General features: G+C 29.5%; 3 protein-coding genes and 2 long non-coding RNA genes across 5 annotated transcripts; 4 read left to right on the top strand and 1 right to left on the bottom strand.

The window, feature by feature from the left end:
* Positions 1-23,715: 23,715 nt before the first annotated feature.
* On the top strand, positions 23,716-26,694 carry LOC112710231 (mavicyanin). The gene is made up of 2 exons (XM_025762390.3): positions 23,716-24,264; positions 26,148-26,694. Exons 1-2 carry the CDS (start codon positions 24,093-24,095, stop codon positions 26,546-26,548), a joined length of 573 nt encoding a protein of 190 aa, XP_025618175.1. The 5' UTR covers positions 23,716-24,092; the 3' UTR covers positions 26,549-26,694.
* A 4,975-nt stretch (positions 26,695-31,669) lies between these two features.
* LOC112710230 (uncharacterized) lies at positions 31,670-34,937 on the top strand. The gene is made up of 2 exons (XM_025762389.3): positions 31,670-32,232; positions 32,699-34,937. The coding sequence occupies exon 2, from the start codon at positions 33,140-33,142 to the stop codon at positions 34,826-34,828; it is 1,689 nt and encodes a 562-aa protein (XP_025618174.1). The 5' UTR covers positions 31,670-32,232; positions 32,699-33,139; the 3' UTR covers positions 34,829-34,937.
* A 1,750-nt stretch (positions 34,938-36,687) lies between these two features.
* Positions 36,688-38,436, top strand: LOC140175428 (uncharacterized). The gene is made up of 2 exons (XR_011866197.1): positions 36,688-37,509; positions 38,033-38,436. It is a non-coding gene; the product is annotated as an uncharacterized lncRNA (long non-coding RNA).
* A 204-nt stretch (positions 38,437-38,640) lies between these two features.
* On the bottom strand, positions 38,641-41,582 carry LOC112710229 (TITAN-like protein). Its single transcript, XM_025762386.2, has 7 exons — positions 41,165-41,582; positions 40,894-41,020; positions 40,418-40,742; positions 40,273-40,307; positions 39,933-39,978; positions 39,237-39,658; positions 38,641-39,130 (listed from the first exon to the last, which is right to left on the bottom strand). The coding sequence occupies exons 1-7, from the start codon at positions 41,515-41,517 to the stop codon at positions 39,095-39,097; spliced, it is 1,344 nt and encodes a 447-aa protein (XP_025618171.1). The 5' UTR covers positions 41,518-41,582; the 3' UTR covers positions 38,641-39,094.
* Positions 41,583-50,815: 9,233 nt separating this feature from the next.
* LOC112710228 (uncharacterized) lies at positions 50,816-53,312 on the top strand. Its single transcript, XR_003156764.2, has 2 exons — positions 50,816-51,237; positions 52,920-53,312. It is a non-coding gene; the product is annotated as an uncharacterized lncRNA (long non-coding RNA).
* The last annotated feature ends 18,777 nt before the right edge of the window (positions 53,313-72,089 follow it).

Here is a 72,089-nt window from a genome sequence, read left to right as displayed (position 1 = left end):
TTATTAAATAAAAGTGAATTAAGGAGTAACTAAACTTTCGAATAGTTTATACATTATATCATTTGTTGACAAACATAAAAGATATATTAAATTATTTTTTTTATGAGAAAGTAAATGGGCGAAGAGCTGATGAACTGGCCAACTTGTACAAAAATGTGTGCAATTCGAATGGCTGAGACAGTTCATATTGGTGTCCCAAATCCATGATTTCTTTAAAAGAAAAATGTAACTTTGTTTTGGTCAAAGTACTAGTATATTCCAAATTAACAAAAAACAAATGGGTCTTTTTCTGATGGCACCAGCCCACTATACAGTCCAAGGACCCAAAAATAACACTGCCCACAAAATGAAGAATTATTGATTTATAAAATTTCTAAAGGAGTATCTATAATTGATTTTCTGTATTCCTATTAGAATTGGTCTATTTGAGTATGATGAAAGTTTACTTATCATGATAATCATTTTTGGGTAATAATAATAATAATAATAATAATAATAATAATAATAATAATAATAATAATAATACTTGTTGGGCCGACTGTGGAGAGCTCTCGACAACCGGGGAGACTTCGGAAATGAATCAAGTGAGAGAACATAAGATGAGAAGACACCACATCCGACTCAAAACCTTAAGGTGTCAAGTTAATGGGTCTCTTATCTTTTAAACTCCTCACTCTTCCATGCTTTCTTAGATGTGTGACTAACTTCAACACTCCTCACACTTGCAATACTAACAATCTCCCCCTCAAGTGTGAGCCTCCACATCAAGTATCAACTCCCCTCTAACTCCTCCATCACCATGAGTATTCGTCCATCACACCGCCGCAAAACACCGCGGGACACGCTGCCCGGACCACCTTTGCCGGGAAGACTTTCGATGCTTCACCTTGAATACCCCTTAAAACCACCTGACCGATTAACCATCGGCTCTGATACCACTTGTTGGGCTAACCGTGGAGAGCTCTCGACAACCGGGGAGACTTCGGGGAGGAATCAAGCGAGAGAACATAAGATGAGAAGACACCACATCCAACTCAAAACCTTAAGGTGTCAAGTAAATGGGTCTCTCATCTTATAAACTCCTCACTCTTCTATGCTTTCTTTGATGTGGGACTAACTTCAACACTCCTCACACTTGCAACACTAACAATCTCCCCCTCAAGTGTGAGACTCCACATCAAGCATCAACTCCCCTCTAGCTTCAGTATGAAAGAGCCTAGCAGCGGAAATGACACAAATGTCCAACACAAGAACAATATGGAAGCACTCACAATACAATATGGCAGCAACTATAACAAGCAAATATAGCAAGTAAAGCAATAACAAGGACACACCAAGATTTTAACGTGGAAAACCCCCCTTAATGTGAGAGGTAAAAACCACGGGTCATCCAGACCAATGAAATAGCTTCACTATAATCAAATGAGGTACAAGAGAGTCTCAAACAAAGCACAAAAACGTTCATATAACTAGCCAAAACATCAATGCACCAAAGCTCACAAATAATAGGCAAGAAGATGAAATATACCCAAAAAACAGAGCTGATGTCGAAGCCAATTTCTCTCTTTGCAGACCTTCAATTAAAATCTCCACTGTTCAGAATGAAGAACAAAATGTGAAGAATTTACAATTCAAATTTCACGTCGATTCAACGGTGAAAGAATGAGAAACTGCCGTTCCAAGATTGCTGCTCTGTGTAAAAATAGAAAACCTAATTTCTCGTTTGCGAAGCCAATTTCTCCTACTGCAAACCTTCAATCAACATCTCCACCGACCAGAATGAAGAACAAGATGATAGAAACATGCAGTTTAAATTTCAAACCGATCCAACGGTGAACAACTGAGAAATGCCATTTGAAATTTACTGCTTTGGGCAAAAACGAGAATTCTGTTTTTCCCTCTTCTCTCTCACTTGGTGGCTATTTTCTCTCTCTCAAAAAACCTCAAAAAACTGAATTAGGGTTGTGACACTAGGGTGCAAGAATACACCCCCAAAATGTTGGGCTTGGGCCTCACAAAGGAGAGAAAAAAAACCCAACAAATCGCCCCCTTCTCGACTAGGTGGAGGCCCTCGCCATTCCGGCGATCAAACAACATGTTTCAAACTTTTCTCTTGACAATGCTTTTGTCATCATATCAGTACCATTGTCATCAGTGTGAAATTTCTCAAGTTCCAACAACTTGGAATCTAACACATCCCGTATCCAGTGATACCTAACATCAATGTGTTTAGATCTTGGATGAAAAGTAGAATTCTTGGCAAGATGAATAGCACTTTGGCTATCACACAACAACACATAACGATCTTGCTTGAAACCAAGTGCTGCAAGAAACTTCTTCATCCACAACAACTCTTTACATGCTTCAGTTGCTGCAATAAACTCTGCCTCTGTGGTAGAAAGTGCAACACACTTCTGTAACCTTGACTGCCATGAAATAGCTCCCCCTGCAAACTTGACCAAATAACCTGAAGTAGACTTTCGAGAATCAATATCTCCTGCCATGTCTGCATCAGTAAAGCCAACTAGCAAAGGTTTCTCACCACCAAAACTCAAACTCAAGTTAGTTGTACCTTTGAAATATTTCATAATCCATTTAACAGCATTCCAATGTTCTTTACCTGGATTAGAGAGAAAACGACTCACTGTACCAACCGCATGAGCAATGTCTGGTCTAGTACACACCATAGCATACATCAAGCTTCCAACAGCTGAAGCATAAGGAATTTCATTCATTGCTTGTTTCTCCTCATCAGTGGTTGGACACTGCTTGATACTCAACTTAAAATGAGGAGCAAAAGAACTAGCAACACATTTGGCATCATTCATGCCAAACCTTTGAAGCACCTTCTTTATGTACTTCTCCTGTGACAAATAAAGCTTCTTGGAATCTCTATAACGAGTAATAGTCATGCCCAAAATCTGTTTGGCAGGACCCAAGTCCTTCATAGCAAAGAACCTGCTCAACTGTTTCTTTAACTCATTAATCCTCAAAGCATTCTTGCCCACAATCAAAATATCATCCACATAAAGCAAAAGAATGATAAAATCATCATCAGAAAATTTTTGCACAAATACACAATGATCTGAAGTTGTCTTACGGTAACCATGCTTCCCCATAACAGATTCAAACTTCTTGTACCACTATCTTGGAGCTTGCTTCAACCCATAAAGACTCTTCTTAAGCTTGCACACAAAATCTTCCTTTCCTTTAACAACAAAGCCCTCCGGTTGCTCGATGTAGATCTCCTTATCTAAATCACCATGAAAAAAAGCTGTCTTCACATCCATTTGCTCAATCTCCAAATCAAGAGACGCTACTAATCCAAGCACAGCACGAATGGATGACATCCTCACAACAGGAGAAAAGATCTCCTCATAATCAACACCTTTTCTCTGGCTAAAACCTCTAACAACCAATCTAGCCTTATACCGAGGCTTAGAATTGTGTTCTTCATTCTTGATTCTGAATACCCATTTGTTCTTCAAAACTCGCATACCCTTCGGTAGCTTCACCAACTCATAGGTATCATTCTCAAGCAAGGACTTCATTTCTTCTTGCATAGCTTCACGCCATTGAGCTTTGCTTTCATCTTCAACAGCCTCTCCAAAGCATTCAGGTTCTCCCCCATCAGTCAACAAAACAAACTCATGTGGAGAATACCTTGATGAAGGCTTCCTCTCTCTTGTAGACCTTCTGAGTGCATTTGCAGGAATTTCCAAAGCTGGTTCTTCATCTTGATCATCATCACCAACTTCATCAAGTATCGGATCAACTGTTCCATCTTCACCTGCACTTGTTTCATGCTCATTATTTTGAGCTTCAACTCTACCATCTTCTACCATAGGCATAGAGGGAGTAATATCCATCTCAGAAAAATCATCACTAGGCTGAACCATTGGCTTCTCTGCATGATCAACATCCTTCAATGTTTGGTCTTCAACAAAGACAACATCTCTACTCTGAATCACCTTCTTGTTAACAGGATCATAAAACCTGTAACCAAACTGATCAATGCCATAGCCAATAAAAATACACTGCCTAGTCTTTACATCAAGCTTAGATCTCTCATCTTTGGGAATATGAACAAAAGCTTTACATCCAAAGACTCTTAAATGATCATAAGAAACATCATTACCTGACCATACCTTCTCTGGCACTTCATATTGCAAGGGAACACATGGTGTTCGGTTCAAGACATGAACAACAGTGCTCAAAGCTTCACCCCAAAAGGATTTTGCCAATCCAGATTGTGACAACAAGCACCTAACTCTTTCAACCAATGTTATGTTCATCCTTTCAGCCAAGCCATTCAACTGAGGAGTCTTTGGAGGAGTCTTCTGATGTCTTATACCATGCTCTTTACAATAAGCATCAAATGGACCTGAGTACTCACCACCATTGTCAGTATGAATGCATTTCAACTTCTTCCCAGTTTCTCTTTCAACAGAAGCTTGAAATTGCTTAAACACATTCAAAACTTGATCTTTGGTCTTCAAAGTGTAAACCCATAATTTCCTAGAATAATCACCAATAAAGGTTACAAAATAGATAGACCCTCCAAGTGTTCTTGTCTTCATCGGCCCACATACATCAGAATGCACCAAGTCAAGTATCTCCGGCTTCCTTGAAGGTAGATGACTCTTAAAAGAAACCCTGTTTTGTTTTCTAGCAAAACAATGATTGCACTTTTGCAAAGCAACCTTATAACCAGATAAAAGATTCCTCTTGGATAACATATTCATACCCTTCTCACTCATATGACATAATCTCTTATGCCATAAATCAGTTTCATCAACAAACTCAGCAGCATTAACAACATCTTTTACAATCTTTACTTGAGTTAAATAAAGAGTAGAGTGTCTTGTATCTCTAGCAACAACCATGGAACCCTTGGTGAGCTTCCATCTATCATGAAAAAATGAGCTATCCAAGTCTTCATCACACAACTTACCAACAGAAAGTAAGTTCAACTGAATATCTGGATCATGCTTCACACGCTTCAAAGTCAACTTGGTACCGTTGGAGGTTTCTAAGCAAACCTGTCCCACACCAGCACATTTTACAACACCTTGATGAGCCATTTTCATGTCACCAAAATCACCAGGAGTATAAGATGTAAACAAATTCCTCCTATATGTAACATGAATAGAAGCACCGCTATCAATCACCCAACTAGTGCTATTATCAACAAGGTTAACAGATTCAAACTCCTCAACAACAAGAAAATCATCATGAGTTACATTAACCTTGTCTTCTTTGTTACCATCATCTTTATTTGTGCTCTTGTCTTTACTTGCCTTGGCTTTCTCCTTCTTTAGCTGCCAACAAAATCTCTTCACATGTCCCTTTTGACCACAATGATGACACTCAATATTCTTATACTTTCCTCTAGACTTGCTTCTGCTTTGATCTCTACCTTTAGGACCTCGACTTTTGCTTCTCCCCCTAGACTCAGAAACAAGAACATCTGAATGTGTAGTCGATGTACCTTGTGACTTTCTTCTCATCTCTTCATTCAAAATACTGCTCTTGGCAAGATCCATAGAGATTACACCATCAGGAGCAGAATTGGACAATGACATTCTGAGAATTTCTCACGAGTCTGGTAAGGAGCCAAGAAGTAACAATCCTTGAACCTCTTCATCAAACTTGATACCCATAGAAGATAACTGATTCATAATTCCTTGAAAATTGTTCAAGTGATCTGTCATTGATGTCCCATCTGTATACTTCAAAGCCAATAACTGCTTGATCAAAAACATCTTGTTATTCCCAGTTTTCTGAGCATACAACTGTTCAAGTTTAATCTAAAGGGTCCGAGCATGTGTCTCTCTAATAATATGGTTCAACACATTATCGTCAACCCACTGCCTAATATATCCACAGACTTGTCTATGCAACAAAGTCCAATCATCATCAGACTTATCATTAGGCTTCTCTGTACCAAAAACTGGTTGATGAAAATTTTTGACATAAAGCAAATCTTCCATCTTTGACTTTCACAAATCATAATTAGGACCATTAAGAGTGATCATCCTACTAGTATTAGTATTAGCTTCTATTGTTCACAGAATCACAAGCCCATAAAAATACCAACAAGTTCTGATACTAGTATGAAAGAGCCTAGCAGCGAAAATGACACAAATGTCCAACACAAGAACAATATGGAAGCACTCACAATACAATATGGCAGCAACTATAACAAGCAAATATAGCAAGTAAAGCAATAACAAGAACACACCAAGATTTTAACGTGGAAAATCCCCTCAATGTGAGAGGTAAAAACCACGGGTCATCCAGACCAATGAAATAGCTCCACTATAATCAAATGAGGTACAAGAGAGTTTCAAACAAAGCACAAAAACGTGCATATAACCAGCCAAAACATCAATGCACCAAAGCTCACAAATAATATGCAAGAAGATGAAATATACCCAAAAAACAGAGCTGATGTCGAAGCCAATTTCTCTCTTTGCAGACCTCCAATTAAAATCTCCACCGTTCAGAATGAAGAACAAGATGTGAAGAATCTACAGTTCAAATTTCACGTCAATCCAACGGAGAAAGAATGAGAAACTGCCGTTCCAAGATTGCTTCTCTGTGTAAAAATGGGAAACCTAATTTCTCTCTTGCGAAACCAATTTCTCCTACTGCAAACCTTCAATCAACATCTCCACCGACCAGAATGAAGAACAAGATGATAGGAACATGAAGTTTAAATTTCAAGCCGATCCAACGCTGAACAACTGAGAAACTGCTATTTGAAATTTACTGCTTTGGGCAAAAACGAGAATTTTGTTTTTCCCTCTTCTCTCTCACTTGGTGGCTATTCTCTCTCTCTCAAAAAACCTCAAAAAACTGAATGAGGGTTGTGACACTAGGGTGCAAGAATACACCCCCAAAATGTTGGGCTTGGGCCTCACAAAGGAGAGAAAAAAAACCCAACAATAATAACAATAATAATATTGTTCCTGCGTATTAAGTCTTAAATGATGTATATCTCATCCTGTCCAACGTTGAACTTGTCCTTGCTTAGGATGGATGAGATATACGTCAGCTTCAAGAGAAACAACAGCGATGAACAACTGCAAAAATACTTTTACACACAAGTAAGAGAGAGAATATGAGATGAATATAATTTGGATTAATCTCTACATACAAGTGTTTTGCGCTTACAAATTTTACAAGCTTGAAGAAAACGAAACCCACTAAACGCGCTGCTTATGTTACGTGCCTCTTTAATAGATTTTTAAATCAATTCAAACCAATTAACGCGCAAATATATAACTTCCATTTTTTAAAAGATTTCGTTTCTTTTTTCGAATTTCTTGCCAAATTTGTTGGATCTCCTTCATGCATTCTCTCTTTGCCTTTTCATTCGTTGTTTTACCTACGTTTATCACTGGTTTCTTCTTCGTCATTTACGTGCATTTTCTCTCTCTCTATATTCTTGCTTCATTTTTTTTATTTTCATGATTTCTGAAATCAAGCTTTGAAATCGTTTTAAAGATAATGAAATTTCAGAAATACACCCAAACGATTACAGAAATATACCCAAACGGTTACAGAAAGGAGTACAAAAATACACCCAAACGGTTACAGAAATACACCCAAAAGATTACAGAATACACCTAAAATATGAGGGAGACAATATATTTCTTCTTGAAATCTTTTAATGTTTTTCTGGTTAAGAATGAAGCATATGGCAGAGACAATATAGAAAAAAAACCTAGAAGAACAGTAAAACAGTTCCTTGAATAATGTTTCTTCGTTTTTTCTGGTGATTTTTTATAGAGATTTGTATCTTTTCTTCTTGATTTCTTCTACTCTTCGCGAGGAGTTTGAATGTTTTTGCAGAATCGTAGTTTACTCCGAATGTCGCTTGAATCTTGACGGTTTGTGTTTTGATTGAGGAAGAAGAGGAAGAGTGCGGCATAATGAACGTGTTGTGGAAGGGTGATTAAGGCGCGTGCGTTGGATGCTCAATTTTAAAGGAGTGGTGCACGTGTTTTTTCTTAGACTTGAGCCAACTTGTATAGCTTGTAAGTCAAAAAGACTTATATGTGTAGCATGTCTGATATAATTTATATTTAAAGTGAATAAAGTAGTTTTCCTTTTAGGGTTTCTTAAAGTACTGTTATTTTATAGACCTAGTATTTTGATAATCACTTTTAATTAAATTTCTTTGGTGACTTCAGCATAGTATTGAGGTTACTTGTAATAATTTTCTCTTTTAGTGAAATTCTATTTCTCAGTTCTTATTTGATCTTTTGCTTAACAGAATAACAAATACGTACGTTTATTATTAGAATGACCAACTTATAAGAAAGGTATAACCGTATAATAATAATAATAATAATAATAATAATAATAATAATAATAATAATAATAATAATAATAATAATAATAATTTATCTGGACTAAGTAACCTACCTACCACCTTATACAGTATTATTTTGTCTTGCAAGGGTTGTTATATCTTTCCTCACCATTTCCATTTTGGATTCATGCATTAAGAAACCAAATTTATAATATAATTTGTGGTCCTATAAAGTTGGCTCGATGATGATGATGATCATCATCAACAATGTGCTGTCAATTCTCAACCTAATCCCTACATTGTCTTCTAATTTTTATTTGATTTGAAGTAATGTTATTTTGAGGGGGCTATATATGTGCATGATTTGATTAATTTACAACCAAATGAACCAATACACCGTCCAAATAATACCTATCACTTTACATCAAATAATGGAATGAGAATATAACATTTTAATACAATTTTTTATTTTTTTAAGGGTAAATTGTTACGTGGCACTCAAAAGTTTATATTATTAATATTTTTTTTAAAATAAGTTTTTGAATAATTTAATAACGTGACAAAAATAACAAAAAAAAGTCATATACCCTATTTTTTTTTTATAAGTGACAAATTATATATTTTTATATTTAACAAACAATATATAAATTTGATATGAATTTTTGTAGAAATATTTGCCTAACTATTCAGAATTTGCACATAAAAAACAAAAGAAAATTCGATCCCTGAATTTTTATTTTTCTAAAAAATTTCGGTTATTCACAAAAAAAAATTCAGTTGGCATCACCAAATTTTAACTAAAACAATGTCTTTTTTTTTTAATAATAATTGTAAAAAATTAATCTCTATATCATTGTCAGATCATGATGATGTCTCATTATCTGAGGATTAGGTATAGCAGTAACTACCAAAGAATTTTATTGGAAATGTGTGACATGATGTTCAATGTTTGAAGCAATTAAGCAAAGGTTGCTTTTAGGTATATGTTAATTTTTTATTTTGTTTGACTTGTTTGATTATGTGCGTGCACATGTTCAGCAAATGTTTAGGATATGACATAATTAGTGGAACCGTTAAAAAAAAAGAATTAATATTCCTCCTTCATAATTTAATGTTTTATACTTAACAATTAACATGTCATTTTATGCAAGAATATTTTTAAGACTTAAAGTATAGATGCAAATTAAAGCACATTCAACTATGTGTTAAAATTTAATTTTTAACTAAAAATTGAAATATTAAATCTTGATACTATGTCATAAACATGCCTCTCAAAAAGTTTTGATTAGAAGCACAAAATTAGAGTAAACTATTATTTTAGTTCCTAAAAAATTTAATTTTTGATCAAATAATTTTAAAAAGATAAATAATATTCTATTCTTTAAAAATAATCACAATTTTACAAAAATATATAAATACGTTATGATTATTTTTTATATTTATGGAGATTTTTTTTATCCTCATATATTGTATTATTTCTGTTGGATATATTACTAAGTAGTAGTGATGTATATCTTTTGTATTATATAAAAATAAATTTTTTATTTTCGTTTTATTTTATTTATATAAAATAAAATATATACACAAAAATAATTCATATATAACATTTATCCATCTTAAGTTACTCATGTAAGTATATATATTTTTTATTTTTAATTTCTTTACAGGCATAAAGGATGTTCATGAATATAGTAGTATTTTTGTTAGTTGAACCTGAGCCGCCGGCATTTATTATTATCTTTATGTGCAAGAAAAATATGATGCAAATTATTATAATTTGTGAGGAATCTTCCACAATCCATATACATGCCACCAAAACATGCATATCACTTGCAGCACACCTCATTTGACCATTCCCATGTTTTCGCCACATTTTATTTTATTTTATTGGTTCTGGGAGGGATGTTTTGGTAACATAGCTTTGACTGCATTGTGAATTGCTTGCTATAAATTCAAGTTATCATTCTTTTAATTTGATATCTACGTTTATAACATTTTAAAATAATATATATACAAATAAAATAAGTATTTGTTTGGACGTCATTAAATTAATTAAAAAAATTATTTTTCAGTGTATTTAATAAATTTTTAATAGTAAAAATAAAAGTACTAAAAAAATAAAAAATATTTTTTTAAAAAAGGTATAATTTATATTTTTTAAAAGATTTTTTTTTAGAAAAAAATATTTTCATCTAATAAATAAACAAAAAATATTTTTATTTTATTTTATCCAAATATAATTGATAGATAAATTTTTTTATATAAAATATCTAAATATAAAATTATTTTTATTTTTATAAAAAAAATTTTAAAAAATTATTAAAAAAATCTTTTCTAAAAATAGTATCTAAACAAGTCTTACGTATGTTAATTTTTTTACTATAGTATGTACTTATGACATTATATAATTAAATATTAATTTAATTATTCTGTTGATATTTATAATTTTATTTAATTTATAATTAAATTTTATTTTTTTCAATTAAATTTTTATATTATTTTAAATTTTATAATTAAATTATTTTTATGTTAAAAATATTAAAATTAATAAAATATTTTTAATTTATAAAAAATATTTGATTAATTTTAGTATTTTTATATGAGAAAAAAATTAATTATAAAATAAAAAATAGTGGAAGAATCTAAAATATGGCAGCTTATTTTAAAAAGGAAAAATATATAAGACAAAAAAAGAAAAGTTGTAAAATATTATTATATAAGTTAAAGTAAAGAACGTGTTGACAATTCTCTCTGATTACTGGTTTCTCCAGAGACATTCACTTTAAAATAATGAAATTCATACTTTCTATACTCCCCCATTATTAATTATAGGTTTGAGTGGAGTTATTTATCAAAAAATATTGGAAGACTATAAAATTATGATAATAAAGTAGTCTCCGAAAGATTCACTAGTTAAGGTTTTGTACGTATGAGAAGAAGGAAATGGAGAAGAAAGAAGGATTGGGAAGGGGAAAAAAATAAAGTCAAAAGGTTTTTTTATTTTTAAAGATATATTTGAATGAAAGAAAAATAAAAAGAAGAGAAAAAAGTAACCTTTTTTTTAAGTGAAAAGTTGAAAGGGAAGAAGTAGAGTTAGTGTCAAATGATGATGTTTTTATTTTTATATTATAAAAATGTATTCCATCAATAATAGTTTATTATATATTTAATCTAAAATGACTTTGCTATTTATTTATTGATGAATAACATAAATAAAATTTAAATAATTTATTCCATCCATTTATGTTTTTTTGAATCTATTAAGTATTACTAAAATATTGTGTATACTATAAATTGTTATTAAATTAATCATTATCGGGTCTGGGGTATAGCTCAAGTCACCCGAATTCGGTCCGATGGTTCGGTCATCATACACAATTAATATTTTGTGTTATTAGTAATGGATGATGGCTATTCTTATGTGGAATTCAAGTATTGTAAATTTTAATATTTTGAGTTATTAATTATTATAAGACTATAAGGTAATGTTTTTTGTTTAAAATGCATAATATTGTATTATTTGTATTGATTTAAATATTTGGTGTTATTGGACAATATTAGTATTGATTATGGTTATACTTTAATTTTAGAGAAGAGTTGGTTCTTGTTATATTTTTCTAAGTGAATTTTATCATGTCAAATAATGGTTGGAGTCTTGGAAATTTGGATATTTTCACATGCTAGCTTATAAATAGGTATTAAGGTAATGTAATGTTAACGGCCGGTTTTCACCCAATTTTTATCCGGTATAATCGTAGTCCGAAAGTGTATAGGTTTCATCAGATCTAAGGGCGGATTTGAGTCTAATAAATAGGCCCGGTATATATTTCGGGCCGGATCTGGGTCACATCAAACCCAGTTTCACCCGACCCATGCACACTGGTGCGGATTTTTACAACCACAAACCAACCGGCAAGTGCACCGGGTCGTACCAAGTAGTACCTCAAGTGAATGAGGGTCAATCTCACGAGGATTGATGGACTGAGCAACGATGGTTAAGTGATTTACTTAATTAGACAGACAAAAAATGGTGTTTGAGAATTCAAAAAGCATTAAACACGAAATTCAGAATATCAGAAGACAGGCAATAAATAAGAAGGGAATAAAATATGGAAAAAGCAGTTAATGTTTCATAATTATCTATTTTTCAAATTGACTTTTCTTATTAATGTATTTTAATCATGTAAGATTTAATTCCTGGCAAACTGTATATGACTAAACCCTAATTCTTTAGATATTTTTAGTCTTCTCTAAAATTCATTAACCGCCATTTCTTGGTCAATTAATTCCAATTAGAGGGTGAAGTTTAATTCTAGTTATTATGCCACAAAAATCTTAATTATCCAAAAATAAGAGGATTATATGTCACGTATCTCGTTAGATCCAGATAATTAGAATTTAGGAGAATATGTTTTCAAACTATTGTTCAAGTAAAGAGCTTTTCCAAGTTATACAAGAACTCAATTAAAAAGGTCATACTTCCGTTCCACCCAATTTCATAAAATAAAGAACGAAAACAATTCTTGAAATATAAATCAGTACATGAATTAAAATAGAAAAAACAAGGAACAGAACCAATCCATACAATAGACAGAGCTCCTAATCTTAATAGTGGAGGTTTAGTTGCTCATGGAAAAGAGTGAAAACCAGGATTATGCTAAACTGTAAATTTCGAATCTGATGGAATACTCCCCAGAAGAAAAGTTTCTTCTTTTTATATCTAATCCTAATTAATTTAAAATATATTTTCTAAAATTAAAATAATATATTTTTCTATTTTAAAATAAAATTTAAATTTAAATCAGAATTAATTAACTAATTCGCGCCTTGTAATGTGGGGACCACTTGGCTTCATTATGATCCACGACTAACTTCATGCTGTTCACCATATAAGGCGCCTAACTTGAACTGAAGAGGAGGCAATGCACCTTACTTGAGATGGGAGTGCGCCTTACTTGAAGGAGAGCACATGTTGCGTGTTATTATTGTTTCTTGCGCCTAACTTGAGAAATCTTAAGTTAGGCGGAGCCCTGGCAGCATTGATGGAGAAGAAGTATAGACTATTATATATCTTTAGAAAACTCTAGAAGTTAGCTTTCCAACGCCACTGGAATCACGTCCATTGGATCTCTGTAGCTTGAGATATTTAGGTTTGAGTGAAGAGATGTCATGGTTGACAGCATCATTCGTCTTCTTCTCTTTCTCTGCAGAAACTCCATCGAATCCAGTCGAATGCTACCTAAAATAAACAAAATTACACACGACTTAAAGTAACATCTATAGTGGCTAAAAGATAATTAATTCTTGATTAAACTCAACGATTTAAATACAAATTCACTAGGAAAAGATAGGAAATATGCTCACGCATCACAACACCAAACTTGAATTGTTGCTTATCCTCAAGCAACCAAAACTAATATAAGCTTAGGATGTGAATTTGCATGAGAGTGAAAGTTCAATTAAACTCATGTCTCTTCTTGAAGTAGGATTTACAACTGCAATCCTGAATAGGTTTGGCATCTCACTATCTTTTGAATCAGAAGAATGTTACGGTCATTCGGAATTAGAATCCGAATAATATTATGAATTCTCTAGTCTTTTATATTTCAGTTTAATCCTTGAACACAACAAATTTCTTTTTGGTGCTTTTCATCTTGAGCCTAGCTGTGACTTTAAATATTTTGTCTCAAGCTTCACTTGATACAAAAACACCACAAGCACTTAACTGAGGAACTCTCTTTATGTTCTGATTTTTTTTCTTTCAGTTACTCCCAGACAGTGGTGCTCAAAGACTTTAGCATACTCTATTAAATGCATTTGATCTCGACTCTTAGTGTTCTGTCTCAAGGATTACTTGACACAATTACACCACAAGCATATGACCAGGGAAACAACTCTTTGAGCTTTTAATCATGTCTGACCTCCCTAGTCATTGATGCTCAAAACCTTGGACCTTGCTTTTATTATTATATTTTTTTTTTACTATTTTTTTTGTTTCAAGGATTAAACTCTCACTTATTACAGAAAATTCATAATAGTTCTCTAAATTCCTATTCCTTGTACATAAACATTCTTTGATTCAAATTCAAATATGCACTGTTCATGTCATGCACTCAGAATCACAAATAATACCACTACATTTAAGTAAATAAGATTACTCTTAAATATAAACTCAGTTTCTCATGCAATACATCACTTCTTTTTCTTTTGAATTCAAGCTCAGTAAGCAATACATGTGACAATTTTTTTTTAACTAAAAGCAAATGATAGAATAAAACTAAATATAAGAACTAAAAGTACTAAAGATCATGCAAGCAATCAAAGCAACAGAAAATAGAAGACAACAAATAAAATAAGAACGGAAGAGAAATAGAATGAAAGGAACTCAACCACCTCAATTATGCTGGTGGCCATCTCATTCCTCCATAAAGAACATTCATCCCCCTTTGGTGCTGAACAGAAAAGGCCAAAAGCGAAGCGACAACACCAAACTTAAAAGTTTGCTTGTCCTCAAGCAAAGAAAATCTAAAAATAGGGTGTCAAAAATTCTTCTTAATTGCTCCTGTTCCTGTTCTAATCATTCAGTATGACCAAAACACATGTAAAACAAGAAAAATTCTAAAAAAATTAGATAAAGTAATTTAAAATTAAAACAAAAATAACTATAATGCTAAAATCAAAATAACTATAAAATCAAAACCAAAGCAACTGCAAAACCAAGGATGCTAGTAGTTGGGTTGCCTCCCAACAAGCACTTCTTTAATGTCACTAGTTTGACACTTGATTGTTGAATTTTCTTCCTCTTCTTCCAGTTGGTTAAAAGAAATGACTCCAAGGGGGGAGAGGTGAAGATTAGTGCCCCTTGATATAAAATCCTCCTAACAAGCTTTCTTTTATTGTGATTAGCTTGATTCACCTTACTTGTTGGGGTAGAGGTTGGATTGCTTTTTGTTGACCTTTTCTTTTTTATGGATATTGTCTTTTGTTTCTTGGTCACAATCTCTTTTGTTGTGCTTTCCTTGATTGCCTTCACTTCTTTGATTTCAAAATTTGGGTGTTATGTGATGGTTAGAGTGCACCCTTTATCAAGAATTTCTTGAATTGGTGGTTCAATAAACTCACCCTCTATGCCACTCTCTGTTTCATTGGAGTGTAAATTTCCATAATTGTTTTCATCCCTTACAACCTCCTTTGTTTTTGCATCTTCCTCTTCTTCTAGTTGTGAGGGTGGAGAGTTCTCTAATTCACTAGAGTATGAACTCCTTTGATTGATTTTCTCACTTTTTTTCATAGGATCTTGCATTGTATCTCTTGGAAAAAAATTTGCTTGTTCCTCTTCCTGGGACTTGATAATCAACTGCACATATTTCTCTATATTTTTTACACTCGTCTTTATATCATGTATGAATTCTTTCATGAGAAACTCAAGAGCTGATGGCTCTTGATATGAATAAGGAGATAGTGGTTCTTGATATGAATAAGAAGGAGATGATGGCTCTTGATAAGAGTAAAAAGAGGATGGTTATTGGTATGAATAGGGAGATAGTGGCTCTTGATATGGGTAGAAAAATAATGGTTCTTGATATGGATAGAGAGGTGGTGGTTCTTGGTATGAATATGGAGATGGTGGTTCTTGATAGTTGGAACATGGAGCATTGAAGTTTCTTTGGTTTTGACTTTGCCAACCAAATTTCGGATAGTTTCTCCATCCACAATAATATGAATCACTACTTGGATGTGAGTAGTAACCCATATGATCTCTCTCCATTATTTTTCCTCATCACAAAATACCAAACAGAATTAAATGCACTATGTGGTAAATAGGCAAGTAAAGAAAAAAGAATATAAAGAAAAATAAAATAAAATATAAAAAAACAAAAATAAAAGAAAAATAAAATAAAGAAAATAAACTGAATAATTAAGAAAATAAAATAACTAATAAGCAAAAAATGAGTATAAAATTTAAACTCAATAAATAAAATAACTAGGAAGAATAAAACAACTAAGGGGACACCAAACTTAATTTCAGAAATTAAGCGAAAGAAAAAAATTTAAATAAAAGAAATCAAAATATTTTTTTTATTTTAAGAAAATAAGTTAAATGAAATTAAAGCAAAAACGCCTAATCTAAGAAATCAAACAACCAATAGTTGTCAATCACAATCAATTCCCGGCAAGGCGCCAAAAACTTGGTGCGGATTTTTACAACCACAAACTAACCGGCAAGTGCACTAGAATCACGTCCATTGGACCTCTGTAGCTTGAGATATTCATGTTTGAGTAAAGAGATGTCAGGGTTGACAGCATTATTCGTCTTCTTCTCTTTTTCTGCAGAAACTCCACCAAATCCAGTCAAATGCTACCTAAAATAAACAGAATTGCACACGACTCAAAGTAACATCCATAATGGCTAAAAGATAATTAATTCTTGATTAAACTCAACAATTTAAATGCAAATTCATTAGGAAAAAATATGAAAGATGCTCACGCATCACACATCCCTATCATTTTAGTATCTTTCAAAAAAGAAAATGTAATTTTCTCTATAAAAATTGATTATTATGCTATATATGATAGGTTTAATAATGATTATTCTAATAGCTAATTATTTTATTAAAAAAATATGTGAAATAACTTTTTATGTGCATATACTATATAGTGACAAATTTTTTTTATATTTGTGGAGTTTTTTCCTTTCAAGAAAACAAGAGTGTGTTTGTATTTTTTTGTGAAACGTTTATTATTTGGAACTTAAAGGATAAAAAAGAAAGCATGATTCCAGAAATGATGATGGCTAGAATTCAAATAAAATCTAAATTTGTTGACCTCTGTGAAGTTTGTTTGATGGTGACTTCCAATAATCCTCTCCCAATACTCAACCCAGTACAGGAGTTTCCACCTCTTTAATTTGATTTAATCAACAAATTCCTAACTTTGACTTTAGTTAATATCATACTTTAATTTGTTAAATACTTAAATTATTAGAAGTAATCTAACAGTGATGGACCAAGTGATGTGATATAGTATACTAGAAATTTTAAATTAAAATATTGTTGTCATGCATATAACAAAGAGGGAAAAAAAGAGGCATATATATTGGATTTAGAGCATTTTAATAGGTCATAAGATAGTTATTACTTATGAGTAACTTTTAATTCAAAGTAAAACAAATATTTAGATAAAGTATATTTTTTCTTTTATTATTTTCAAAAATTTTTTTAAATTATTTCTAACATTTAGTTCGATACTATAATTTAAATATGTTAAATTATTAATACTCCAATATTTTTATTTTCAATTATGCTCATTTTTAAATCGCAGGACACATGTAGATTTTAGTATATACATATTTTTTCTACTAAATTATGGGAGCTCTCTTGATTTTATATTAAAATGTAATATTCATGCATCTCCCACGATTTACATTTAAAAAAAAGGACAATCTATAAAAAAAAGTTGGTTAAGGACATGTGGGTAATATAAATTGTGGTTTATTTTATTCATGTAACTTTTTCACATTTCTTTTTACATATATAGAAAGAAAGAAACAATCTAAGTGAAGTATTAACATATATAATGAAAATAAATCATTAGTATAAAGGTTAGGTAAAAAACTTAATAACATGATGCATTTTGAAACAATTTTTGGAATAATTTTTCCTAGTAGGCATCTTTTCAACGGAAAAAAATATAATAAAAAAATAAATTTTTTATTTATTAAAAAAATCAATTAAAAAAATGCAATTGAGATATAATAAAAATGAATTGTTTATGTATGTATGTGTGTATATACACATACTCTTTTAGCTAGATAACTCTTTATTTTTGTTGAGTTTTTTTAATGTAGATTCGATAAAGTTAACTGTGATGTTAGTTTGAATATTTTTATGAATTTTTTGTAGAATAAAAATTAATTTGTTGTAGATCTGAATTTTAAGAGTTTATTATTGACTAATAAATTATTACATGTATAAAATAAAATTTAAATTTTTGACACATATTTAAATAGACGAATAAACTGATTACTTGTCCAACCCAAATTCATTTGAACAAATGACCTTTAATCATCTTATTGACTTAGACATAAATCCAACTAAGTAATTTGGTCCCCCCTTTTTTTCTTTTTGATTCTTTTCTTTTATTTATCATTAGTCAACAAAAAAATTAATAAATAGGATTAGATGAAAAAGATAATGATGACATGACATGTTTTGTTTCGAATATTTGAATTAATTTTTCGCTTTGCATTTAAGGGTAGAATCAGTTGCAATATAAAAAATAGAAATATAGCCATTTAAAGGTTTTATTTAGGGCAAGTTATTAAAATAATTTTTTTAAAAATTAATATTACTGAAATATAATTTTTATATTATTATAGAAATTGCGATTGGAGTATAGTAGATTAGGATTTAAATGTAAACTGCAGTAGTAGTACAGTAATTTACGTTGAATTGCGTAAAAGTAGAAATTGTTATACTTCTCTAGTAATTTTTTTATGAATGGTTAATGTGCATAATTGCATAAACCGTGGTACCTCAATAACGGTTTATACTTCATTATAAATACGTCGCACTCAGTTGCGGATTATTCAGTTTGCATTAGTAGCAAAAAGTTTAGAGAGAAGTTGTTTGTTTTAGAGAGAGAGAGTTGTGGATTGAGAGAAAAAGTTGCATAAGATTTAGAGAGAATTTAGAATTCTTAAGGTACTAGGATCATTTGTACCGACTCAACGGCGTTGCACACGTTGTCGACGACATCAATGAAAAAGTTTGTTTACTTTTAGTTATTAAATTTTATATAACATAATATGTAGTATTAGAGTGCAGTAGTTAGAATAAAGAATTTAAGAGTTGTAGTTTAGTGTTTGAAAGTTAAGATTTAAAATTTAAAATTAAGGATATAGTGTTTAAGTAGAATGTTTATTCTCCGATAATTGAGATTTAGGATTTTAATTTTAAATATAGTGTTTAAGACTTGTAGGGATAATTTTTAAATATCGTATTAAAAACTAAGATTTTAAATTTTAAATTTTAAATTTTAAATTTTAAAATTAGAAATTTTGTAGATTAGTTTAGGATTTAAAGACTTAAATTTTAGAAATAGAACCTAAAGTTCGTATATTATTATTTTAAATTTAAGATTTATGTCTTAAACGGTAAATTTTAAACTTTAGATTTTATAATATAGGACTTATAAATTTAAAAGTTGGAGATTTTTCACTTGTTCTAAAATACATTTTGATATATTTCAAAATTTTATGAAAAAGTTCATAAGTTTTGTTTCGCTATTTTAATAAAATTAACTTGAAAAATAATGTTAAGTAAACTATATATGAAATTTTAGTTAAAATTGGATAAATAAGACACTTGTAATTTTTGTGTTTGACTATAATTTATGATTTAAACTTGTAAGTATTGAAATTTCATTTAGTGTGGTTATTTTTTTCATATGATGCAGTCAAGTAGGTGTATTTACAGCGTTTGGAGGCAACAGAATATGCATTTGTATGATAGGATCATACCCTATTTGGAGAGGGTTGGTTTGTACCACCTGCCTAGGTTGAACACGCGTTGGTTTTGGTTGGATGAGTCCCTGGTCAGCACATTCATTGAGAGGTGGCATCCTGAGACGCACACGTTTCATATGCCGTTCGGAGAGTGCAGCATCATGCTGCAAGATATGGCATACCAGCTGGGGTTGCCCGTCGATGGAAAAGCTATATCTGGGTGCCTCACAGATTTTGAGAAGTTGATAGATGATGGCAGACCGGCTTGAGAGTGGTTTTAGGAGTTATTTGGCGAGCTTCCACCGCCGAATAAAATAAAGCAGTTCACAATCCACTTCACATGGTTCCATGAGAGATTCAGGGTGCTACTGACGGATGCGACTGAGGATACCGTACGCCTATACGCACGTGCATACATTATGATGTTGCTATCTACTCAATTGTTTGGTGACAAGAGTGCGAATTGGGTACATATACGGTAGTTGTTGTCTATGGCGAGGCTTGACGAGATGGGCACTTATAGTTGGGGTTCGGCTGCGTCGGCATGACTACATCGATGCATGTGTCGGGTGGCCAACAGAAATGTCACGAACTTAGCAGGTTCCCTCTAGCTACTACAATCTTGAATATTTTGGCGGTTTCCTATTCTCAAGCCGCATGAATTTGACCACTTTTCTTTTCTATTGGCATCCAGGTATCGATAAACGCACTTAGGCTTTCATTATTTATTTTTAGTTATTAACTATTGAGATCCTGGATTATTTATGACATTGTCATCGTCCAGGTGAGCCACTTATTTACCGACATCCGATCAGAGGAGACAAGAATTATCTAATTTCGCCTTGCATTAGATCTGTTGGGTGGTCGAGATGTAAGTTGTTTGTGTCTGTTTTGAAGTTACATTACTTGTTCGCCGTCATGTTTAGTATATAGTGTATTAATTGTAGATTCTGCTGTGATTTGCAGATTGTGTGGGAGCCTTATGCTGCGCTGGACATGCTTGCCGTTGTTCATCCGGATATTCTAGCTAAGGAGCATAGTCGGTTACGGCGGGCAATCACTAGCCTTATATACTTCGCCGTGATTGAGTGAGATCAAGTAGATAGGGTGTTTCCACAGCTCGGTGGCGTTCAGCATGTGCCTGAACCAACCTTGAATATAGACTAACTTCATGACAAGGACGGTTGCTGGCCGAGGGCTTTCAAGTTCAGCGTTGAAAAATATGGAGGATGTTGCTGTGTCCTGAAACTGGATGGCCCCTGATGTGTAGATGGGTTCCTCAGAGTATCCTTGTCACTGTCCCCCACGATGTGAGTAGGCTCTTCGTCCGAATCATCTTCTCATATCGCATTTTCAACCCGATTCGATTCACCGTCACCTAAAATACCTGGAATCGTAAAGGTGACCTAGCTATCCCAACTGCAACAGATGGAGGATCAGCCAACAAACAACCGAGTGCAACAACAGGCATCGAGGTAGAAGCACTCCCTACCATAGTCGACTGAGGATTCGGCGCTGATGCCCCCAGAACTGTCGACGCCATCTTCCAGCTTGGCATACAGCTCATGTATTCTCACTTCTGGAAAACTTTGTCGACAATAAAACAAAACCTTTATGTTATCGTTCGACCTTGTCACAAATGTTTCATACTTCACACTAGTTGACACAACCGCAATCAGAATCTTGTAGAACAACTTTTTCGCCCACTTGGTCCCACGCAACCCTGCCTTTTGCAATATACTTGATTTTACTCTGACAACATATTTGTTGGCTGGACAAAAACACTCACCGATTCTCTATCAGTGAACTTAACACCATGCTTTTTACTTTTTTGAATTTTTCCAAAGCAATGGACTAAAAGCAAAAGACTCCCCTCACTATCCATTCATGAAAAAACCATTAGAGGGGTATAGTGGTTTTTGCTTTTACTTAATCCAATGTATATCGCTGTACCTCTACTACAGTTTACGTCCAAATTTTAATCCATCATACTCCTATCGCGGTTTCTATAATAATATAAAAATTGTATTTGCATATATAATGTTTAAAAGTTGTATTCTAGTAATATTAATTTTCAAACAAATTATTTTGGTAACTTGCTCTTTTATTTATGAACAACCTAATTAAAGAATTTAATTGAGATATTTAAAAAATCAAATCACTATTATAAATATTTAATTTGAATGAGTAGAATTGTGTTGAAAAATTGATGATATATCTTATACATTTATCTTTTTTAAATAATTATTCAAGAATACGTTCATAGCTGATATAATATATATTAAGTAATTAAACAAAATAAATACAATAAATAAAAAATTTTGAATATTTCATAAATATATAAAAAAAATTAAGATGTGATGAATAATTTGTTTAAATTCTATTTAAAAATTTTATCGCTGATTAATGAATTGTTGCATATAAAAATAGAATTTGAATTCTGAATCGGTAATTTGTTTAATTAAAATTGATTGACAATATCTATCATAAATTATTAGAAAATGACAAAAGTAATTAGATTCAAGAAACACAGAGACAATTTTATAAAAACAACAAAGGATTTGTTCTTATATAATTGTCTCTGACTTTCTTGTATGAAAAGAAACAAATAGCTTGTGATAGATATAATGAACTTTATTATGGTGAATCGATTTAGTTAAAGACTTAAAGCTGGACTAATTATTAGAAATTAACAAAAATTTTAATTGATATTCATTAGCACATAGCAGTCACAAAAGTTCGAATGGCCTGCTCTGACCTAGTCAAAACAAATAAGACATTGTATTGAAACTAAATATTTTCACAAAAGAGAGCAAAATTTTTAGTTTCATCCATATGTCACTAAAGAAATAATAGATGAGTTCATAATTTTCATCCGGTAAGTATTCTTTTTGTTCTTTAATGTTCGTTTATGTTTTTTTTTAAATATTTCTAATGTTTAGTTGTATTCAATTTTGACTTTAATATTTTTTATTTGTGTCAAAATTGTTCTTAAATGTTAATTTTATATAAAATATTAGGAATAAAATAAAAATATTTTAAAAATACTTTTGACATAAATAAAAATAGTTACGGACAAAATTAAATAAATAAAAAATATCAAAGACAAAATTAAATGAAATAAATTATTAGTGATATTTAAAAAAAATCACACATTATGAACAAAAAATATAATTTATCTATATTTATCATTATTCTTTATTATCCTTTTTTCTTCTTCCTCAAAATTAATATCTTAATCTATGATGCATTGACAGTCTGACACGGATGCGAGACAGAACATGACACGAGATATACCGACACATAAATTTTAAAATTTTATAAAACACGAATACATGCATATATATAAAATATAAAGTAATTTTTAGATAAATCATAATAGTATTTTGATATTTTATTAATATTAAAATAGATTATTTTTTAATTATTTTTAATATTTTATTTTAATTATATAAAATATTTAAAATATTTTTGTTTAATAAATAATAATATATACTATTTTTAAATTTATTTTAAATATACATGTTAAAAATAAGACTGAACATGTTAACACATAATGATATTTAGGTGTGTCAAACATGTCTCGAAAAGAATTTTTTATTTTTTGTTAAAATACGATTTGACACAACAAATACACATATTGGATAAATGTCAATGAATATATTGTATCCAAAATATATCTAACACATAAGCACCACAACTCAACAAAGGATCTGTATTCTATAGATCTTAATCAATTAATTACTTCCACAATGATTGTGAATTATATTCAACAATGGAGAAGGTGGCATCCAAAATTTGAAAGGGAAAAATGCCATTTGTCAAATTGTGGAAAATACGCGGTAATGGTATGAGTATAGCTAGCTAGCTTCCAAGTTTAGAACTCATATCTAGGGGAAAAGAATCTCAGTGCATTAGGTAAAAGCTAAGACAGGCTCAACTATTATTAGAGTGATAATTTGAAATAAAAAATAAAATAAAAAGAAAAAGAGACTTTGTCAATAACAACTCAAATATTTTATCCATTCGGAGTAGTAGTAGTAGTTGGTAACAATATATTATAATAATTCATCATTAGAAATACATGATTATCCCAATCTTCCAATCTATATATTATATATATCCCTTGTTACACCACATTTTGCTATCACCATTGCTACTAGCATAGCTTGCAAAGTTTCTAATTGCTACATACATATTCCTTTGAAGAATTTAATTTTCTTGATTAATTTTGTGAGAGAACAATTTTTTTTTTCTTCATACATGGCTAAAGCTATAGCATTGGTTGGTTCTTCATTCTTGATTTTGTTGTTGGCTTCTCAAACTGTTTTTGCAACGGATTACACTGTTGGAGATGCTTCTGGATGGACTAACTTTGGTGTTGATTACAAAACCTGGGCCAGTGGAAAAACATTCAAAGTTGGTGATACTCTAAGTGAGTCTCTTCTCTTCTACATTTCATTCTTCTTTCATTTGATTTTAATAGTGTGCTTCTTAATTGTTATTTTCATCTACTAGTTTTCATTTTTTCACTGTTAGATTAAGTTTGATGAATTTAATTTTGATGCACTGTAAAGTAATTTTATACTTATATCTAATTATTTAATGTTACATAAGTAAAAATAACTGTCTTTATATTAACCGTATGAATGATCATCTAAAAAAACAGATATAATTGCACGACTGTATAAAACATTTTACATTCTAGATTTGATATGTGTAAATTAAAAACATTATTCCAATGCTTTGCTGGACTTTATTTTTATCTTACACATAATAATTAAAGAACTATAACTTTAAAAAGCAAAATTACTCTTAATTGATGTAAAGTTTATAGCACCCATCTGTATAAAATATAACCATCCTCCTTAGATAATTTTTAATGAGCTACTCAGAAATCAATTATAGGTATACAGTATTATTACTTTGATTTTGATATTCATGCCTTCCTTTAATTTTGTGTGTAAAAAGTATTCTTATAGTTAATTAATCATATAATCAGCAAATGTTAATGCGTTTCAAAAAAAAAAAAAAGTAAATACAACACTTATACTTCTTATTTAATAAAAAGAGTTTAAAAACAAGAAATGTATGATTCTTATAATATTTTTATAGAGGCTAAATGAATAATAATTGAAAGGATGAAGCTAAAATGTACATCACAAGTAGTTGGGGGCTTGGTACACTTTTTTGTCAAATGACTAAAGTACCCTTAACTATTATAATACTATAGAGCTATTTTTTTTAAAAAAAACTAAGGTTACTTTTGTTTTTATGCATCAATCATAATTTAGAAACAAATTTTAGTCATATAAACTGTTGGAATCTTTTTCAATTACCAGTTTGATTATCATACTTTTTCATTTCAAAGTTACCAGTTTTATATATATGCCTTCTCTTCCTCTCATATCATTATCTCATTGTGCTTCGTAGTTGTTGGCTTTTGTCTACTTTAGCATATTGTATACATAAAAACAAAAAATAATTATGTTTTCTAGATGGCGAATTGGTTACTACAGAAGCAATAGGAAAGAATATCTTATATGATCTCTACACAAAGTGTGGTTTTATAAATTAATCCAATATTCTTTAGTAGGTACATACTACAGCCTGTCGTACCATTTATTAATTATCATTAACCACTCAAATTATTATGTAGATACTAACACGCATAAAAAAATATGTTGTAGTATTAGTTGTATTTTTATTAAAAAATGTTTGATGTTATGAGCTAACTCCCCTATTATTAATAAGTTAGTTCTGTGAATAAAATAAGAATAAATACAAATGACATAATTCATTTGTATTATTTTATTGATCACAAGTCATATTATTTTTTTTTATATAATCAACTTAGGTTTATCAAGTAATTAATTTTTCTGTTTATTTAAGTAGGTAAGAGACTTAAATTTTGTCTTATATACCAAATTAATTATCATATATACATATAAATAGGTAAAAACTCACGTACAATAATTTTTATATAATATAGTTAAAAACTGTTAGATAATAATTTAGTCAAAAATTTCTATTAAATTATCAATGACTTTCAATTATCAACTTCACATAAAGACTGCATTTAAATTTTCACCGTATAAATATTATAGACGATTAGATAATTTGATATATTTGATCGAAGTGTCTATTAGGTCATAATATATTTTCGCTTAACCATATATAACTTATTCATCATATTATTATACACAAATACAACTTGGCATGCCAACCTATACCAAAATATTCTAATTCGTTTCAAACTACTCTTGAACAAATTAACGAAACTGAGGAAATTTGTTGGTTTGTTAAAAATGAATTCAGCTTTCAACTATGACACAAGCACCCACCAAGTGGCCGAAGTGAGCGAAAGCGACTACGGTAGCTGCAGTTCAAGCAACGCAATCAAAACCTACAGCGATGGCAAAACCAAGATCACACTTTCCAAGGTAGGCAGTTACTACTTCTTGTGCCCAACAGCTGGTCACTGCTCTAGTGGCATGAAACTTCAAGTAACTGCTTCTGGTTCTTCTGGTGGGTCCCCTCCTTCAAGTGGGTCCTCATCCAAGTCCCCAAGTGGGTCCCCTTCTACTCCCTCAACTACACCAGCTACTCCTTCTTCACCTGCACCCAAAGATAACGCTGCAGTTGGTGTTTCTAGTGGCGTTACTCAATTCATTGGGGCTTTGCTTGCTTCTGCTCTTGTTTTGGGATTTGTGTTCTAGGGAAGAGGCAGTGCTATTACTTGGATTATTTTCTTTATGTTTTTGAGTTTTCATTTTTAAGTACATGTAATCATCACTTCTTCTTGGTTTGTTGGATTATTGTGTGGATTTTTATTAAATTTGATCTCAGATGTATATTTATTTGATCTTGATCATGGGATATACATCTCTCTCTCTAATAAAATCATGATAATACAAATTAAATATTAAAGAGGTACATATAATCGGCAATAATGGACAATTGAATAAGAGTATGTCCCGGACTGAAAAATTGTGATAAATAAAATTAGAAAATTAATTTTTTTCAATTAATATTAATTAATTTTTTTAAAATTATTTTATTTATTTTAAATTTTAAATTTTAAATCATAAACCTTTAATTTTAAATATTAAATTATAAATTTAAATATTAAAATTGACCGATATGAGCTAAATAAAAGTTCTTTTGTGGTATATACTTTTTTTCAACCAAAATACCAATCATGATGCAATATTTCGTGTTGTTGGGGCACTAGAATTGGTGCATTTTCAGCACATGGGACTGCAACATCAATCAATTTTTTTTATATAATTTTTTAGGCCAAGGACTGATCGAAGCTCTATATAAATATTTGTCAGTTGATTTTAGCGAATACATATGACGAGATTTAAATTCTTAATATTTGTTTAAATAAATGAGTGAACTGATTAATCAACCAACTCAAATTTATTAAAAAAATTTGCATCTTTAAAATATTAGAAATTATACTTTTAAATTTAAAAGTCTTGCCCCAGGTTGGTGTCATGGTGCCGGTTCTAGTGCAACAGCATCGTGACTTCATAAGCAAGAATATTTTCTAGCACCTAACACTACAGTATTAATTAGTGGTTGGTAGAAATAATTTTGATTCCATTTTTTTTTATTATTTATATAGTAGTAGTTAGGTCGTGTTTAGTTGTATTGGAGACTTATTTAGATGATGACTCGAATTACAACTCATTCGCCCAACTTTAATTTGTTAGCTTAAGTTTAATCAATGTATGTTCAAGAGAAAGATGTGCTCATCATGATGTTGAAAGTTAATTGCCTATGTATTAGTTTAGTAATTACATTTCCTCAAATATAAATATATAATCATTAAGAGGGTGAAAAAAAAATTAAAAACAGAATTCATCAATCATCGATGACAACCAAGAGAGTAGAGACACTGAGCCAATAATTTCTTGACCATATTAGGAGGTGATTTAAAAAAAAAAACGTTGTGGATTTACTTTTAAAAATAAATAAATTTAAAGAGGCCTGCTACGCATACAAACCTTTTTGACTTACAAGTTATACAAGTTGTTTCAAGTTCAAGAAAAAAACACGCGCTCCTTCAATAACACGTTCACTCTTCGTCTTCTTCATCGATCAAAACGCAAACCATCAAGAAAAAAATACGCACCCCTTCCACAACACGTTTACTCTTTCTCTTCTTCCTCAATCAAAACGCAAACCATCAAAATTCAAGGGATATTCAAAACAAAATACTACGATTCTGTAGAAACATTCCAACTCCTCGCGGAGAATAGAAAAAATCAAGAAAAAAAATATACAAATCTCCATAAAAAATCACCAGAAAAAAGGAAGAAACATTATTCAAGGTACTGTTTTACTATTCTTCTAGGTTTTTCTTCTAGATTGTCTCTACCATGTGCCTCATCCTTAACCAGCAAAATATTAAAAGATTTCAAGAAGAAATATACTGTCTCCTCCTGTTTTTGGTGTATTTTTTAAATTCTTTGGATGTATTTCTGTAATCCTTTGGGTGTATTTCTGTAATCGTTTGAGTGTATTTCTGAAGTTCCATTATTTTCAAAACGATTTCAAAACTTGATTTCAGAAACCATAACAACATTAGAAACAGAATTAAGTATAGAAGAATGTCAAATTAATTTTTTTAAATAGTATAAATAACTTCACATTTTAATAAGACTGATAATTCTATTTATTTGTATATAATCTTTTGTAATTAGTATATTAACTTATAAATTATATAAAATTTTAAAAAATATTCTCAAACTCAATTGCTTACTTAAAATTCAAAAAAAAATTATTTAAATTTAAATTTAAAATTTTAAACATAATACTTTAATTAAAAATTATAATTAATTTTTTTAAATAAGTACACATTAAAAATCAATAACTAACTTAGTTATATCAACAATAATTCCTATGAAAAATTTATAACTTCAATTTAAATTTAAAAAAATACTAACGGTGTGAATAGAATTAAAAATAAAACCACAAGTAATAACCAAATAACTTCAATTTATATTTTAAAAAAATTCTAAATTCCAAACATAAAAATCGAAAAAAACCAAAAGAAAAATAACAACTCAAGAAAAGACAATGTTTTCACAAAAACAAACATATGCTTGGCATTATTCTATTAGACAGACTCTAAAAGGGATTTCAAAACACTGCATCCAAATTCTCAAGTTTCATTCTCAATCTTGATCTTCTTGCAAGTTGAGGTATCTCCTTGCACCTTCGAATCTTCCAACTCCGAAGATAGTCGCTTGGCTGGTGTAATAGCATTTTTCAACACTTCGAATTTATCATTGTCCGCAACTTCATTGGATAATTCAAACAACAAATTTTGTACAAAATACTACATTAAATTAAATACTTCATTCTCATCTTTGAATAAAATAAAGATCTAACTTTGAGAAAACAAACAAACAAAAAAATCATTTTTTGAACAAATACCTTATCACCTTCTACTTTCTCTCCTTCAATGATTGAGGATGTTTTTGAAATTAGAAGCAAACCATCCGTGTAGTCAACATCCTAAAATTATAATTAGTTATTAATTATTATTTATAAATTAGATACTACTAATGATCGAGAAAGAGAAAAATAAACTGATTTTTGATAGAAAGTACACTTATAACTGTACTGGTGAGCCTTTTTGAATTTATTTATGAGGTCCACATTATGAGTCATCTTCTTAACTTTATAAGAAGGTGAAAAATGTGGATTATCAAAAATTTGAACTTCAACGATGAAGAGGAAGTTCTTATAAATTAGGTTGAGCAAAAGTGTAGATATATCCAATAGATCTCCTTTCTGCAGGATATTACATAATATATTAATAATAAATAATATAAAAATTACCATTAAAAATATCTTCACTAATGTTTTTAGAAATAAATATTGGTTAGAACTTACTGGTAAGAGTGGATCAAGTATTTCTACACAGCTCTTTTCCAAAACTTGTTTTGCCTCCTCGTCAAAGACTACGATTACACTTACTCTCGTCTTCATCGAAACAAACCATCTCAATCGATGAGTATGGCAATGAAGAATTTTCATAACTGGGTAGTGTCCATAACCGTATTATTCGTATACGTACACACAAATTGTCGATTGTAGGATTGATTTCTGCGATTTTGTGAATATCAGTCATTGGAATAAGTAGAAAAATTTTAGATTTTGGATGTATGTAAAGAAAGGATTTGATGTACTTTGAATTATAGTGCTACACATATCTCATAACTTACACTTTTATAATTGACTCATAGCTAAGATTTTTTAAATTTGATTGACTTTAATTTAAATTTGAATTAAATTTATAGATAAAGTAAATAAATATATTAACAATTTTTAAAATTCTAAATTAACGAAAATATATTTAAATTTACGTATGTAGCTGCAATTTTTGAAAAAAATCTAAAAAAATTTAAAAATAAGTGCTAAAAAGAATCAACAAATTTTTAAAAATAGTCTTAAAATTTTAAAAATAACAACCTAAGTACATTCAATCTAAGATTTAAAAAATAATAACTTAAATAAAATAATTTAAAATTTAAAAAATAACAACCTAAATATAACAACCCAAACAAATAATTTGAAATTTGAAAATAACAACCTAAATAAATAATAATTTATAATTTATAAATATAAATCTAAAAATTTCTAGTGACGACACGTAAACAAATAAACTTCCAGACTCAACGTATGAGCGCAACGTCAGCATATGAGCTCCCCATTGATAAAGATAAAGATATATATTTATGAATCAGAAAATGAAATCGGAATGTCAGAGTTTTTTTTTAATATTAATTTGAATATGGTAAATGGTGGGTCCAATTTAGGATTAATGAAAATATAAAAGTGTGCAACTCGTACAACAGTCTCACAGATCTTCAAGCTTGTTCGTCTTCTTCCTCTCGTTCTCTGCATTTATACCCAAAAATTGTTAGTGTGATTTCTGTTATTATTTAGTAGAGTAAGAAAAATGAATGATAAAATACTTTTAAAAGTATATTATTTTAATAGAGTACATTCCATTATTCCAAAATTCAATTATAATAATAATAATAATAATAATAATAATAATAATTAACTTTTTAATAATAACAATTATAATTATAAAAACAAAAAAAATTTCAAAAATAAAATACCATGATCAGGACACAAAAATAATAACCATTTACACTCCTAAATTCAATTCTAAGAACAATAACAATAATAATTGACTTCCTAACAATAATAATTATAATTATAAAATATTAAAAAATTCAAATAAAAAAATACCGTAATCACGTCAAAAAATAATACACATTTCTATTTAATTTCTAACAATAACAACAATAATAATCAACTTCCTAACAATAATAATTTTAATTATAAAATATTAAAAAAATTCAGAAAAAACCTACCTCTAGTAAACATGATAATAATTTCTACATTCAATTTCTAACCACAACAATAATAATTAACCTCATAACAATAATAATTATAATTACGAAATATAAAAAATAAAAAAATAAAAAAACTTATATATTTTAGATGACTAAGATAATGTATAACATAAAGTTCAAGACGATTAACATCTCTAATTTCTTTTTTTCTTTAGCATCTTCTACTGTTATCACCATGCAAGTTTAGAGGGTGAAAAAAGAAAGAAGACAAACTGGTAATGGGGTAAGTTTGGTGAAAAAAGTAAAGTAAAAACGGATAACGAGTGTGGAGAATTAATGTTGGGTAGGACACCGATAGAGAAACCAGCTAAGCGCGGCAAGTGATAGAAAAAATACAAATTGAAGGGTCTATTTTCTCATCTATAACAGGGACCGGACCATCCGAATTGCACCATACAAAACTCACATTCGATTTATAGTATATCTGACATCACACTCAGGTGAAACACCACCCTTTTTCATAGCAAAGTCCAACACATTCTATATTTTCATATGAAAATTAAAAAGCGAAAACTTTTCCCTAGGAATAACCCTGGTTGTGCATCCCAACATCATTAAACCCAAGATTACGTTGAACTTTAGTGTACCCTAAACCTCCAATTTTACCCTTATTCCCTTAAGTCTATGCGCGAACACACTTGTCCGCCCAGCCCCACACCTCCTCACTCCTCAGACACAACCCCTCGTCCTTCAATCTCCTCCGCCATCCGCCGGACAGCAGCAGCCGCGAAGGCCCTATCCCCTTTCCCTCCACCCTCCTCAACTCTCTGTCAGCCCTATCCTCTCCCGCTCCCTTCGTCGTAGTCGCGCTCCCTCTCTGTCGCCCTCCACGCAGCAGCAGCCTCTGTGTCTTCCTCCGTGCATCGCAGCGCACTCCAGCTGGCAGCCACTTCCGTGTCTTCGTCCTCTCCTTCCTGCACTCTGCCACATCATCAAGAATGGAGCCTTTGACTCAGGTTGGTTCTTGATTTTTTGTCTGATTTTTCCCTGCTTATATTTTTTCTGTTCTTGATTTGATTCTGGTCTGTTCTTAATTTTTTCGGTTCTTGATTTTTGTTATGATTTTTAATTTGTTCTTGATTCTTGGTTGACATATTTTCTCAAGTTCTCTAGTGTTTTCTTGGTTGCTGTTCTTGGTTCTTGTTTTTTGGTTATGATTTTTGACTGCTGTTTTTTTTTTCCTGTTCTGTTTTTGAGCTGATTCTGTTCTTGATTTTTGTTCTTAAGTTTTGTCTGCATCTATTTTTCACTGCCCATTTATGTTCTGTTCTTGATTCTTAGATTTTCGTTATGATTTGAATTTGTTTTCTAACTTTTGTGGTTGTTTTTTAATTATTTGATTTTAACTTGTAGTTTGGTGTTCTAATTTCAATTTTGGTTTAGTGTTCTTATTTTATTTTATTGTTTTTGATATTACTGCAGTTTGATAAGAGTACAAGTGAGAACATTGGTGAAACAGGAAGACCGAAAACCCAAATCAAATCAATCCAATTACAATTGGTTTAGTTTGGTTTGGTTAGCCTTAGATAAAAAACCAACCGAATATTTGTTCAATGTATTGGATGGCCTTTCCTCTAACAACCGAACTATACTGCACTGTGAACACCGCTACATAATATTGCTTGTACCTGCTTTATTTATTTATTGATTTATTTCACATGCTTGCACCTCCAGCTAGAATTAGCCATACCTTTCTGTATCTTTTCTTTTCTTTTAATCATCTGCAGTTTCGGCTTTTTCCACATGATATGTTATTGTTGTTGAAGCCCAACTCATTCTCACAAGGTTCTGAAATTCAAACACTTGGAAGTGTCTCACTATATATTCTGTATCTGGAAGTGTAAACTGTGAGGAGGAGAAATCATGTGTCATAGTTACGAAGCTCTGGTTCTAATTCAAAAAATGGTGAAAGTGCCTCCAACAAAAGCACTTTCTTTGTTCAATTCTTTAAACCATCACCACACCCCTCAATCTATTTCCTTCATTCTTAACCATCTTCTCTCCTCTGCCATGCTCTCCCATGCCCATTCGCTTCTCCTCTGCCTTATCTCCGGCAGAATCTCCTCTCCTTTCTTCTCTCCATCATCACTCATGCACCAACTCACACACACCCAGTTCATTCATAATTCAACACATACTCTTCTCTACGAGGCAATCATTAATGCCTATGTTCATTCTCACTTACCTGATCAAGCTCTCTGTTTCCTCAACCACATGGTTTGTAACGCCCATTTTCCCACATCAAACACCTTTAATAACCTTTTGATCTTGCTCCTTAGATCTAATTGTTTTGGTAAAGCATGGCTGCTTTTCAATGAAATGAAGGGTAAGGTTGCTATGGATGTCTACAGTTTCGGGATTATGATCAAGGGTTGCTGTGAAGTTGGTGACTTGATCAAGAGTTTTCGGCTTTTGGCTTTGTTGATTCGCATGGGTTTCTCTCCAAATGTTGTCTTATACACTACCTTGATTGATGGTTGTTGCAAGATTGGTGATGTTCACTTGGCAAAGAAGTTGTTTTGTAAGATGGAGGGGTTGGGCTTAGTTCCCAATCAGCACACTTATAGTGTATTGATAAACGGGTTCTTCAAGCATGGCCTTCAAAAGGAAGCATTTCTAATGTATGAAAATATGAAGCAGAGAGGAACGGTGCCCAATGTTTATGCTTACAATTGTATCATCAAAGAATATTGTAAGGATGGGAATGTAGATAAGGCTTTTAAGGTGTTCGATGAAATGCGTGAGAAAGGTGTGGCATATGGTATTGTAACGTATAATATTTTGATTGATGGCTTGTGCAGATTGAAGAAGCTTCAGGAAGCAGTAAAGTTGGTTGATAAAGTGCATCTTGTTGGCTTAACTCCTAATTTAGTTACATATAATACACTAATCAATGGTTTTTGTGGCATTGGAAAGATGGACACTGCTGTTAGATTATTTAATCAATCAAAGGCAATTGGACTATCGCCATCATTGGTGACCTACAATACGTTGATTGCAGGGTATTGTAAGATTGGAAATTTGGATAGAGCTCTTAACATGGTCAAGGAAATGGAGGAGAGAAGCATCGCTCCTTCCGAAGTGACTTATACGATCCTTATTGATGCTTTTGTACAATTAAATCATATGGACAAAGCATTTGAAATACAGTCTTTAATGGAGAAGTCTGGTTTGAATTTAGATGTTTTTACATGTAGTATCCTTTTGCATGGGTTTTGTATGAACGGTAATATGAAAGAAGCATCAAAGCTCTTCAAATCATTGGGTGAGCTGCGCTTGGAACCAAACAGTGTCATTTATAATATCATGATTCATGGTTATTGCAAAGAAGAAAGCTCTTACAGGGCTCTTAGATTACTCAAAGAAATGATTGACAATGGAATGGTTCCAAATTTGGCTAGCTTTTGTTCAACCATAGGGCTTCTTTGCAAGGAAGGAAAGTGGAAGGAAGCGGAGTTTCTCATACAGAAGATGATAAATTCAGGATTGGAGCCCTCAGTTTCTTTGTACAATATGATTTATCGAGCCAAAAGTGAAGTTCTGGTACAATAGCCATGAAAATAATATAACAGATTCATAGCCTTACTTTATCTTCCATTCTGCTTCATATCATAGTATAAATTATTATAATTAATCAAGCTCATTTAAGAATATTGCTTAATTTATTTGTTGCTCAATTTGATTACGATAAAATATCTTGAGTGCATATTTCTGCATTTTGGCATACAATGGGAAGCTGCATATGCCATATGAAATTGAATCTTAGAATGTTTACAATCATTCTTATTTGTTATAAACCGAGACAAATCAACTATTCTACTAGCCACCTACTTGAATGTAGTTAAAGTGGTGCAACAACCTTGGAGCTTTCCTGGCGTGAATGAGCAAGTTACATTAGACAAGTTTGATGGAGGTGGTCATAACAACTCCATTCGATGGAGCTGCCAAAACTATTTATAGAATTGGCGCAACTTACTTTGCTGTATTTACTAATGAGCACATCCCTTGCCCGCATCTGAAGGAAGTACATTTCACTCGTGTATATTGCTTTAACATCAGGGCTTCTATCCTCTCAGAAGTGTATTCGAAACATAAACATTAGCAGAAATATGAGGCTGTTGTTTCTCAATGAAAGAAGCATCAGCAGCAGACAGTTCAATTCGGCAATCGGTCCAATAGCACACAAACTGTTGAGGAACTCAAGTACGCTGGGAAATTACAGATTCAACAATATGGATTTTTTTTCTAATTGTTAGAATATTATTAGGATCAATTAGGATCAATTAGTATTATTTAGGATATCTTAATATTTATTATAGGAGATTACGTCTTTATTATTATGATTATTTTAATACCTATAAATACCCTTTATATTGTATCATTCTACACAACTTGAATAGACACACAAATCATTTCTCTAGTTTAGTCTCTTGTTTCTAACATGGTATCAGAGCCATGGTATCCTCCTTGAAGAAGATATGTTGTTTTCCTTGCGGTGAAATCACCGTGGTTTTTGTACTTTTTTTCGATGTCATTATTCTTTCCCTTTTGTCACTCCTTTGATGCTCGTTCATCTCACCGACTAGCCTATTTTGAGTGCCACTGTCATCCGCTGCTTACCTATTCTCATGAAGAAATCATATAGTTTTTGCTCTCTTTCGGCAGTTTCGTTTGCGTTCTCTCATGTTTGCGTCCTCTCGTGGCAGTTCCGTGTGTGTTTTCTCGTGGTAGTTCCATCTGCGTTCTCTCGTAGCAGTTTCATATGCATTCTCTCGTGGCAGTTCCGTCTGCCTTCTCTCGTGGTAGTTCCGTCTGCCTTCTCTCGTGGCAGTTCTCTCTGTGTTCTCTCGTGGCAGTTACATCTGCATTCTCTCGTGGCAGTCCCGTCAGCCTTTTCTCGTGACAGTTACGTCTGCCTTCTCTCGTGGCAGTTTCGGTGTTTTCTTGTGGCAATTCTGTCTGCGTTTCTTTTTGTCAGTTCCATCTGCGCTTCCTTCAGACAAGCGGCAGTTCCGTCTGCGCTTCTTTCAGACTAGCGGCAGTTCCGTCTGCGCTTTCTTCCGGCAGTTCCGTCTGCATCCGTTCTGTTAGTTTATGCATTTTTTTTATTTCGTTATTTTAAATAAGTTTCAAACTCAAGTTGTCACTTGAGTTTGAGGGGGGATGTTAGAATATTATTAGGATCAATTAGGATCAATTAGTATTATTTAGGATATCTTAATATTTATTATAGGAGATTACGTCTTTATTATTATGATTCTCTTAGTACCTATAATTACGCTTTATATTGTATCATTCTACACAACTTGAATAGACACACAAATCATTTCTCTAGTTTAGTCTCTTGTTTCTAACACTAATATTTGCTTTAAGTAGAATAATTTTATGTTTGATTTGTTCCATCCTTGCAGATGAGCTAGTTTGATGACTCAACTGATCTTGACGCGTCCTAGCATTCCGTGAATAAATTGATGTATGGTTCGGTTGGAGGACCATATTCTAGGAACACGTTCTGCTTCAACTATGTCCTGCAATAAAAACCATTCCATCTATTTGTATTATGTTTAATTGTCTATTTGGATGCACTGTTTTATTGGTTAGGGGTTGTCCAATGTATTTGTGGGCAAGGTAGTTAAAATCGTGACTCTACTTGTAGAATCGCACGATTCTGTGATTTTGCTTCTCCCTCTTGTCTCGTTTATGCTTCTCGTCTTCCAAGAAGCAGCTCCGTGCTGAATTGTCGAAGAAACACGCTCAAATGCTAGAATCACAAGTTTCCAACGAGGTTGCGTTTCAGTTTCAAGAAATCTCTAGAAAGTGGTTTTCTTGGCTCAAATTGCAACCAATTCAAACCCTAGAGCCCAATATGAAGTTAAAAAGATAAATGTCCCTACAAATTCTTCTTGAACCGTTTACCCTAACAATTTATCTCCAATTTATGACTGTCGTTTTTAGTTTTCACATCATTCAATCTATCACTTTCCCTCCCTCCAAGCTATGAACTCCCTCTGAATTCTAAAATCACCGAATCAGAGAAGAAAAGTTGTTATCGTGACCTGTAAGGCTTGTTGCGATGCTGTCTGTGAGTGTATCTCTGTTTTTCTGGCTCTCTCTGACTGCAACTGTGACTACATTAGAAGGTTGCTGGCTTAGTGTTGCTGCTGCTCTGTGTCATTGACCGCCGGTGTTTATGGTTGGTTGTTGCCTGCTCCTCCCCTATTTAGTGATTTTAGGTAAATCTTAAATCTTTTTTGCCTCTCCTGTATTCATTATAGTGGTTTGTATTCACAAGTCACAACAAAGCTGTACTTCATTTCTTTGTAGGTTGAATTTTTTGTTGAATTTTGTTTAACTGAAAACTTGAATTGTTAATTTATTATTGTGGCATTAGACATAGTTCTTCAAAAACCAAATACTTCTACAAAGTGAACAAATACTCTGTGAAGGATGATTGAAAATTTTATACTATTGTGTAATGCACAAGCAAAAGTAACAGATTTTTTATGTTGTAATTAGTTGTTCAATACAGTATTTTAGTTGTTTTATTTATTACTTAACTTTATTTTATGTCGTATAAATTTGTGAGTTATGAATTTGTGTTTTGATTTGCGATCGAGTTTTGTTATGAGTTGTGACATTTGACTTGTGAATTTGTGTTATCAGATTTTTTATAATTTTTAGTTTTATATTTGACTAGTCACGTTTACATTTCGTGTTACGATTCAACGACTTACCATTTTGAACTAACTTTTCCAGTCGAGGTAAAAACTACGAGTTCCCTACTTTCTTTGTGGATGTGTAGCTATTTTATTTACCAAATTATAGGAAAGCAAGATGGAACTTCAAGATCAGAGGTCACTTTCCATTCCACAGCATTCTGCCTCGAATGGATACGATCTATAAAGCAAGAGTGTCATCAATCATCAATCAAGTATCAATTTTCACCATGAATCATGTTAAATAGCAAAATCATGTCTCTGCAATGCAGTTAGTTCCTCTGATCAGCAAGAACAGAGCCAGTGGGATAGAAATGCGCATCTCTCGCATACTTCTTGTATTAATTTATTTTGGAAGTAAGGAAATTATGTTTGAATTATCCCAAAATAAGAACTTTTTGTCTGTCTATTTTCTCCAAAGTTCGAATATGTTTCTATCCTCAACATGTCAATCTCCTCTATCAGTCTATCACAACATAATAACCAAACACTATTCTTTAGTTCAAACCTTAGTCATTTTTGCATAAATTGACCATATCATCATAGGAAAATTAAGAGAAATTTGACTCACAGAATGATGCCAAATACCTTGGGTTGAGAGTTGTGTCAGCTCACAAAACTGCACTATTAAAAACATCACAAGCAAAATGAACACAAGTCTATTAAATTGACAGGAATAATCTAAATATTCTCAATTCTGTACAGTAGTATGGATAAGTTGTCCGTTTAACATGGAAAAGAGCAACATTTTGAACGCTATCTAAATGTTAATAGCAATCACTGAGTCACCCCTATATTCAAAATCTAGCTGGTTGGCAACAATAAACCAAGAAGCTACACAAAATTGGACAGATCAACATGGGTGCAGAATTACTGCCTCACTCCTTGCTCAATGCATATACTAATATATACACCTATTTTACTAAACTATTATTGTTGCAGGACAATATGAAACAACGATTCCACTATATCTTATATCCAGGATTTGATATGAATCCCATGTTTTATCTGTTAATTGAACTCAGCCTCTGCTCATTGTAAAAGATTATGACATGTGCATACCACGAAGATGACTCCTTGAACTAGCCTGTAACCTGAAATGTCACCCATTTACTTCATCACCACCACCTTCCATCCGCTGCAAAGAATAAGCAAAGGAAGCCCATTGAAAGATTTACAAATTGATGGTTGGAATAGCTTAATTCTGGTGAGTTAGCGATACAAGAATTAGGAAAATGACTCACCATTCTTTTACTAACATAAGGTTGTATCTTGAGTGGAATCTCAGATTGATTTTCAGCATTGAATAATTTCCGTTTCTCCTTCTCGAATTCTTTTCGGGATTCTCTTCTGCTACCAGATTGCCAGACTCTGCCAAAATTAGGAAGCCATGTGGGATCACATTCATTTCGCACAGCCTCTCCTCTCTTTTCCCTCTCCATCTCAATCTTTCTCCTTTCTGCCCAAGCAGCTCCCACCCGTTTTGGATTCAATTTTTTGGACTTCCCAGACATGTTTGAATGGGAAGCTGCACCTCCTAAAGCAGGAATAGAATGTATCTGAATTCCCTCAGTTGCTTCAAACCATGGTGGGGGTGCTCCAGAATGTATATTTCCACCAGCATTTTCGGCAGGCACAGAAGAGATTTGGGTGAGCATCTGCAGACCTGAAAATGCAGGACCATAAGCAGAAAATACATCACTCAAGCAAGTTAACTACACATACAACCTCCTCTAAAAGAACGATTCATAAGCAAGTTATAATGCCATAGTAAGTTCATAAATTTTTGGCGCACAGTATAATCTTAAATAATAAATATATGCCATACATATTGTCATTAAGTTAACATATTCAATTTGCCATATGCTCTGCAGTTTATTGGCTATTGTATATTATAAGAATGGAAGCAAAATAGCTTTGATACAATTGTAGATGAATACCATGATGACTGCTCTCTCTGCTTAACATTCTACCATTGTCTAACACCTGGTACAATCATACATAACCAAATCCTTTTGTAAGTGTTGAAACAAGAAATTATATTTATAGACACAATAGTAAATGGAGGAATCAAGACAAGAATATTCGAAATGAATATACTCATGGATTGTCAAGACAAGACATTTTTTTCTGCAAAACTCAAAAAATATTGATCTTGCAAACTAATCAAGTTACCAACCATTGGCTTCGAAATTTCTGAGACACAAATAGCTAGATTCAGATGAGAAACAGTTAAGGCCTTAAAAGTTACAGTAGTAGAGGAAGAAGACAAGAACTAACCCCTTTATTTCTGGAGAGATGGCTTTTCTTGTCAACTGAAACATAAAATAAGCAGGCAGAAGATAAGTCCCAGTTCTAAAAAATCCCATGTGGATAATAGTTGTAAGGTATACAAAAAGAAATTAAACGCACAGGACATCCATACCTGCAAAATCCTGCAAGGCAAAAGAATTTTCATCAGAGCACGATGCTTCCAAACGTACCACAGACGTATTGTAACCTAAAACACCAGCATTGTGAACTCTAGAGAGTCCCGATATCTGATTCTCATTTGTATAGTATTGTAAAGGCAAAACATCATTTGAAGAAGGATATGATTTCACAGAATCAGAATAAACATTTTCGAAACTAGTAATATTTCCACTGTTGGGTTGATTATGGATATCACTTGAAGGACCAATCACGGCTCCACGGCATCCACCACTCCCCGACACAGCTTCATTTTGCAGAGCCGCACACTTCTTCTCCCACTGCAGTTGCAAAGAAACAAACAATAACTACCAATGAGAAATCACATTCCAAAATCTACACATTCATTACATTCTAAATCTGTTAGTAATTTGTAGTTCATGCCAATTCATAACGGGACCAATTTGGTGTAAATACAAATTTATCAATCACCTTGGCAACATCGTCATCAGAGACCATAAACGCCTCCAACTGATCCACCGAGCCACCATTTTTCCAGAAGAAGTGCTTCAAATTCTTCACATGCTCGGCACTCGCAAGGTGGCGAATTCCATTAGCACTACCACAACATCCACGCGCGACACGCACAATTGAATTATTTAAAAACAGAAACTCGAGCAACAATCCTACAGCTACGAATTTCAAAATGCAAACCAAGAATAGACAAAAATCCGAAGCTCGAAATTGAGAAATCGGCGGTTACCAGGCAAAGGAACTACGGAGCTCAACGATATCAACGTTGCAGAAGACGCACCAGAATCGGTTCTGAGAAGCGAACTCAGGATAGAGAATTTTAGGGTTTATGAGGAAGAATCGAAGGTCGGTGAGCTTATTGCGAAACCTGGAGAGGAAATTGGAGAGCGATTTGTTGTGGTTGGGAAAGTACTTGTGGCGGAGACCTTGGTTGTGGTTCAGCTTGCATACTTTGCAGAATTCGAACTCGTTTTTCTTCTTCTTCTTCTTCTCATTCTCATTGTTGTTGGTGGTGGTTTTTGACGTCATTTTAGGGTTCCTTATTCTGTTACCGATGCGCTCCGATTGTTCCCCCGCCGGCATCGACCGAAACACAACTTCTGTTCGTCGTTCTCCGCTCTCAAGCCTGAATTGAGAACACGGTGAATCAAAATATTTCTTTTGGGCCTACAAGGAAAGATAAAAAGGCCTATTTGGGCTTAGAAAATTTACAAAGGCCCACATCTATAAACTGAAGCATCTTGAGTTGGGGCGTTGGGCTTTGACTGGACCAAAGTATGTAATTTTTGTTTTATATCCAGTCCAAAAATTTGTTTTAGAATAATCCGACCCTAAAATGAAAAAAAGAACTAGTCCCAAAAACACAAGAAGAATTTTTTTTAGACATACAACTCACACACATGTAATCACACCCCCTAATATATTCTACTAAAGGGTTCTTCACTATTGTCTCCACTAAACTTAAACCCAGATATGTGGCTTATGAGTCCACTAGTTTTCCGGCAAATCACTGAAATAAGCTAATGGGAGTGCAAACTTGATCAAAAGAAGAAGATATTATGTGTGTGTGAGTGTTGTGTGTGTGAGTGATAAAAAATTAATAAAAAATTAATAATTTAAAAATTAAAAAATATATTTTATTTAATGTATTAAAAAAAGCTAATAAAATATTTAATTATAAGACTTTTTAAAAATATTAATGAACTATCAATTCGAATTTCATACAATACTCTTTTGCCTATTTTTAATAGCTCATAAATATTTTTTAATAAATTTATTTAAATTATACCGCAAAAAATATTTTATTCTATACAAAATAATTTAAAAAAATAGCTTAAAAGATGTTAGGAGTACTATAAAAATTTGTAATGTCCTAATGACTTAGAACATTAACGAAATATTCTATATAGTCAATAATAATTTAGAAATTATACAAAAATATATTTTTATTATGTAATTACCTAAATTACTAGAATATTACAAACTTTTATAGTACTTCTAATATTTTTTAAGCCAATTTTTTTTAAATTATTTTGTATAGAATAAAAGGCATTTTAAATCATTTTAAGCCATTTTAAACCATTTTTTATGTAAAACAATTTTAAAAAAATGACTTAAAAGATGTTATGAATATTATAAAAGTTTATAATATTCTAATAATTTAGGTAAATATATTTTTTTCACTTAAGACAAAGTCTACATACAAAGATACATATCTTATGTAATGATGATTCTTTTCTATATTGACAATGACTGCATATGTATTCATTTAAAGAATGACTTATCCACATACAAGATTATTTGAAAAAAGATAATAGAATTCATTAGAAGTTTAATTTAATTTATAAAAAGAATCAACTTGGCAATGAGGAAAAAAAAAAATCAAACAAGAATTTTATTTGTAGAATGAATCAATAGGAGATGTAATTGAGATATATTAAGAATTAATTGCTGACATAGAAACTTGAATAAATAAGATTAAACAAAAAGCAAAATGTTTGACCCGGTTTGTTTTGAATATTCAATTTGGTTTCCTATTTTGTATTTAAGGATAGAATCAATCATATATATATATATATAAATGAAAATGTAGTCAATTAAATATTTTATTTATCAACAAACCAATTAAAGAATTTAATCAAGATATTATGAGAATCAAATCACTGTTATAAATTTACACTTATCTCTTTTTAATAATTATTCTTTAATAGTAGCATAGCATGCAAAGCTTCTCATTGCTATATATTCCTTTGAAGAATTTTCTTGATTATTACAAAATTTCGTCATAAAAACATGAATAAAGCTATAGCATTAGTTGCTTCTTCATTCTTGATTTTGTTGTTGGCTTCTACAACTGTTTTTGCAACAGATTACACTGTTGGAGATGCCTCTGGATGGACCCTTGGAGTTGATTACACCAAATGGGTTGCAGGGAAACAATTCAAAGTTGGTGATACTCTAAGTGAGTCTCCTTTCTTCTGTATTTTATAGTCCTTTAATTTGATTTTAGGATTTGTTTGGATAAATTTTTATGATAAGATTTTTTTTTAATTTTTTTAGAAAAATAAAAATAATTTTATAATTAGATATCTAATGTAAAAAAATATTTTTATTTAATAATTATATTTAAGTATAATAATATAAAAGTAATTTTTGTTTGTTTATTATGTTAAAGATATTTTTTTAAGTAAAAAAATCTTTAAAAAATTATAAATTATAACTTAAAAAATTTTCTAATATTTTTATTTTTATTACTAAAATTTTGTCAAACATACCAAAAAATAAATTATATCATTTTTATTAGGACTGTGAAAATAGTTTAGAGCTGAAGGATCAATTTATTTATCCATTTAAATGAGTACTTTTTTATCTTTAAAATTTGAGCTAAACAAATTAAATTTGATTAACTCAAAAAAATAACAGATTAAATGAAAACAAAAAATCAATCTGAACAAACAAATCAATCTGAACTTAAAACTCAAAACTCGTGAACAAACAAAAAATAAATAGATTCACACTTAGATCTACAAACTTAAACCAATTAAATATAAAGAAGCTAGACTAATTCGTTTGATGGTATTTATATTTTAATATATATTATATAAATTTTTGGTGTGTATATAACATGACTAGCTCATATTATGAATTTATGATACATACTTAGAGCTAGACATAACCACCTATATACCAAAATATTACGATTTCTTTGTAACTCTTGGAACAAAAATGACCAAATTTGTTGTTTGCAAATAACTAATTAAGCATTCAAGTATTCCCCAAACTTCCACCAACTGGACGAAGTGAGCGAAAGTGACTTCAATAGCTGCAATCCAAGCAAACCAATCAGAAGCCACAGAGATGGCAACACCAAAATCACACTTTCGAAGGCAGGGCGCTTCTTCTTCTTCTGCCCAATAGGTAATCACTGCTCTCGCTCCATGAAACTTGCAGTCACTGTTCGTGCTTGAATGCTGGCAAGTTTTCGTTCGGAACGAAACGAAGTTAAAATCTTGACGTATCCGCTCTTAACTGCTCTGGTATATATATAATATATATATATAAAAGTTAATACAGAATAAAGTATAATAGGATATATAGTGCGAAGATTTACCTAAATTCATTGTGTTGTCATCCCTAGATTCTAGTGGTGTTACCCAATTTGTTGGGGATTTGGTTGGTTCTTCTTTTTTTTGTTGGATTTGCATGTGTTATGGGGAAGAGGCAGTGCTACCATATATATTATGTTCCTTATATATATTTTAGTTTTAATTTTTAAGTATATTCACTTCTCTTGGTTTTTGGGATTCTTGTGTGGACTTTTATTTAATTTTATCTTATATTTATATTCATTTTGATTCAAATAAGGATAAATCATTAAATAAATGAAATGAGAATCAATATTACACAAATGTTTTAAAGTGGATTAGCTAACATGTATATCTTAAAGTAAATATATGTAAAATTTGATTTACATTTTTTAATGTAATACTATATCAATAGTAAATCGAATTAACTTGATTTGATTTACTATATATGATATATCAATAATAAATCGAATCTAATTAATTTGATTTACTACTTTTGTAGCATATACATGTAAATTGAATCTAGTTAATTTAATTTAGTATTAATAAAGTAAATATATGAAGTTAATATTTATTTATCTATATTAACTTTAAAATATAAATGTCAATAAAAAATATCTCAATTTAAATTTAAATAAAATATAAAAAAATAAAACAAATAAGAATAGATATATAACTTTTATGTTTTAGTTCAAAATTTCAGAAAATCTACTTTTATAAACTTATGAATGTAAAACAGAATATTAAACAATTTTTAAAAATTCATTAAAAATCATCATTTGACTCATTAGCATCTAAAAATTTATTATTAGAACTTTTGATGTTAAAAAAATTAATATAAAATATAGCCTTCCAAAATAGTATAGGAATTAAAATTTGAAATTTTTTTTTCAAAATCTGATGTAACAAATTCTTAGAAATATATAATGACAAACTATATTTATATAATATATAATTTAAAAAATAATTAAAATATTATATCAATTAAATTATTATTTAATTTGTGAAATCAAGTGAAAAACTTATGCCTGGATGATTTTATGCTATGAGAAATTCAAATTTAAGTTAAAAATAACATCATTAAAATTTATACTTAATTTTATAAATTAAATAATCATTTAATTAATGTAATATTTTAATTATTTTTTAAATTATATATTATATAAATATAATTTATCATTATATATTTTATAAACATTTGAATAAGTATAGTTGGGTAAAAAACAAAAACTTAACAACATGAGGCATTTTGATTTCGAATAATTTTTCCAAGTATCCTTATAAAGGAAAACACAAGCATAAGACATAATTAAAAAATAAAAAAATAATCAAATAAATTATATATATATATATATATAAAGAATTAGTTAGATTATATAGTTGAGATAAGTAAGTTGAATTGATCTAATAATTAATTTACTAATTCGTTAAAATAAGTATTAGAAATTCGAATATCGCTTTGTACATGCTTTATTTAAGAAAAATACTAAATGGTTATCATTATTTATTATTTTTTATTATTATTTAACAATCAACTTAATTCAATTAAAATATAAAAAACACATTATGTATATGTATATATGTGTTTGTAAATAAAAGTTCAAATCTATTTTTTAATAAATGGACACTATACATAGTATATATATTAATCTAAATAATGTTAACAATTTTGTTCAAAATTCGTAACATTTAATTTTTTCTTTTGACGATGGAACATTTAAAATTAGAGTAAATGATAAATAGGTTTTGACTTTTTATTTCGAAGATACATAAATTTTTGATTAATTAAAAATACTAAAATATCTCTGATTTTCTAAAATACGAGACATTTAAATCCTTCTAAGAGGCTGATTTGTCTTTATATATTTTGGACGGAAAAACTTAAATATCTCGTATTTTAAAAAATAAAAAATATTTATATTTTTAATTAATCAAAAACTTATGTGTTTTCGAATTAAAAGATTAGAAATTTATTTATTGATATTTAATTATTTCATTTTCAAATACTAGATTGTTTTATTTTTTCCTTTTAATAATGTAATTTTTTGTTAAAGGTACCAATAAGACCCACACATTAAAAACGTTTTTTTGGTTTTAAAGTTACACTCTTGCCATCACAATTAAATTCTCAAAGTTATCAACGTTAACATTTCAGGATTTTTTTCATTACAAAACAAAAAAATCCTTATTTTTAAATACAAGTTAAACTAACATTATATCCTATAATCTTTTTTTTTTTTTTTCATAAAGTTCGCCCAACCTCAATTTTTTCAAAGCTTGCCTAATCCTCGACAAATTTTATAAATGGCTGAAATTCGTTTGACACCTCAAACTTTATTAGTTGTGTCCACCTAAAAATAATTAAACATACATTATAAATAATAAGACAATATATTTCATAAATAAAAGTATTATCTATTTTTATTGAATATCTATAAAAAAAATAAATTTACTTTCTAGTTGTATTATTATTTATTTCGACTATTGTTGTATACTATAAATTTTTTACATTATACTCTTAACTATTTTTTATTCCTATTTTTTTCATTATATTTATTTTTTTTTTGTTTTATACCATATTTACATATTTTTTATAGTACTCATTAATATTTTTAATTGTATTCATTAATATCTTTATGTTCTAACGAATATTATCTATTTTAAAATTAATTAATACTAGTATACCAATATATATTGATGTGTATATTTATTAAATTTGTAAATATTTACTATAAAAAAATATTAACCTTTATTTGTAAAGAGTAGAATAAAATAATTACTCATTAATATTTTTATTTTAACTCTAATTTATACTATTGTACCAATATATTGACTTTTATTAAATTTAATTTATATAAAAGTATTTAATCAATAAGCATGTTAACGAATATTGATACACTAACATTAATTAAATTTAAAAAATAATTATTATTATTGAGTTTGAAAATTAATCCAAGTGATGAACAAACATTATTATGTATTTATCAAATTGTTTGTTTAATGAGTTTGGTTTGGTGTGCAGAAAAATAATTAATCATCTAGATCCATGGAACAAATAAACAAGTCCACATGAATTAAGAAAATGAAACAAGAGTGTGTTGGTCCAATACAAGTCTATTTGGTGATCACATTCAAAATCTATTACACTTTAACCAAGTCACCAACACCCACACTCTAAGAAATTTGAAATCCAAGTTCAATCCACTTTAATTCTACTTAGCTTCGTCGAAAGCCATATTTTCTCTTCTCTCTCCTCTCTCCTTCTCTTCAGTCACGTCACTCACTCAACAAAGAAGAAAAAAGCTTTCCTCATTTGTGCTACACCAAAGAATCAAGAAAAAAATAATAAAGTCTCAAGTACAAATCAAACAACCATAAAAAAATCAAAGTCAAATCCAGACAGCAGAAGATCTACGGTCTAAATCTAAACTTGCGATCAAAGCAAAGCTCTACGGTCAAGATTGAAGAAATTTGAAGAAAAAGGATGAAAGAGAAGGAGTAAGTTACATGCAACAAATTTGGATCTCTCTCTCATCACTGACGAAGCCGCTGCAAGCTCTGATGAAGGAGAAGACAGTATGGGTTTTGAAGCTTGCTTTAACCTTGGAAGCTTCACTCTTCTATAATAAGGGTGAACAGCTAAGGGTTGAAGGTAAGAGAGTAAGAATAAAGCACAAAATTCAGTTCTCATAGCTATCTAAGCTGGTTGAGTTCTTCTCCTTCATGGTGTTCATGTTGTATTTCTTTTTCTCAGTTTTGTCTATCTGAGTCTCATTGAAAAGGCAAACATGGTAAGATTTGTAAGAAAAAGTCAATAAGAGATAAAAGGCAGTGAGTTAAACTTGGAGAAAAAGTTATAAGATGTTTCATATTTTCTTTGTACATCTTTCTGTTTTGTTTCATGATCCTGTGGGGATTCTCTTACAAGTTGGGTTAGCACTTGGCTGTTGTAAGTTAGGTTGAGTCCTAGTCAAACTCAGATTGAGTTAGAATCTGGATTTGTCCCATATAGGATTGGGTAGATTCTAGAAAAAAATTGGTGTTTGTAATCTTGTGAAGTTAGTGAAATTCTATCATAATTGTGATGGAGACTGGATGCAGGCTATATTGCACTAGGTAGCTGAACTAGGATATATCTGGGTATCACTCATTCTTCTCTATTCTATTTCTGTTTTTGTTATTTAGGAGACAAAAAAAGTGTCTCTCAACTCGATACGAGACAAAAACAAAAATATCTCCTAAGTTTCATTAAAAAGGCAAAAGTAATATTCTGAAGAAAAGAAGGCTAAGATTCAACCCCTTATTCTCTTAGTAACTAATAATCATCAATTGGTATTTGAGCTTGGTCTCAAAGAAATCAAGTTTTGCAATTTGAAAGAAAGATTCTGATGGCAAACAACAATGGTTCCAATCTGGTGGCCTATACTTTGATAGAAGGACAATCCAACAATAGACATCCGTTTTTCAATGGAAAGAATGACAACTATTGGAAGGAGAGAATGAAAATTTTTATTCAATTAATAGATTACAACATATGGAAGATCATATTAAACGGTCCCCAAGTTCCAACAAAACAGGAACTAATGGTGTAATTGTTCCTAAGGCTGAGGCTGAATGGAATGATGAGAAAGATAGAGCTCAAAGCTAAAACTGTCAATATGCTCAATTGTGCAATCAGTTTCGAGGAATACTGAAAGATATCAAGATGCAAAACGGTAAAGAAAATTTGGGACAAGCTCTAAGTCACACACGAAGGCACTGCTTAAGTAAAACAAACCAGAATAGACTTGTTATGTAAAGAGTACGAAATATTCTCTATGAAGGAAAGAGAATCTATTGACGAAATGTTCGAAAGATTCACTATCATCATCAACGGCTTAGATGATATGGAAATTACCCAATCTGAACCCGTGCTAATGAAGAAAACACTGAGAAATCTCACGAAAGAGTGGAAAACAAAAGCCATAATCATAAATAAAAGCAGTGGCATCTGACAAATGATTTATGATGAATTAAGAGGCAGATTGCTTGCTTTTGAAATAATTTATTTAAAAAATAACACAAAAAAAAGAATTACTCTCAAATCATTCAATAAGTCTCAGGATGATGAATGTAGTAATAATTTATCTTAAATCTTAAATCTTAAATCCTAAATATACCTAAATAATTTTTTGTTTATGGCAAAAGTAATAATATATTCATTTATTGTGGAAATGAATACAAAAACTCCATTGTGGACAACCAATACAATAAATAATGGAAATACCCAATGATAAGAAAATAGTTATTGGATTAAAGATATTTAATTGATTATTTTCAAATACAGCTAATCCAATTGAGATACTAATATAAAGTTTGTGATACATACATACATATCTTATGTAATGATTTGACAATGACGGCATATGTATTCATTTAAAGAATGAATTATCCACGTATAAGATTATTTGAAAAAAGATAATAGAATTTATTAGAAGTTTAATTAATGAACTCTGTTAAGAAGATAATGAGAAATCTTGATAATGTGTATAATAGGTTTTAAATTTGGCTCAATACAAAAAAAATCTAAATAGTTATTTTAAAAAATTAATCATTTTAACCTTAATTTACTAAAGAAATTTACTAAAACACTCTCTTCATTCCCCTCCAACCGTCTGCTATCTTACTCTCATCAATCATCTCACCTCTCGGGCGTTAGAAGTTAGCACTGGCCATGAAATAACTATTCACGTAATTATTAAAATAATCATCTGACTATCTAGTAAAATGACTGTTCAACATTTGTTAATTGTATATAGTTAAATCGAATTAAATAAAATAATTATTCAATTAAGAATTAAAATAACCATTTACATACACAGTAAATTGACCATCCATCATATTTGACATTTTTTAGAATTAAAATGTCAAAATTACTGTTGGAGTGGTAGAAACTTGAGAAGAAGTGAAGTGAAGTCAAAGCATAAAACAACTAAGAAAAGGAAGTAGAAAAGGAAAAAAGAATAGTGAATAGTTTCTTTTTTTTTTAATTTGGGTTAAAAATTTGAAGATGAGTTAGTTTTTAAGCTTACTTTTGGTATAGTTTTTAACAATGTTCTGAAAACCGGACCGGACCGGCCGGTCCGACCGGTCTAACAGTGAACCGGCAACAATAACGGTTCGGTTAGTATCTTAAAACCGTTAATTTGTAAACCAATGAGCCGTTGAACCGGCCGGTCGGACCGAACCGGGACCCGGCCGGTTTTCACTTTTCAACAAAAAAAAAATAAATAAAACACCCTCTTGAGTCCTGACCCACTCCCTCTCTGTCTCTCTCACTCACCGCATCTGCTTCCTTCTCTCAACAAAACCTAGCCTCCAAAGCCACTTTCTTCTTCAAGCTGTGTCACTGCCACCGCGCTACCGCCGCCGTCCGCACTGCACCCATGGTCGTCGAAACGCGTCTGCTCGCCTCGCTTTCCCGTCAGTTTTGAGCTTCCGCGTCTGTTCTGAGCTTCCGCCGCCTCTGTATCGCTGTGCTTCCGCCACGGTGCTCCCTCTTCGTCGCTTGGTCGAGCTTGCCTCAAGCCCTTGTTTTTGCTCCAGCCTGCTGTTATCAACAGTTTCACCACGCTTCGGCCTCTGTTTTGGCTGAGCTTACGCCAGTGCTCAGCCCTGATCTGAGCTCCCTCTCCCTCATCTGAAATGCTGAATCTGTGTTGTTCATGGTTTTTTTTATGTAATTTCTTGCTTATCTGTTTTGAGTTTTCTTAGGTTTCCTGAATCAATTTAATTTAGTTTGTTCGTTCATGATCAATTATTTAATTGCAAACTTGTTTTTATTACTGATGATGAGTAATGAGTATTATTGAACATTATTGAGCTGTTCCTGTTATGAGTAATAATTTTCTTAGATTTTTCTGTTATGAGCAATTTAGATTATTTTATTTTACAGTAATTATGAAACTGTTTTTGTTGTTCAGATGTATTTTTTTTATTTAATTGTTCAGTGTTGTGTTTATTGTTGTTGCTGATTGTTGCTGTTTGTTCATGGTTTTTGATTGGTGATGTTTGTTCACTGCTGTATTTATTCTTATTGTTCTTGATTGTTGCTATTTTTTCTTGTGCTATTTGTTTTCTGAGTTCCTGTTTTTCATGTTTTTGCTGTTTTTCATGTTATTTTTTAAGGACAATTTGATTTCTGGCTCCTATATGTTTAGTATCTCTGAAGATGTTGATTGCTAGCATCCTGAAATCTTGAAGCAAGAAGTAATGTTTCCAGAACCTGATAGTTATGAGCTAACCATAGAAGGAGCTTTACCAACAAATAATATCTGTTCAATTTTTATTAATGGAACCTGCAGACTTGAGTCTATGGATATCTGTTCAATTTTACATGAAGTATCTGTCTCTGGTTGCACATTTACTTTGTGCTTGGGTCTTGTTCAAACAATTGGTAGCTCAGATGCTAATGGTCACTCTCTTTTTTCTTTCAAAAATCACTCATCTATCACAACTTCTTCTTATCAGTTCAATTGTTTCCTCATTTAATTTCATGTAATCATATATTCATGTTCTTTTTCTCTTCCATAATTAGTTGCTCTTTTTATTCATTGAAAAAATAATTTGCCTATTTAATTTAGTGTCATCACTGCCTTGCTAATGCTAATGCTTGGTTACTGAATGCTCTGTTTTGAACTTTTGATATGTTGTATAATGTACTGATTTTGTTGTTTTTAGTGTTTAATTTAGTGTCAACACCTCCTTGCTAATGGTCTGTTTAATTTAGTGTCATCACTGCCTTACTAATGCTAATGCTTGGTTACTGAATACTCTGTTTTGAACCTTTGATATGTTGTATAATGTACTGATTTTGCTGTTTAGTGTTTAATTTAGTGTCATCACTCATCACTGCCTTGCTAATGCTCTGTTTAATTTAGTGTCATCACTTCCTTGCTAATGCTAATGCTTGGTTACTGAATGCTCTGTTTTGAACTTTTGATATGTAGTATAATTTACTGATTTTGCTGTTTTTAGTGTTTAGTTTAGTGTCATCACTGCCTTGCTGAATGATGTTGCTAATGTACTGGTGTTGCTGTTTTAGTGTTTTGATAATGGACTGGTGTTACTGTTATAGTGTTTTATAATGTGTTGCTGTTTCATTGTTGTTGTTCGATAATATACTGGTGTTGCTGTTTTAGGGTTGCTAATGTACTTTTGATTTTTTTAAAATTTATATTAGACTATAATTATATTTTAGGGTGTTTAATTATAATTAATTATTTTATTCTAAAACGGTTTTTCCGGTTGGACCATCGATTAGACCGGTTGGACCAGTAAATCAATGAACCAGTAACAAGAACGGTTCGATGACCGGTCCGGTTCTTAGAACCTTGGTTTTTAACACTTGACACTTTGCAGATATACTACCAATAACGATTTGGATTTTACGCTGGCTTTTCTTGTTTGGAAATCATGGATGGCGGCTGCGGAGGGGGTCGCTCGACCGCACATTGGGAAGCTGCCCGAATGACCCACAGTGCGTGACTCGTAAGTTCGCAGGGTGCAGTGCGGCATTGGTCGGTCTTTTAGACGGCATCGGTTGATGTTGTTGACGGAGCTTTCACCATTGAGAAGGAAAGAGATCGGAAAAAAAGAAAGTACCTAAAGAAGTCATGTCACATGTCGAGAGGAGGATTTGCGTTATATGTAATTATTGCGATTGCAAATCCTTATTTTTTTAATTTAAAATTAAAAATTATTAAAAATTAATTAACTTAATTATCATTTGAATTAATTTTTTTTATCCGATTATACATATTGTACACTAATATAATTGTTTTTTCATATTTTCTCTTAATTTATAAAAAGAAACAACTTGGCAATAAAAAAAAACAAATAAAAATTTTATATGTAGAATGAATCAATAGGGGATGTAATTGAGATATATTAAGAATTATTAATTGCTGATATATAAACTTGAATAAATAAGGTTAAACAAAAAGCATAATGGCTTGACCCGTTTGTTTTGAATATTCAATTTGGTTTCCTATTTTGTATTTAAGGATAGCATCAATCATATATATATATATATATATATATATATATATATATATATATATATATATAAATGAAAATGTAGTCAATTAAATATTTTATTTATCAACAAACCAATTAAAGAATTTAATCAAGATATTATGAGAATCAAATCACTATTATAAATTTACACTTATCTCTTTTTAATAATTATTCTTTAATACTAGCATAGCTTGCAAAGCTTCTCATTGCTATATATTCCTTTGAAGAATTTTCTTGATTATTACAAAATTTCGTCATAAAAACATGAATAAAGCTCTAGCATTAGTTGCTTCTTCATTCTTGATTTTGTTGTTGGCTTCTCCAACAGTTTTTGCAACAGATTACACTGTTGGAGATGCCTCTGGATGGACCCTTGAAGTTAATTACACCAAATGGGCTACAGGGAAAGAATTCAAAGTTGGTGATACTCTAAGTGAGTCTTCTTTCTTCTACATTTTATATTATACTTCTTTAATTTTATTTTAGGATTTGTTTGGATAAAATGTTACGATAAGATTATTTTTTTCAAGTGATATTTTTAAAAAAAAAATTTAAAAATAAAAAAAAATTTTAAAAATAAAAATAATTTTATAATTAAATATCTAATATAAAAATATATTTTTATCTAATAATTATATTTAGATACAATAATGTAAAAATATTTTTTGTTTATTTATTATGTTAAAGACATTTTTTTAAGTAAAAAATCTTTAAAAAATATAAATTATAACTTTAAAAAAAATTCTAATATTTTTATCTTTATTATTAAATTTTATCAAATGCACTAAAAAATAAAATATATTATTTTTATTAAAAAAATATTTTTTTAACAATTGAATGACATCTAAACAAGTTTGCATTATGATTCTTATTTTGATCTCCAAGTTTTCATTTTTCACGGTTAGATTAAGTTTAACGTCTGTAAAAAATGTTTGCTTAACTTTATTTTTCTCTTGCAAACAGATAATTAAAGAACTATAATTTTTAAAAGGAAAAATATTATGTATAAATGCTTGTAATATTTAACAAAAATATTTTATATACACGTGTATTATTTATATATTTTTAAGATTTATTATATTTTAATATATATTCTATAAATTTTCGGTATATATATTTATTTATTTATTAGGACTGTTAAAATAGTTTAGAGTCATAAGGTCAGCCTACATATCTATTTAAATGGGTGTATTTTTACTTTTAAAATTAGACTAATTTAAAATTTGAACTAAACAAATTAAATCTAATTAACCCAAAAAAATAATAAATTAGACTACAGATTAAATAGGCAACCAAAAAAAAACATAAATTTAATATTTTTTCCAATACTCCCCCTAATCTAATCCAAAAATACGACCTGAACCACTAAAAAAACTGTTTCTATAAGGTTTTTGATATAAAAAAGAATAGCATGTTTTGTCAAAAACTTTTTTTTGTCTAAAATTAGATTTTTTTTATCTAATATATTTTAAAAAAATAAAAAATAAACGAATTAACCGATTTAACTTAAAAGAACGATCATAAATGATCCAAACTTAAAAATTAAAGCTCATGAACAAACAAAAAATAAACAGATTCACACGTATAATCTATGAATTTAATCAAGTTAAATTTTAAAAAAAATAGACTAATTCGTTTGATGGTATTTATATTTCAATATATATATTATATAAATTTTCGGTATATCTATAACATAACTAGCTCATATTATGAATTTATGATACATACTTAGAGCTAGACATAACAACCTATATACCAAAATGACCAAATTTGTTGTTTGCAAATAACTAATTAAGCATTCAAGTATTCCCCAAGCTTCCACCAACTGGACGAAGTGTGCGAAAGTGACTTCAATAGCTGCAATTCAAGCAAACCAATCCAAAATTACAAAGATGGCAACACCAAGATCGCACTTTCGAAGGCAGGGCGCTTCTTCTTCTTCTGCCCAATCGGTAATCACTGCTCTCGCGCCATGAAACTTGCAGTCACTGTTTGTGTTTGAGTGTAGCAAGTTTTCGTTCGAGACGAAACGGAGTTAGGATTTTGATGAATCGACTCTTACCTGCTCTGGTATATATATAATATATAAAAGTTAATACAAAATAAAGTATGACAGGGTATATCGTGCGAATATTTACCTATATTCATTGTTGTCATCCCTAGTTTCTAGTGATGTTACCCAATTTATTGGGGATTTGGTTGGTTCTTCTTTTTTGTTCTTGGATTTGCATGTGTTATGGGGAAGAGGCAGTGCTACTATATTATTATGTTCGTTATATATATTTTAGTTTTAATTTTTAAGTATATTCATTTCTCTTGGTTGTTTGGATTCTTGTGTGGACTTTTATATTATATGTATATTAATTTGTTCTTGACGATGTCTTTCATTTTGATTCAAATTAGTAGTACTATATATATAACGAAAATATAAGAAGAATTAATGCATAATTTAAAAAAAAATCTTACAAATAAAAATGATATTTGCATATCAAATTTAGTTATTATGGATTTGTGTATAAATAAATAGATATATAGTTTAACTCATTTTAATATGTATTTTGTATTTTAATGTATATATTATTTTAATTTAGTGGATAATTTTTGCGGCTAATATTAATATATACTTAACATAGCTGTATTTTTTTTATTGTAGTTCATTTTATTAAAATTCACTCTTATTTTACTTGATTTAGTAATTTTTTTAAGAATAATATATTTTTTGTTTCTAGTATTTTTTATCTTATTTAAGTTTCTAACGTTTTCAATTGTCGCAATATTATTCTCTCATTAACTCTATTAATAAATCACTAACAGTAAAATAATATTAAAATAATTTTAAAATATTAAGTACTTAAATAAAATCATTTAAACATTAAAAATATTTTTAAATTTTATTCTAAATATTAATTAAGAACAAAAATAATACTTTATTCAACCCATGCTATTAGGCCAATAGAATTGGTGCATTTTCAACCCATGGTTCTGCAAAATAAGTTAATATCTTTTTTTTTCATCCAAGTTGGACTCAAAGATTGCATCTTTAGAATAAAAAATTTAATTATTTTATTGGTCATAGTTTTATCAAATTTTTAATTAGATCTTTATATTTTTTTATTTGAATTCTTATACTATTTTTAATTTTGTAATTAGATCTTTTTATATAAAATATGTTAAAATTAACAAAATATTTCTCCCAAAATATATGTAGTCAAAAATCTAGTTAAGTTTTTAATTATGAATACCTTTAATTTACGAAAAAATATTCAGTTAATTCAATTATTTTTTATACTAAAAATGACATAATTATAAAATTAAAAACAGTGTAGAGACAAAATTAAAAAATAAAAAATATAAAAATTTAATTAAAAGTTTATTGAAACTATAGAACCAAAATTACAACATTATACTTTCAAAATTTAAAGATATTGCGCCAGTTCTAATCTCAAGGCACCGCAGTCATACAAACAAAAGATTGAAAAAAATTAGTGACAAAGATCATTGACATTAAGAGACTTTAATTAATAAAATAGATATAATATTTAAAAAATATACAATAATCCTAAATAGACAATAGTAATTTTATCTTTTTTGAAATTTCTAATTTAAGATAATAATTTTTGTCATTACTGCACCGTTCTTCTGATCTTCTTTTCTTCTCCAATCTTAATCTTTCACTCTCAGACCCATTAACATACATTCTATATTATTTTATCCTTGCTAAAAGCACAATATAATTATTCTGACGATTGCAGTTTTAACCCAAATCTTCCATGTTATCTTAAATTTGATTTTCTTTTTTTTGGTGACTATCTTAAATTTGATTTTTTTTTTTTTTTTGATGTTACAGATACATCTCCTACACTATCTTCGTAATTTTTTTTTTTTTGAAAATTGACCGTTTATCAAGTGAAAAAGTTCATAAGTTATAACTCAATTTTTTTTATGGTATATTATTATTATTTAGTTTTTTTTTTAATAATTACATATCTAAAAGTAATTTTGTTTTATGCTATTTAAACAAAAATAATTTTCTTAAACTAATTTATTATTCACGTATTCGAACCCGAAAGTAAAAAATATTTGGAGATTGAAGATAAGTTTTAAAATTAAAAGTTGAGGACTTAGCTCCTTAATGAAGAATTGGTGGTTTAATTTAACAACAAATTTTATGTTTTTATGGATAATTATTGGGGCAATTTACGCATCTAAATTGTTTGAGCCTCAATATTACGCAAATACATTGTTTCCAAATTCAATACGCAAATGCATTGTTTCACTATTTTATGTAAACCGCTACTGGCAGTAGCGGTTTATAGGTGTGCATAAACCGCTATTACCTGTCGCGGTTTATGTGTGGGAGTGTGTGAGTGTAAACCGTTGCTGCCAGCAGCGGTTTACGTGCGTGTGTGTGAGTGTAAACCGCTACTGGCAGTAGCGGTTTACGTGTGATGGGCTGAATGGGGCTGCCTATATAAACCATAGAGGGGCCAAATGTGGAGAGGTAGAGTGTTATTCACAAATGGAGGGGGAGGATAGTTTTGTGGCTCTGGTTCACTGCTCTGAAAAAATTCAAAAGAGCAAAAGGTATGGTGTAAAATTCACAGATAGAGAACCGCTTAGTGTTTTTATCCGATCGTCGAATACGTTGACGGAGATTAAGCAAAGCATATTACGGAAGCTCGGTACATGTGGGACGAAGTGGGTAAAAAAATTATTTTACAATATTCCCATTGATGTTGTCTCAACTGGTGTGAGATATGAGACCTTCGTGATCGGGTCGGATGAAGACTTGCAGCTCTTGTTTCACTGCATGCGTAATTTTCCGGAGGTGAGGGTAACTGAGCTGTTTGCGAAGTTGGAAGATGGTGTGGATAGCTCTGGGGCATCGGCACCTAATCCTCAGTCGACCCCAGCTGGTGGTGCATCAACATCGATGCCTGTGGTAGCAGTGGCAGTTCCGAATGCGGAGCCCGAACGTGCTGGGGTTGTTCATGCATATGTTGGTCCTGTTGTTCCTGATTTTGAATGCGATGCCGGACCGGATCGAGTTGAGAATGCACTGTTTGACGATGATTCGGATGAGGAGCCTGTCGATATTGGTGGGGACAGTCATGATGATATTCCAAGAGGTGGACGTTCAGCCCATGGAGGTTCCGGTTCTGCAACACAGGAGTACCCTCCCCACCTCTCTTCTTTGAACTTAGAAGCCATCGGAAAAGGAAGAGCACATGGGAAGTTAGGAGGTACAACGGTCCGCACACGTGTATGGCCACATCGATATCAAGCGACCACAAGCAGCTTGATTATCATGTCATCTATGCGAGAATCTATCCATTGGTTCGAGCTGATGCGTCGGTGTTTATTAAGGTGTTGCAAGAGGCAACGGAGGCGACTTATGGATTCAGGCCTAGTTATCGGAAGGTGTGGTTGGCGAAGCAGAAGGCAGTAGCGCAAATATATGGTGATTGGGAGGAGTCATATGCTGATCTGCCTCGGTGGATCCTTGGGATCACATGCACGATGGAAGGTTCCATTGCTCTACTGAAAACGTCCCCGGTTAGGGTGGGTGACCAAGTTGACGAAGATAGAGTCTTCTTTCATCGGATGTTTTGGACATTCCCTTCGTGTATTGAGGCTTTCCGCTACTGTAAGCCGCTGGTAAGCATCGACGGCACACACCTGTATGGCAAGTATGGCGGGACATTGTTGTTGGCTATCGCACAGGATGGTAACTCGAATATTTTGCCTGTTGCGTTTGTACTCGTGGAGGGGGAGAACGCAGAGTCTTTATCATACTTTCTTTCGAACCTTAGAAGGCATGTCACTCCACAGCAAGGTATTCTCGTGATCTCTGATAGACACAACGGCATCAAGGCTGCACTAGAGTCCCCCGATAGTGGTTGGCAACCTCCCCATGCTTATCGGGCATTTTGTATTCGGCATGTTGCTGCAAATTTTGCCCTCACTTTCAAGGGACAGGATGCGAGGAGGTGGCTGGTAAATGCTGCGTATGCGAAGACGGAAGCAGAATTCGACTATTGGTTTGATATAATGAGGACGGAGAACCCGACCATGTGCGATTGGGCAAACAGAATGGAGTATGAGAGGTGGACACCATGTAGCATAACATTCATTGAAGGGATTTGAAATTCAGGTAACTAGGCATATTTATAACTTACCAAGAAAAACTCAAAATACTAAACCAAAAGCAGTGAACTGGCATCCTAGCATGCGAAGCCTAATTTCAAACTAGAGGGAATAATCAATAAATTCTAATTCGTCTACCTAACCTACCATTTTTCTGACTAACATATGCAAAGCCTAGAAAAAAATAAATGTTAACTAACCTTGTCACCAATAGAACCGGCAATATGCGCAACACCGTTCAGTCGGTACAGGGTCCTGCCTGCCATGATAACTCGCCAGAAGTCGCCGCTGAGAAACCTCAGGCCCGCTCACAACTTGCTCTGACCTCTCTCTAGAATTTCCTCTCTCTAAAAAACTCCACAAACCATCTAAATGCATAATCCGCGGCTACAACCACGGTTTATATAGGCAAAGCATCACACGTAAACTGCTACTAACAGTAGCGGTTTACACTCACACACACACACACACGTAAACCGCTACTGCCAGTAGCGGTTTACACTCACACACACGCACGTAAACCGCTGCTGGCAGCAGCAGCGGTTTACACTCACACACTCCCACACATAAACCGCGACAGGTAGTAGCGGTTTATGCACACCTATAAACCGCTACTGCCAGTAGCGGTTTACATAAAATAGTGAAACAATGCATTTGCGTATTAAATTTGGAAACAATATATTTGCGTAATATTGTGGCTCAAACAATTTAGATGCGTAAATTACCCTAATTATTGTTATAATTATAATTATATATTATATTCATTTATCCGACCCTATAAATTCTAATAGTGTTGATATTCATTTAAGGCATATATTAATTATAATTGATTGTAATTTCTTTTTTCTTTCCAAATCCACCAACTAAGAATTACGATTTTATTCAAACAAGTAATCAAATATTTTTAAAATTAAATAATTTTACTTTAAAATAGAACTTATTAGAAATAAAAATAGATTATCTTTTAAGATAAATATCACAAATAAGTCATGATTTAAAAATAAAAAACAAATTAATCTTGAAGTCGTGATTTTAAATTTTTAATAATGAATTCTAAATTTATATATATATATAATTTTAATTTATAAAAGTATGTATACAAAATTATTATGTAAATTATTAATCTCCGCACATAAGTTTGGAACACACTAGTTAACATACATATATAGTGAGAATAAACCATTGGTATAAACATCTACTTATCTACTTCTACTTATCTACTTCTCATAAATTCATTTTTCTGCCAAAATAAATACATTATTTTTTTCTAAATTTATTTTATAAAAATATCTTTATTAAAATTATAATATAATTAACATTTAAGTAATAATGCATAATTATACTAATTTAAAAAAATATCTTTATTATAATTATATAAAATTAATATTTAATACATTATTAAACTATTTATCAATTATCAATCAAAAATATTTTTAATTATTTTAATAATAATAATAATAATAATATTAATATTAATAATATAATAATTATATGATAATGACACCGATTATTAATAACTAATTTATATTTCTCTAAATAAATTTAATTTATAAATATCTTTATTATAATTATATTACAATATTATAATTAATATTTAATAAATAATGCGTAATTATTATACTAATTTAAGAAAATATCTTTATTATCTATCTATTCTATTTATTTATTCCATTATATAAAAATCAGATTTTTGCACTTAATGATAGAACTGGTGTGGCATGCTCTTGAGGTGTTTCCTGATTTATTTCATTTAATTTGTTAAAGCAAATTAATTATATTAATTAATTAATTTGATTAGACATTTAAATCTCACCGTTTCTTATAATTTATATGAATTGATTAATTATATTAATTATTTAATTTGGTTAATTATATTAATTATTTGATTTGATTGGAATAAATATCAAATTATTTAATAATTAATTTAATTAGTTTATTTTTTTCAATACCATCTATTTATACAAGACCAAATATCTTTTACTCATTGGCTTTCTTTTTTCTCTCTCTCTCTTCCCTCCCTCCCTTCCCCTCTCTCGTGTTTAAGGTACAATTTTTATAAATTTTTTAATATTTGTTTCTTTTATCTTTATTTATACATTTTATATTTTATTTTTTAAAATTTTTGTTTATTTTAATTGATTATTATTAAGTGCATACTTTTTTATCTTTTAGCTTCTGATTAACAAAAAAGATGTGTCATCTTTACATTATTTTTAAATAATCTTATTATAATTTTGTTTTGTAATATTCTGTTTTGTCATGTGTACTTCAATTCATATAGATATATATTCTCTTTTTTTTTTGTGATTCACAATTAATATATACATTATTTGTGTACATGGTTTATATATATAAGGTTAAAAATCTAAATATTTAAAATTAAAGCATATAAAATATTTACTATTTTTTAATTATAAAAACTTTAAATAATAAATAAGAATTTACTCAACTTATATATAAAAATTTCTAAATATAATCTTAAATAAATATAATAAATCATAAATAATTTATCAATAATTTTTTAAAATTTGGATCTTACAGGGAATATAATAAAATTAAAAAAATCTCAAAGTTATTAACGATAACATTTTAGGATTTTTTTTATTACAAAATAAAAAAATCTTTGTTTTTAAAATATAAAAATAAATTAAACTAACATTATATCCCATAATCTTTTTTTTTGTTTTTTACTTTTTTTTCATAAAGTTTACCCAACTTCTTAGACGAACCTTATCAATTTTTTCAAAACTTATCGGCAAATTTAATAAATGGCTAAAATTCGTTTGGTACCTCAAATTTTATTAGATCTATTCGCTTAAAAATAATTAAACACACATTATAAATAATAAAATAATATTTTTTTTAAATAAAAGTATTATCTATTCCTATTAAATATTTATAATAATTTTTTTTATTTTCTATGTGTGTTAGGATTATTGTTATATACTATAAAATTTTTTACATTATATTCTTAACTATTTGTTATTATATTTATTTTTATTCTTTTATTTTATATCATATTTAAATATTTATTATATTATAAAAAATATTAATGAACATAATAAAATAACTACTCTTTAATATTCTTTATGCTTTGAATGAAATAAGAATAATAAATATAATCATAAATCAAACATAAAGGATAAAATAAGAACAATTATAATCACACTTTTCTTTGTATTTTTTATTTTTTTGTAACTTTTATATAAAAGGTATTGAATCCAAACCGCTATACAAAGGTGGTAGGAGTCCCTTTCCCTTATCGAATATTCTTATTTCAAAAATTTTGGCGATCACCTTCCTTTAATGAAGGATCACATCGATATATTGTCTTTGGGGGTCACCTTCCCTTATCGAAGAATCATACTGTCTTTTCAATTTACAATCAAGGTTATTTAAATATACACAAGAATGGAGTCACGCAAAAAAAAAAAAAGAAACATAAATTTGTCGATCACCTTTTCTTACCGAAAAATCATTTCGATATTTTGTCTTTAGGGTCATATTCCCTTATCGAAAGATCATTCTCTCAATTCTTTAATGCACATAAGATGGTTAGTGTAATGCTTAATGTGTATGCAATAAAGAGATATTATTATATAAAATTGATGGGAGTCCCCTCCTTTTGTCGAAAGTTCTTATCCCAAAAGTTTGTTGATCACATTCTCTTACCGAAAGATCATTTCGATTTGATCACCTTTCCTCGCTGAAGGACTATCTCAATTATCTTGTCTTTATAAGTTACCTTATCTTGGCTTTGAAAATTACCTTCCTTTACCGAAAGATTATTCTCTCTGTTTTTTAATACACATAAAATGATTATTATAATGCATAATGTGTACAAAATAAAAAGACATTATATCATGACAGAAAATGCTAACATCTATATTAAAAAACATGTAAGATATGACATATAAAAAAATAATATAAAACTCTTACCTCCAGTGAAATTCTTATATATATTTCAATGCAAATAGACACTATTTGTTAATAAAGAGAGACTTATTTTATAGCTAGACTTTATATATATATTTTATGTAGGTATGTGTCTTTGACCGAATAAAAAAAAAATTCATTTCCCATAGTTTAATTTAGAGACAATATCTTCTTGAATAATATAAGAGTGAAATTTGTAAATAGAGATAATGATTTTTCTTTAATAATATCTTCTTTAAAGTGAGAGTAAGAAAATGAAAAGAGATCATGGTTTTTCTTATAATGAAGTGGAGAAGATATATGAATGATCATTTATAGAGATAATAGAAGATAGAGAAGATAGATTACCTAGAATATTTTGTATAAAAAAAGGAATAGAATGAAAAATAAATGATTCAAATAACTCTTAGGTATGTACAGATTGTGTTGGTAGAATCTAACTTACGTTTAGCTAAATTCTTCAATCTGAATCGTCAGTTTGTGAGTCCTATAATATTTTTTACGTTTAGAAATTGAAAATAGCTATTAGAGACAAATTTATAGATAATTGAGTTATATTTAAAATGAGGTTTTAATGAAGTTAATTGGATAATCCCAACTTTAGATATTCACGAAATATTGTTAGTATATCAGGCTGGTTGGTTAGGGCATGATTTTCTACTATGAACTTATAACAGATTTATCTACTTAATTTAATTTGATTTTGATTTTGCACAAGACTTAAAGAATAAAGATATTTTTCTTATCTTTTCATGTAACTAAAGATCATTCAAATTCAATAAGCATGGAATTAGTTATGACTATATCTTTAAAGGTGGTTTATTGTTTGTTAGAAATTTACTAAAACTAGTATTTTCGTATTTTCAAATTTTAAATTAGATATGTTAGTTTTTCAAATGTATCATTTTTAAATTTTTTATTATGAATTTAAATTTTAAATCATTACAATTTTAATTAAATAATGAATATGATTCAAAAAGTTAGGATGTTACAATGGCCGCAGAATGATGGAAGCGTGACGGTGACAGGAGACAGCAGTGAAACCTCTAGTGGTGGAGTTAGGGTTTAGTAATATAACAAAACACACAAAAAAAGGACAACAACCTTACCTTGGCGCAGTGGACCTCAGCCGCGTTGATAGGGACAAGGCGATGACCTCTGATCGACGGCAAGGGACACCAACATCAGCGGCATGGCAGAGGCTCGAACAGAAATAACGACGACGTGCTGATATGCGACGACAATGTGGCTTATTGGCGGTAACGACAGCTCCATGTGGTAGCGGAACAACCTTCTTCAATGAATCAGAGAGAGAGAGAGAGAGAGAGAGAGAGAGAGAGAGAGAGAGAGAGAGAGAGAGAGAGAGAGAGAGAGAGAGAGAGAGAGAGAGAGAGAGAGAGAGAGGAGTTTCGCGTTTGAATTTTATCCCAAATTTATTGTCGGATTTATCGGCGAAAAAATTCTATGATAAGGTGTTCGTCGTTGTCTAAACGACACGTTTCACTAAATCCTGTTACCGTTGGAATTTTCCGACGGTAAATTTGGCGCTAATATAATTAATTTTTGTGCCTCTATTTATTGTCAGATTTAGCGGCGGAATTTTAAATCCAATGATACCTTATTTGAGGGATGAATTTTTACTCATAATCATAAAAAAATTTACTGCTAAATTTATCGGTAACATCCGACGATAAATTTAATATTATTCAGTGTTTTCTTCTAATTTATGTTAACGAATATTGATATACTAATATTAATTAAATTTACAAAAAATAATTATTATATTATAAGGATGTTAATGAATATAATAAAAAAATATTAATGAATACTATAAAAAGTTTTAATAAATAATATTTTATTATATTTATTAATATTTTTATTTATAATAAATATTTAACTATGGTATAAAATGGAAGAATAAATACCAATATAACAAAGAAAAGTTACGATGTATGAAAGTTCACGTTTAATTTAGACGAATTTTATGAAGTATACACAAGTTCACCTCTTTCTTAGATAAATTTTGTATAATTTTTGAAGTTTACCGCGGGCGAATTCTATAGAAACCCCATAAAAATAAAATAAAAATTGAAATACAATGTTAGTTTAGTTTGTTTTTAAAAATAATTTTTTTTATTTTATAATGAAAAAATTCCTAACATTTCATTGGCATTTATTAGTATGGTAGAAAAAAAATCTCTTTACTTATTTTGTCATATGCCAGTCATATATTGGCTGGTCAATATATGACCACCATTAATCATATATTAAATTACCTTAGTTAAGATTGGCTATTAAAATAAGAATAATTTTAATTAAGTAGTCAAAGAATAAATATAAAAATATTACGTAAAAATTTTTATTCTTTTGATAAGTAAGAGATATATATTTTTTTTATCACTTATTCTTTTTATTATCTACTATTTTGATGCATATTTGAAATTATTAATGTTCTTTTTAAAATTAATTTCAATTTCTTCCAAATCAAATTCTTAACATTTCTCAGTCACATTATTATCCATTAAAATTTAATAGTTTTCTACAAAAATTTTGGAAATTAAATTAAAATTTTTTAATAATTTCTATTATACAACTTATATTTTACATATAGATTATTAGAAAATAAAATATAAAATATAAAATATAAACAAAAATTAAAAAATAAATTTTTAAAAATAATTATTAACTTGTCATATTAAAATCAATAAATAAGCATATATATAAATATTAAATAAAAATATTAAAATAATTAAAATCATGATCTATTATTAAGGCACATATAAGATAATTTGAAAAATACAATAAGACGTATAATTTAAAATTTGATAATATTAATTATAAAAATTTATTAATTATAGACATTTATGTATAAAATTATAAATATTATGAGTATAAAATTATGGATGTTATGTGTATTAATTTATGGATGTTATGTATAAATTTATCAATTGAATAAATTAATTTAAGAATTTGACATTTTTTTTAAATTCAATTATGATAAAATTTAAAAACATGTGTGTGAACTTTATAGTTAATTATACAATAACTAAAAAATGATATGTGTATGGATGTAATATCTAATAAATATGAATTTAATTTTTAGATGTTAGTTGTATGTAATTATGGATGTTATGTATATGAACGTATGAATGTTATGTATATGAACTTAGTTAGTACAATATAATTATAAATACACATAAAAACACACAAAATTAAATCAATTTATTACCATACCTCATCAAAGTTAGTGTGGTTTTTCATATTCTAAAAAATTGGTTGACTGACAACAAGCTAGTCGGGTGAGTCTGTCTTCGAATTCTTTAGCACCTTCTACCATAGGTACCGTATTATTAAGGTTGAATTCAAATGTCGTCGTACTATTTACAATGATAAAGATGATTGTAAAATTTCTTAACCTATTCTAATTGTACTTGCAATGGTATTAGAGTTGTGAATTTTGAATAAAAATAATTGAATTAATGAAAACAAAATCATATTTGGGTAGTTTTTAGATTTTGTATCTATATTAAATGATGATAAATGACTTAACAAAAAAATCAATTACAATTAATTCATTTAATACAAATTATCATTACCGTTCTTTATAATTATTATGAATCTTTATTGTATTCTTAAATATAAAAATTAAATTATAAAAAGAAATATTAAGTATTGATTATAAAAATGTCTAATAATAAGAAATATGATATTATAATTAATGTCATTAATAAGTGGAATTGATAAGAATATAATAAGTGAATTGATAGGAGAGTGAAATAAAAAATAAAACTGTTATTAAATTATATAAATGAAGTAAATTATAAAAAATTTTGACTAATTAATGAAAATTTTTTGTTATGAAACTCTTTTCTTAAAATAATTTGGATATATATATATATATATATATATATATATATATATATATATATATATGTCTGTTTTTTTAACAAGTATTCATTAGTAGTAGCATAGCTTGGAAAGCTTCTCATGCTATAAATTCCTTTGAATTATTATTATTATTATTATTGTGAGAGAGCACATTTTCTTCATAGAAACATGGCTAAAGCTGTAGCAGCATTAGTTGCTGCCTCATTCTTGATTTTGTTGTTGGCTTTTCCAACTGTTTTTGCAACAGATTACGTTGTTGGAGGTCCTTCTGGATGGGTCATTGGACCTGATTATGGCATCTGGGCCGAAAATTTTAAATTCAAAGTTAATGATACTCTAAGTGAGTCTTCTCTCTTCTATATTTCATCGTTTTCTTATTTGATTTTTGTGCGGTACTTATTTTAATCTCCAAAGTTTTTATTTTCCATTGTTAGAACAATAAATACATGCTTAGCCTTATTTTTCTCTTCTAAAATAATAATAAAAGAACTATAATTTTAAAAAGCAAAAATACTTTGAATTGAGGTTGTTATACAGTATTATACTTTGATTTTGATATATATGCCTTTTAAGCAAAAGTATTTTTATAATTATTTAATCATATCATATAATCTCACGATCATCTTGTTGTATATAAATGCTTGTAATATTTAAATAAAAATATTATATATATAATTAGTTATTATATATTGTATATATACATATTAATTTATATATTTTTGAATAAAATAATTAATAATTAAAATGAGCAATTCTTAAAGTGTTTGAGTATTAGTTAATTAGAATTTATATTTTATTTAGTTAATTTTTATGTAGGAATTATAAAGCACGGACACTTCGCTCCGTGTCCGCGTGTCGGACACATTTCGGACACGACACTCACCAACACTCGTCCGACACGCGTGTCTATTGTGTCCAACCGTGTCTTAATAAAAAATAAAAAAATTTTCTCCAAACACACTTAAACACACCTAAATACCACCATCACGTGTCAACGTGTTCAGTCTTATTCTTAATATATATTCTTGAAATAAATTTAGATATAGTATATATTATTATTTATTAAAATAAAAAATATTTTAAATATTTAATATAATTAAAATAAGATTTTAAAAATAATTAAAAAATTAATTTATATCTTAATATCAATAAAATATCAAAATATCATTACAATTTATTTAAAAAATACTTTATATTTTATATGTATGCATGTCCCTGTATTTTATAAAAATTTAAAATTTGTATATCAAATTATTCCGTGTCGTATCGAGTCTGTATTCGTGTTAATGTCCGTGCACCATTATAATGTAGGAATAACATTTTTGTATATATTCAATAATCTGAGGAGAAAGCTAACATTTTTTGTTTGTTAATAACTAATAATTCAGCGTTCAAGTATGAGGCAAGGCTCCACCAAGTGGAGGAAGTGAGCAAAAGCGACTACATTAACTGCAATTCAAACCACCCAATAAAAAACTACAAAGGCGGTAACAACAAGATCACACTTTCAAAGCCAGGGAGCTACTTCTTCTTGTGCCCAACACCTCGTCACTGCCAACTTGGCATGAAACTTGCGCTCAGTGTTTCTTAAACCCGGCTTTTGAATTCTAATTTATTGGGGCTTTGGTTGTTTCTGTATTGGTTTGGGATGGATTTATGTCTTGGGAAGAGGCAGTGCTACTGGAATATTTTTAATATATTTTTCTTTAATTTTTAAGTATATGTGTTATAAAAATTTATCTTAATTATAATAATTTAATTAATATACATTCTATTGAATGATTATTTTATTCTATTTTTTTCATTATTTATAGTCATAATAAAAAAAAATTTATTTAGATTTTATATAAAATAAATTTTAAAAATATTTAATATTATGAAAAAATAATTTTTTAAATTCATTGAAAAAAAATTTTTACTATGTAGTTGTACGTTCTCAGAATATCTATACATAAGTAGGAAAAAAATAAAGAGCATCAAAATAAAATTATATCCAATACGTCAAGAAACAAATATCAAAATAACTATCTAAAATAAACTAATAATGAGATTAATATATTTATCCCTTAAGATGAGTCTATACAATTAATTATAATGCTTTTAAGATTAGAAAAAAAATATTAATGAATGATATAATAATTAATTTTCTAATTTTTTTTTTGGTGACTGATTAATTTTCTAATTTAATAACAAATAATTATGTATAATTGTAGTATAATTTATATTTATTATAATTAATAATAAATTAGAATATTATATTTCTTTTAATAATATAATCAAATACATTCCTACTATTAATTGAGTTAAAACATTATTACACACATTCTAAACTTTAATAATATATAAATATTTTTTTATAATCATATATTAATATACACATTCCTTCCATAAATAAAATACCATTAAAATTAAAAAAAATTATTAATTACTGATATAATAAAGAGTATCAAAATAAAATTATACCAATATATAAAAAAATAAAATCTCAAAATAACTACCTTAAACAAACTAATTATAGAACTTTTAACAACAAAAAATTTGAAATATTATTTTATTTTCAAATTTTAATTTAAATATTATGTTTAATAGACTAATATTTTACCATTTAATTAGAGTCTAGGCATTTAATTATAATACTTTTAAAATTAGAAAATAAATTATTAATTAATAACATAATAATTTGATTCTCTATTTTAAAAACAAATAATTTTGTACAATTATAGTATAATTTATAAAATTTACGTTAAATGTAATTAATAATAATAAATTAAAATATTATCTTTTTCTAATAATATAATCATATAAATTATTACCATTAGTTGATTTACAACAATAATTATACAAATTTTAACTTTAGTAATACACAGATTTTCTAATAATATATAACTTTAGTAATATATAAATATTATCTTTTTTATAATTATATATTAATATCTACGTTCTTTCTATAAATATAGTACTCTTAAGATTATAAAAAATATTAATTAATAATATGATAAAAAAACATCAAAATAAATCATATCTAATATATTAAAAAATAAAATCTCAAAATAACTACCTAAAAAACTAATCACAGGATTTTCAATAATAAAAAATGATTAATTTTGATAAAAAAAAATAAAAAATGCATTATTGTTGTATGAAAATAAAATAGTTAAAAAAAATAAAAAACAAAACAAAAAATTATGCCTATAAAATTTACACTCATGAACAGAAAATATGACCTTCTATATATAATATTCATAGAAATATATAAAAAATTATTATAATTACTAAAAAAATATAATATAAAATATTATAATTATTGATAAATTTTATCATAATTAATTATTAAATACTAGCAAATATAATTATTCAAAATTGATACTTTTCATAAATAAAAAATAAAAGAGAGAAACAATCATACTGACATCAGACATCAGAATACGTGAGTATGTTTGGCGTAATATAATATCATATAAATGTTAATTATGTATAATTAACAATTATATTATAATGATTGACAATTAGAATGAGTAATAATTAGTATAATTATTTATTAAATACTAATTTTTATATAATTATAAAAAAATATTTTTGTAAAATAAGTAAACAAGAAAGAGATAAGCATACTAATATCAGAATACACCACATCAATATTTTTAGCGCTAAAATATTACACGTTGTAAAATAATATAATGATAATAATTAATGCTATATGTAGTCACCAAAAAAAAATTTAATGCTATATGTAATAAAGATATAAGAAGAGTTGGTATGTAATTTTCTTTATTAAAATATCTTTTATTATATAAAAAATTATTTTTTTTAATTATTTCAAGATGTGAATCTAAAATCTCTTAATTAAATCATAAACTAATTGCTGAAATTCTATTTTTACACCTAATTAATAAATAATAAAATGAATCAGTAATATTTATAAATACACTAGTATAAATGAGGATTTTTTTATAAATAAATAAAATGAATATAATATTTATAGATATAAAGATACCCAAAAAAAAATTTACTTATCTCGTTAATACTAAAAATAAGATAATTATAAACATATCTCATTTTTATTATCAATAAGATAGTATAAAAATTTTAAACATGTATTTCGTCTACTAACGGGATAAACTTAGAAATTTTTTAAATGCATCTTATTAATAGTGAAAACAAGATATGTTTATACTTTTTTTTTAATGCCAACAAGATAAAATTGTATTTTACAATATAGTTTAGATCAGTTTAAAAATAAATATTGATATAATTTATTATGATGTGAATCATATTAATTTAATTTTTATTTTAAATTTTAAATAAATTTTAATTTAAATAACTCATCTAAATTTTTAGACATACATTTAAATAATATTACTAATTTTTATGCATATATTTAAATTTTAAATTTGAACAAAAAGAGAACGAGAGTTAGTAGTTACTAAATTTTAAATTTTAACAAAAAGAACGAGAGTGACTGCATTTTTAATTTTATAGTAATTATCTAAATCAGTTTTTAAAGATTTTAAAAGCGAATATTTTAGTTTTTAAGAAAATTAA

This window comes from Arachis hypogaea, chromosome 9 (assembly GCF_003086295.3).
Source record: "Arachis hypogaea cultivar Tifrunner chromosome 9, arahy.Tifrunner.gnm2.J5K5, whole genome shotgun sequence".
Lineage (NCBI taxonomy): Eukaryota > Viridiplantae > Streptophyta > Magnoliopsida > Fabales > Fabaceae > Arachis > Arachis hypogaea.
This window is presented reverse-complemented; position numbering and strand designations above follow the sequence as displayed.

What these genes read in the sequence shown, in the direction of transcription:
- LOC112710231 (XM_025762390.3), top strand. Translation starts at nt 24,093, where the DNA reads ATGGCTAAAGCTATAGCATTGGTTGGTTCTTCATTCTTGATTTTGTTG. An exon ending in CAAAGTTGGTGATACTCTAA is followed by an intron (nt 24,265 to 26,147) that starts GTGAGTCTCTTC and finishes AAATGAATTCAG; the next exon opens with CTTTCAACTATGACACAAGC.
- LOC112710230 (XM_025762389.3), top strand. Translation starts at nt 33,140, where the DNA reads ATGTGTCATAGTTACGAAGCTCTGGTTCTAATTCAAAAAATGGTGAAA.
- LOC112710229 (XM_025762386.2), bottom strand. Translation starts at nt 41,517, where the DNA reads ATGCCGGCGGGGGAACAATCGGAGCGCATCGGTAACAGAATAAGGAAC. An exon ending in CAGAGAGAGCAGTCATCATG is followed by an intron (nt 39,659 to 39,932) that starts GTATTCATCTAC and finishes CTGCATTTTCAG; the next exon opens with GTCTGCAGATGCTCACCCAA. An exon ending in CTTATGTTAGTAAAAGAATG is followed by an intron (nt 39,131 to 39,236) that starts GTGAGTCATTTT and finishes TATTCTTTGCAG; the next exon opens with CGGATGGAAGGTGGTGGTGA.